The sequence below is a fragment of the Mustelus asterias genome, unplaced genomic scaffold (assembly GCF_964213995.1).
Source record: "Mustelus asterias unplaced genomic scaffold, sMusAst1.hap1.1 HAP1_SCAFFOLD_1486, whole genome shotgun sequence".
Taxonomy (NCBI): Eukaryota; Metazoa; Chordata; class Chondrichthyes; order Carcharhiniformes; family Triakidae; genus Mustelus; species Mustelus asterias.
In genome coordinates, this window is record NW_027591431.1 from 1 (window position 1) to 72089 (window position 72089).

A 72089-nucleotide genomic window follows, 5' to 3' on the forward strand; every position below is an offset into this window, starting at 1 on the left:
ACTCACACAAACACACACACATACACACACACACACACTAGCAGAGAGAGGCACATACACTTACAGAGAGACAAACACTGGCAGAGAGAGTGATGCACACTGGCACAGAGAGACACGCACACTGGCAGAGTGGGAGACACTCACAGTGGCAGAGAAAGACACACACACTTGCACAGAGAGACACACACATTGGCAGAGAGAGGCACACACCGGCAGAGAGAGACACACACTGGCAGAGAGAGACACACACACACACTGGCAGAGAGGGAGACACACACACTGGCAGAGTGGGAGACAGTCACAGTGGCAGAGAGAGACACACACACTTGCACAGAGAGACACACACATTGGCAGAGAAATGCACACACACTGGCAGAGAGTGATGCACACTGGCAGAGAGAGACACACACTGGCAGAGAGGGAGACACAAACACTGGCACAGAGAGAGACACACAGTGGCAGAGTGAGACACACACACTCGCAGAGAGAGACACACACACTGGCACAGAGACACTCACACACTGACAGAGAGGGAGACATGCGCACTGCACAGAGAGACACACACACTGGCACAGAGACACTCATAAACTGAATAAATGGGTGTTTTTCCGGTTGGAGGAAGGTAACTAGTGGCGTGCCGCAGGGATCGGTACTCGGGCCGCAACTATTTACCATTTATATAGATGATCTGGAGGAGGGGACGGAGTGTAGGGTAACGAAGTTTGCAGACGACACAAAGATAAGTGGAAAAGTGAATCGTGTGGAGGACGGAGAAAATCTGCAGAGAGATTTGGACAGGCTGAGTGAGTGGGCGAGGATATGGCAAATGGAGTATAACGTTGAGAAATGCGAGGTTATACACTTTGGAGGAAATAATAACAAATGGGATTACTATTTCAATGGAAACAAATTAAAACATGCTACCGTGCAAAGGGACCTGGGGGTCCTTGTGCATGAGACGCAAAAGCCCAGTCTGCAGGTACAACAGGTGATCAAGAAGGCAAATGGGATGTTGGCCTATATTGCGAGGGGGATAGAATATAAAAGCAGGGATGTCTTGATGCACCTGTACAGGGCATTGGTGAGGCCGCAGCTGGAATACTGTGTGCAGTATTGGTCCCCTTATATGAGGAAGGATATATTGGCATTGGAGGGAGTGCAGAGAAGGTTCACCAGGTTGATACCGGAGATGAGGGGTTTGGATTATGAGGAGAGGCTGAGGAGATTGGGTTTGTACTCGTTGGAGTTTAGAAGGATGAGGGGGGATCTTATGGAGACTTATAAGATAATGCGGGGGCTGGATAGGGTGGAGGCGGAGAGATTCTTTCCACTTAGTAAGGAAGTTAAAACTAGAGGACACAGCCTCAAAATAAAGGGGGGTCGGTTTAAGACAGAGTTGAGGAGGAACTTCTTCTCCCAGAGGGTGGTGAATCTCTGGAATTCTCTGCCCACTGAGGTGGTGGAGGCTACCTCGCTGAATATGTTTGAAGCGCGGATGGATGGATTCCTGATCGGTAAGGGAATTGAGGGTTATGGGGATCAGGCGGGTAAGTGGTACTGATCCACGTCAGATCAGCCATGATCTTATTGAATGGCGGGGCAGGCTCGAGGGGCTAGATGGCCTACTCCTGCTCCTATTTCTTATGTTCTTATGACAGAGAGAGACACAAACACACACTGGCAGAGTGAAAGACACACACAGACTGGCAGAAAGAGAGAGACACACTGGCAGAGGGACTAACACACTGGCAGAGAGATAAACACACACACTCACACACTAGCAGACGGAGACACAGACACTGGCAGAGAGAGCGACACACACTGGCAGAGAGACACGCACACACACAAACTGGCAGAGAGAGCCACACATACACTGGCAGAGAGAGGGACACACACAAAGGCAGAGAGAGAGAGATACGCTCACACTGGGAAAGAGAGAGAGACACTCACACTGGCAGAGAGAGAGAGACAAACTCACACTGGGAAAGAGAGAGAGAGAGAGACACTCACACTGGCAGAGAGAGACACACACTGGCAGAGGGAGAGACACACAGACCACTGGCACAGAGAGCGACACGCACAAACTGGCACAGAGAGACACACACACTAACAGAGAGAGGGACACACTGGCACAGAGACACACACATACCGGCACAGAGAGACACACACACTGGCAGACAGGGTGGGACACACACACATTGGCAGAGGCAGACACACACTGGCAGAGGGAGTCACACACACATTGGCACAAGGAGATACACACACACTGGCAGAGAGGGAGACACACACTATCACAGGAAGACACAGGGACTGACAAAGAGAGAGGCACTCACACTGGCAGAGAGAAAGACACACACACACACACACACACACTAGCAGGGAGAGACACACACAATAGCGCAGAGAGACACAGGGACTGGCAAAGACAGAGACACTGACACTGGCAAAGAGAGACGCGCACACAGACACTGGCAGACAGACACACACACACACACACACATACTGGCTGAGAGAGAGACCCACACACTGGCAGAGAGTGAGACGTACATATACTGGCAGAGAGGGAGACACACACACACACACTGGCAGAGAGCGACACCCACACTGGCACAGGGAGACACACACACTGGCACAGAGAGAGACTCACACACTGGCAGAGAGAGACATTCACAAACTGACAGAGCAAGAGACATACATACTGGCAGAGACAGAGAGTCACACACACACACACACACACACTGACAGAGAGAGACACACACTGACTCATGTTATTCATGTAAATTGAGTTTGTGTCTTTGTGCCCTGTTTGTAATCAGAACTTCCACCCACCTGACGAAGGGACTGCCTGTTCCGAAAGCTTGTGTGGCTTTTGCTACCAAATAAACCTGTTGGACTTTAACCTGGTGTTGTTAAACTTCTTACTGTGTTTACCCCAGTCCAACGCCGGCATCTCCCCATCATGACTACCATAGAGAGAAAGATACACAGAGAGAGAGAGACACATACATCGGCACAGAGAGACACACACACTGGCAGTGAGTGACACACACTGGCATAGAGAGACATGCACACACTGGCAGTGAGAGACACTCATAAACTGACAGAGCAAGACACACACATACACACACACACACACTGGCAGAGAGAAAGGTACACAGAGAGAGAGAGACACACACATTGGCACAAAGAGACACACACACTGGCAGTGAGCGACACACACACTGGCAGAGGGAGACACTCACAAACTGGCAGAGAAAGACACTCACAAACTGGCAGAGAAAGAGACACACACACTGTGTGTCTCACAGAGAGACCCACGCTGGCAGAGAGAGTGATGCACACTGGCACAGAGAGACACACACACTGGCAGAGAGGGAGGCACACACACTGGCACAGTGGGAGACACTCACAGTGGCACAGAGAGACACAAACACTGGCAGAGAGAGACACACACAAACGGGAAAGAGAGAGACACTCATAAACTGACAGAGCAAGAGACAATCACACACAGACTGGCAGAGAGAGACACACACACTGGCAGAGAGACTAACACACTGGCTGAGAGAAAAACACACACACTGGCACAGAGACTCACACAGACACTGGCAGAGAGAGAGTCACACACACTGGCAGAGAGATATACACAAACTGGCAATGAGCAACACCCGCACTGGCACAGAGAGGCACACAGACACTGGCAGAGAGAGAGAGAGTCACTCACACTGGCAGAGAGAGATATACACACACTGGCAGAGAGAGTGACACACACACTGGCAGAGAGAGAGACACACAAACTGGCAGAGAGAGAGACACAAACACTGGCAGAGAGTGTGACACACACAGGCTGGCAAAGAGAGAGACACACACTGGCAGAGAGACTAACACACTGCCAGAGAGAGAAACACACACACACTGGCAGAGAGAGAGAGACACACACACACTGGCAGTGAGCGACACCCACACTGGCACAGAGAGACAGACACACACTGGCAGAGAGAGAGACACACACACTGGTAGAGAGTGAGAGATACACACACTGGCAGAGAGGAACTCACACTGGCACAGAGAGAGACATACACACACTGGCAGAGAGGGAGACACACACACGCACACACACACAAACTAGCAGAGAGAGACACACACACACTGGCAGAGAGGGAGACACACATACACACACACACACACACAAACTAGCAGAGGGAGACACACACACACTTGCACAGAGAGACATACACACACTGGCAGAGAGAGGCACACACACTGGCAGAGAGAGGCACACACACTGGCAGAGAGAAAGACACACACAGACTGGCAGAGAGAGACACACACACTGGCAGAGAGACTAACACACTGCCAGAGAGAAACACACACACACACTGGCAGGGAGAGACACACTAACACTGGCAGTTAGCGACACCCACGCTGGCAGAGAGAGAAACACAGACTGGCACAGAGAGACACACACATGGGCACAGAGAGACACAAACACTGGCAGAGAGAGACACTCACAAACTGGCGGAGAAAGGCACACACACTGACAGAGAGCCACACACTGGCAGAGAGAGACAGACACTGGGAGAGAGAGACATACATACTGGCACAGAGGGAGACACGCACACACTGGTAGAGAGAGACACACACACACACACGAGCAGACAGAGACACATACACTCACAGAGAGACACACGCTGGCAGAGAGAGTGATGCACACTGGCACAGAGAGACACACACGCTGGCAGAAAGGGAGACACACACACTGGCACAGAGAGACACACACAGTGGCACAGAGAGACACACACATTGGCATAGAGACGAAAACCCTGGCAGTGAGACTAACACTGGCTGAGAGAGAAACACACACACTGGCAGAGAGAGACACAGACACTGGCACAGAGAGACACACACACTGACAGAGAGAGACACAGTCACACTGGCGGAGAGACACATCCACACACTGGCAGAGAGAGTGACACACACACTGCCGCATCCGAACTATTCGACTTATAAAGGTTCCAATCAATATTTGGAAAGTTAAAGTCACCCATGACAACTACCCTGTGGCCTCCACACCTATCCATAATCTGCTTTGCAATTTCTTCCTCCACATCTCTATTACTATTTTGGGGGCCTATTGAAAACCCCCAACAACGTGACCGCTCCTGTCCTATTTCTAACCTCAGCCCATATTACCTCAGTAGGTAGATCCCCCTCGAACTGCCTTTCTGCAGCCGTTAAACTATCCTTGATTAACAATGCTACTCCTCCACCTCTTTTACCACCTTCCCTACTCTTACTGAAACATCAATACCCCGGAACTTCCAACAACCATTCCTGTCCCTGTTCTAACCATGTCTCCGTAATGGCCACTACATCGTAGTCCCAAGTACCAATCCACGCTCCAAGTTCCTCTACCGTATTCCGGATGCTCCTTGCATTGAAGTAGACACACTTCAAAGAACAAAAAACAATACAGCACAGGAACAGGCCCTTCGGCCCTCCAAGCCCGCGCTGCTCCCTGGTCCAAACTAGACCATTCTTTTGTATCCCTCCATTCCCACTCCGTTCATATGGCTGTCTAGATAAGTCTTAAACGTTCCCAGTGTGTCCGCCTCCACCACCTTGCCTGGCAGCGCATTCCAGGCCCCCACCACCCTCTGTGTAAAATATGTCCTTCTGATATCTGTGTTAAACCTCCCCCCCTTCACCTTGAACCTATGGCCCCTCGTGAACGTCACCACCGACCTGGGGAAAAGCTTCCCACCGTTCACCCTATCTATGCCTTTCATAATTTTATACACCTCTATTAAGTCTCCCCTCATCCTCCGTCTTTCCAGGGAGAACAACCCCAGTTTACTCAATCTCTCCTCATAACTAAGCCCCTCCATACCAGGCAACATCCTGGTAAACCTCCTCTGTACTCTCTCCAAAGACTCCACGTCCTTCTGGTAGTGTGGCGACCAGAACTGGACGCAGTATTCCAAATGCGGCCGAACCAACGTTCTATACATCTGCAACATCAGACCCCAACTTTTATACTCTATGCCCCGTCCTATAAAGGCAAGCATGCCATATGCCTTATTCACTACCTTCTCCACCTGTGACGTCACCTTCAAGGATCTGTGGACTTCAACCCACCTTCCTGTCTGCCGGTACACTCCTGCGACCTTGATACCCTCCTCAGTACCTCACTACACTCAACACTGGCTTCTGGACTACAGCTCCTTTTCCCATCCCCCAGACAAATTAGTTTAAACCCCCCCGAAGAGCCGTAGCAAATTTCCCTCCCAGGATATTGGTGCCCCTCTGGTTCAGGTACAAACCGTCCTGTTTGTACAGGTCCCACCTCCCCCAGAGAAAGAGAGACACACACAGGCAGAGAAAGAAACACACAGGCAGAGAGAGACACATACGCACTGGCAGAGAAAGAGACACACACACTGGCAGAGAGAGAGAGAGAGAGACACACACACACTGGTAGAGAGAGACACACACACACATTGGCAGAGAAAGGAACACACACTGGCAGAGAGAGAGAGGGACACACACACACAGTGGTAGAGAGAGAGACACACTGGCAGAGAGAGAGACACACACACACACATTGGCAGAGAGAGGGACTCACATTGGCAGAGAGGGAGACCCCTCACACTGGCAGACAGAGTCACACCCAGTGGCACAGAGAGGCACACACACTGGCACAGAGAGAGACACACACTGGCAGAGAGTGTGACACACACACACTGGCAGAGAGAGGCACACACACTGGCAGAGAGAAAGAGAGAGACACAAACTGGCAGAGAGACACACACTAGCCGAGAGAGACACACACACACTGTCAGAGAGAGAGACACACACATTGGCACAGAGAGAGACACACACTGGCAGAGAGAGACACACAGGCAGAGAGACTAACACTCACTGGCAAAGGGAGAAACACACACACACACCGGCAGAGAGAGACACACACACTGGCAGAGAGAGAGACGCCCACACATTGGCAGAGAAAGACACCCACACTGGCACAGAGACACACACACACACACACACACTGGCCAAGAGAGACACACACACACTGGCAGAGAGAGACACACACACTGGCAGAGGGAGACACACATACTGGCAGAGAGACACGCACTGGCAGAGAGAGACACACACACACACTGGCACAGAGAGACACACACTGGCAGAGAGAGAGACACACGCACACTGGCACAGAGAGACACATACTGGCAGAGAGAGAGACACACGCACACTGGCACAGAGAGGCACACACACTGGCAGAGAGAGACATACTCTGGCAGAGAAAGAGAGACACACACTGGCAGAGGGAGACACACATATTGGCACAGAGAGACAGACAAACATTGCCAGAGAGGCAGGCACACACACTAGCACAGAGAGACACACACATTGACAGATAGAGACACACACACTGGCACAGAGAGGGAGACAAACACATTGGCAGAGAGAGAAAGAGGCACACACACACACAAACTGGCAGAGAGAGAGAGACACACACACACACACACTAGTAGAGAAAGAGACACACATTGGCAGAGAGAGAGAGACACACACACACATTGGCAGAGAAAGGGACACGCACTCGCAGAGAGAGGGACACACACTGGCAGAGAGGGAGACCCAGTCACACTGGCAGAGAGAGTCACACCCAGTGGCACAGAGAGGCACACACACTAGCACAGAGAGACACACACATTGACAGAGAGAGACACACACACTGGCACAGAGAGAGACACACACACACGCTGACAGAGGGAGACACAGACACTGGCAGAGAGAGAGACACACACACTGGCAGAGAGGGAGAGACAAACACTGTGCCAGAGAGAGACACACACATTGGCACAGAGAGAGATGCACACACTGGCAGAGAGAGACACACACTCAGACTGGCAGAGAGGGAGACACACACATTGGCAGAGAGAGAAACACACACACTGGCAGAGAGAGACACACACACTGGCAGAAAGAAACACACACACTGGCAGAAAGAAACACACACACTGGCAGAAAGAAACACACACACTGGCAGAGAGAGACACAGTCACTGGCAGAGAGAGACACACACACACTGGCACAGAGAGAGACACACACACACTGGCACAGAGAGAGACACACACACTGGCACAGACACACACACTGACAGAGAGAGAAACACATAGAATCATAGAAACCCTACAGTGCAGAAAGAGGAAATCTGGCCCATCGAGTCTGCACCGACCACAATCCCACCCAAGCCCTACCCCCATATCCCTACACATTTACCCACTAATCCCTCTAACCGACGCATCTCAGGACACTAAGGGGCAATTTTAGAATGGCCAATCAACCTAACCCGCACATCTTTGGACTGTGGTAGGAAACCGGAGCACCCGGAGGAAACCCACGCAGACATGAGGAGAATGTGCAAACTCCACACAGACAGTGACCCGAGCCGGGAATCGAACCCAGGTCCCTGGAGCTGTGAAGCACCAGTGCTAACCACTGTGCTACCGTGCCACCCTACTGGCAGAGAGATACACACACACACTGGCAGAGAGAGAGGCACACACACTGGCAGAGAGGGAGACACAGACACTGGCAGAGAGAGACACACTGGCACAGAGAGAGACACACATACTGGCACAGCGAAATGCACACACAGGCAAACACACTGGCATAGAGACACACACACACACACACACACACACTGGCACAGAGAGACACACACACTGGCAGAGAGGGGGACACACACTTTCAGAGAGGGACACACACACACTGGCACAAAGAGACACATGCACTGGCAGAGAGCGAAAAACAGATACACTGACAGAGAGGGGCACACACAGTGGCAGAGAGAGAGACACACACACAGACTGGCAGAGAGAGACACACACACACTGGCAGAGAGAAACACACACACACACTGCCAGAGAGAGACACAGACACTGGCATAGAGAGACACACACACACTGGCAGAGAGACACATACACACTGGCAGAGAGACACACACTCACTGGCAGAGAGACACACACACATTGACAAAGAGAGACACAGACACACTGGCAGAAAGGGACACACACACTGGCAGAGAGGGAGAGACAAACACAGTACCAGAGAGAGACACACACACTGACGCAGAGAGACACACATGCTGGCACATAGAGAGAGACACACACTGGCAGAGAGAGTGACACACACACTGGCACAGAGAGAGACGCACACAGACTGGCAGAGAGGGAAACACATATACACTGGCAGAGAGAGAGAGACACACACACCGGCAGAGAGAGAGACACACACACTGGCAGAGAGAGACACACACACACCGGCAGAGAGAGACACACACACACTGGCAGAGAGAGACACACACACACCGGCAGAGAGAGACACACACACTGGCAGAGAGAGACACACACACTGGCAGAGAGAGACACACACACTGGCAGAGAGAGACACACACACACTGGCAGAGAGGGAGACACAGACACTGGCAGAGAGAGACACACACACACTGGCAGAGAGAGACACACACACTGGCAGAGAGAGACACACACACACTGGCAGAGAGGGAGACACACACACTGGCAGAGAGAGACACACACACTGGCAGAGAGAGACACACACACTGGCAGAAAGAGACACAGACACTGGCAGAGAGGGACACACACACACTGGCAGAGAGGGAGACACACACACTGGCAGAGAGAGACACACACACTGGCAGAGAGAGACACACACACTGGCAGAAAGAGACACAGACACTGGCAGAGAGGGACACACACACACTGGCAGAGAGGGAGAGACAAACACAGCACCAGAGAGAGACACACACACTGGCACAGAGAGACACACATGCTGGCACATAGAGAGAGACACACACTGGCAGAGAGAGTGATACACACACTGGCACAGAGAGAGACACACACAGACTGGCAGAGAGGGAAACACATATACACTGGCACAGACACACACACACTGACAGAGAGAGAAACGCATACACTGGCAGAGAGAGACACACATACTGGCAGAGAGAGAGAGACACACACACTGGCAGAGAGAGACAAACACACTGACACAGAGACACACACACACTGGCAGAGAGGGAGACACAGACACTGGCAGAGAGAGACACACTGGCACAGAGAGAGACACACATACTGGCACAGCGAGATGCACACACAGGCACAGAGAGGCAAACACAGTGGCATAGAGGGACACACACACACAGACACACACACACACACTGGCACAAAGACGCACACACTGACAGAGAGGGAGACACACACACACTGGCAGAGAGGCACAGCCATGGAAGAGAGTGAGACACACTCACACTGGCAGGGAGAAACACAAACTGGCAGCGAGGGAGGGAGACACACACACACACACTGGCACAGAGAGAGACACAGATACTGGCACAGAGAGACACACTCACTGGCACAGAGACATACACACACACTGGCACAGGGAGAGAGACACACACTGGCACAGAGACACACACTCACTGGCACAGAGACATACACACACACACTGGCAGACACACACACACTGGCAGAGAGAGAGACACACACACTGGCACAGAGAGAGACACACACTGGCACAGAGAGACACACACACTGGCAGAGAGAGACACACACACACACTGGCAGACACACACACACTGGCACAGAGAGAGACACACACTGGCACAGAGACACACACACACTGGCAGAGAGAGAGAGACACACACACTGGCAGACACACACACACACACACAGGCAGAGAGAGAGACACACACACATACAGACGTTGGCACAGAGTGAGAAACACACACTGGTACAGAGAGAGAGACACACACACTGGCACAGAGAGACACACAGACTGACAGAGAGAGAGACACACACTGGCCCAGAGAGACACAAACATTGCACAGAGAGAGAGAGACACACACACACACACGGGCAGATAGAGAGACACACACACACTGGCAGAGAGAGGTACACACAGTGGCACAGAGAGACACACAAACGGGCAGAGAGAATACACACACTGGTAGAGAGAGACACACACACTGGCTCAGAGGGACACACGCACTGGCAGAAAGAAACACACACACTGACACAAAGAGACAGTGGGCAGAGAGAGAGACGAACACTGGCAGAGAGAGGCACACACTGGCCCAGAGAGACACACTCACAAGTGCACAGAGAGACACACACACACTGGCAGAGAAAAAGAGACACACTGGCACAGAGAGGTATACACACAGGGAGAGAGAGAGACACACACACACACAGGCAAAGAGACACACACACTGGCAGAGGGAGAGAGACAGATACACACACTGGCAGAGAAATGGAGACACATAATGGCAGAGAGAGACACACACACTGAGACTGATACAAATTGGTTGCAGGGGAGGGGGCGTTTTTGTGCAAGCGAGAGGGTGGGGGAGTGTTCGACAGTCTTGAGGGTTTTTTTCTTACCTGTTTATTCATCAGGATGTAAATGAGAGGGTTGTACAGCGCTGAGCTTTTGGCAAAGAAAGCTGGGATTGTCATGAAGATAGGCCCAAACTCACTGCCTTGGTTGCTGAAGATGTAGAAAGCCACTGAAGCATATGGTAACCAACAGATGAGGAAAGCGACGACCATGATAATCACCATTCTAGTGACCTCTCGCTCAGCTCTCTGAGTGGTTTCTGATTCTTGTTGCTGGGCAGCAGCCTATGGATGAGGAGGAGAATAGAATGAGCATTAGCCCACGAGGATAGTTTGCACCAAAAGGTCACTGGGCCAGGTTTAGCAAGATAGGTGGATGATGCACAGAGATTGTTAGACAAGGTTGTGAAATCAATGAAGATCCAGAGCCTAGATCACTGGTACATATACATATAGGGTGGCGCGGTGGCACAATGGTTGGCACAGCTGACTCACAGCGCCAGGGATCTGGGTTCAATTCTCGGCTTGGGTCGCTGTCTGTGTGGAGTCTACGCGTTCTCCCCATGTCTGCGTGGGTTTCCTCCGGGTGCTCCGGTTTCCTCCCACAGTCCAAAGGATGTGCTGGTTAGGTGCGTTGGCTATGCTAAATTCTCCCTCAGTGTGCCCGAACAGGCACCCGAGTGTGGCGACTAGGGGATTTTCACAGTAACTTCATTGCAGTGTTAATGTAAACCTTACTTGTGACACTAATAAATAAACTTTAAACATATTGTATCGTAATATTGATGCCCATGAACAAGAAACATAGAACACATCAAATCAAAGCAAGTTAGAACAATGAATGGTGAATTTGTGAGCTAGCACTAGGTAAGTGACCATCTCCTGATGGTCAGAGGAATTCAGCCAGGTCTCTAATGTCCTTCAAGCACCAAGGGAAAGATCAAGTTCATTTTGTAGAGTTGAATAGAAAAAGGGTAACTTCAAGCTGCTGGGTGGAATCTATAAGCCTCCAAATAGTGAGAGGGAGATAGAGGAGCAGGGAACTCACAAAGATGTTCAAGATGCATAGAATGGTGACATTGGGAGACTTTACTGACCTAAATATCGATTGGGATAATGTTAGAGAAAAGGATAAGGAGGGAGGAATTTCTGAAATGTGTTCAGGAGAACTTCATCAGCATGTTCTCAGCTCAGTGAGGAAGGAGGCATTGTCCGGTCTGGTGCTGGGAAAGGAGATGGGCCAAATGGACCAAGTATCTGTGGGGGAACGTTTGGGTAAGAGTGATCATTCACAATCGAGAAGAACAAAGAACAATCTAAAGTAGAATTTTTAAAGTGGAGGAGGGCTCATTTCAATGCGATCAGAAGGGATCAAGCCAGGGTAAACATAGAAACATAGGAAATGGGAGCAGGAGTAGGCCATTCTCCCCTTTGGGCCTGCTTCACTATTCAGCATGATCATGGCTAATCCTCTATCTCAACACCACACTATCGCACTCTCCCCATACCCCTTGACACATTTAGAGTCTAGCAAATGATCTATTTCCTTCAGGCCAAGTCACTTATTCAGTGACTTGGCCTGAACAACCTCCTGCCATCCCAGGAATCAGTCTGGTGAACCTTGGCTGCAATCCTTCTATGGCAATTATATCCTTTCTTAGCTAAGATGACTAAAACTGTACACAGTACTCCAGTACTCCGAGGCTGTGTATAGCTGCAGTAAGATGTCCTTGCTTCTGTATTCAAATCTTCTTGCAATGGAGGTCAATATACCATTTGCCTTCTTAACTGCTTGTTGCACCTGCATGTTTGCTTTCAGTGACATGTGTACTAGAACATCCAGGTCCCTTTGTACATCAACATTTCCCGTGCTATCGCCATTTAAATGATCTACCATTCTGTCTACCCATCTGAAGTGGATGACTTCACACTTATCTATGTATACTGCATCTGCCACGTATCTTCCCATTCACTCAACTTGTCTAAATCACCTTGCATTCTCTGAACATTCCCTTCACCATTCACATTCCCACCAAGTTTTGTGTTGTCAGAAACTTGGAAATATTACTTTTGATTCCTTCATCCAAATCATTGATGTATATTGTGAATAACTGGGGGTCAGTCGGGTTCAGTCACTGCCTGACACTTTGAAAAAGATGTAAGGACAGTCCTAGACTACAGGCCAGTTCGTTCAACATCAGTGAATGATAGGCTTTAGAATCCATAATCTGGGAAAATATCAACTGACACTTGGAGCATTTGAGTTAATGAAGGAAAACCAGCCTGGATTTGTGAAAGACATATAGCGTTTGACTAATCTAATTCTGTTTTTTGGTGAAGTAACAGAGAATATTCATGAAGGGAATGCGATGGATTTTTAAAAAGCCTTCGATAAAGTATCACATAAAAGGCTGGTTAACAAAATCGAGGTTCAAGGAATAGGAGGATCAGTCTCCAATTGGATTAAAAAATTAGCTCAAGGACAGGAAAGACGAATAATGGTAGATGGTTATGTTTCAGATTGGAAGGAGCTCGACAGTGCCAGCACTAGGACCAATGTTTTTTTTTGCTATATATAAATTGGCTATAATAGCATATATATGCAACTCAGATATAAACACAGAGAATGCTGCAAAGGATACGCTAGGGAGAGAATAAAGATTAGCATGGCCATCTGTGTGTGGAGCCACAGGAGATGGGAGAGGTTTTTAATATTTCTCCTCGGTGTTTACTGAGGAGAAAATCACGATGCTAAACAAGTGGTGATGTCTTGGGCCATATGCATATTACTAGGGAGGAGGTATTTACAGCATTAAAGCACTGATCAAGTGCATCCTTGGATCTTATGGGAGGCTAGGGAAGAAATTGCAGAGGCCCTTGCAGAGATATTTGCTTCATCTCTTTCCACTGGCAAAGTTCCGGAAGACTGCAGGGTGGCTAATGTTGTTCCATTGTTTAAGAAGGATAGCGAAGACAAGCCAGGGAATTACAGGCCGGTGAGCCCGATATCAATGATGGGTAAGTTACTGGAGGGGATTCTGAGGGACTTGCAGAATCTCACTGGCTGTCCTGTCTGGAGACAATACACATCTCTTTAACCTGTGCTTAATGCTCCCTCCACTCACATTGTCTGTATCTTTAAGATCTGGTTGGCTGTAGAGATTTGCATTCTAATCAGTATTCTGTAACTTGGTTTTGTATCTCTGTATGCCCTGTTTGAGAGCAGATATCCACGCCATCTGACGAAGGAGCAGCGCTCCAAAAGCGAATGGCATTTGCTACCAAATAAACCTGTTGGACTTTAAGCTGGTGTTGTTAAAACTCTTACGGGGATTCTGAGAGACAGGATCTGCCAACATTTGGATAGTCACGGTCTAATTAGGGATAGTCAGTGCAGCTTTGTGCGTGGAAAGTCATGTCTGATGAGTCTTTTAGAGTTTTTCAAAGAGGTAACCATGAGGATGGATGAGGGTAGGGCAGCAGATGTTATCTATATGGACTTTAGTAAGGCCTTCGTTCCAGGAGCAGAGCCGAGCCAGGACAGACAGAGACACCGCCGGGTAAATGTTACACTTCGCTTGTTTCATCATTTGAAAAAGCTGGTAAAGTGACAGGAGACTTTGACCTGATTGGCTGGAAGGTTGTCTGGGCTAAATTTGAAAATCTATTCTGAGTTACTGACTTAAATTACTGACATTAATTTGATTTCATATGAACATAGAACATAGAACATAGAAAGCCACAGCACAAACAGGCCCTTCGGCCCACAAGTTGCGCCGATCACATCCCCACCTCTAGGCCTATCTATAGCCCTCAATCCCATTAAATCCCATGTACTCATCCAGAAGTCTCTTAAAAGACCCCAACGAGTTTGCCTCCACCACCACCGACGTCAGCCGATTCCACTCACCCACCACCCTCTGAGTGAAAAACTTACCCCTGACATCTCCTCTGTACCTACCCCCCCAGCACCTTAAACCTGTGTCCTCTCGTAGCAACCATTTCAGCCCTTGGAAATAGCCTCTGAGAGTCTACCCTATCCAGACCTCTCAACATCTTGTAAACCTCTATCAGGTCACCTCTCATCCTTCATCTCTCCAGGGAGAAGAGACCAAGCTCCCTCAACCTATCCTCATAAGGCATGCCCCCCAATCCAGGCAACATCCTTGTAAATCTCCTCTGCACCCTTTCAATGGCTTCAACATCTTTCCTGTAATGAGGTGACCAGAACTGCGCGCAGTACTCCAAGTGGGGTCTAACCAGGGTCCTATAAAGCTGCAGCATTATCTCCCGACTCCTAAACTCAATCCCTCGATTAATGAAGGCCAGTACGGCGTACGCCTTCTTGACCGCATCCTCCACCTGCGAGGCCGATTTAAGAGTCCTATGGACCCGGACCCCAAGGTCCTTCTGATCCTCTACACTGCTAAGAATGGTACCCTTCATATTATACTGCTGCTTCATCCCATTGGATCTGCCAAAATGGATCACCACACACTTATCCGGGTTGAAGTCCATCTGCCACTTCTCCGCCCAGTCTTGCATTCTATCTATGTCTCGCTGCAACTTCTGACATCCCTCCAAACTATCCACAACACCACCTACCTTGGTGTCGTCAGCAAACTTACCAACCCATCCCTCCACTTCCTCATCCAGGTCATTTATGAAAATGACAAACAGCAGAAGATAGATAAATAATCAGTTTTTAAAAATAGAACTAATTAAATAGGACAGGAGACTACTGTACTTAGCTTTTAACATTTATAGTGGAAATCTAGCACCAGGGACTGAATAGCTAATTATAATCTAAATTTTCAACTGTTTTATTTGTAAATAAATTTATTAGTGGTATAAATGTCAGTTAGTGGGGCAAAGTGCTTCGTCTGTGAGATGTGGGAGATCCGTGAGGCTTCAAGCATTCTGGACAACTACATCTGCAGGAAGTGCACCCAATTGCAAATTCTCACAGACCGCATGGATAGGTTGGAGCAGCAGTTGGATGCACTTAGGAGCATGCAGGTGGCAGAAAGTGTCATAGACGGGAGCTTTAGGTGCAGGCAGAGAGATGGGTGACTGCTGGAAAGGGCAGGCAGTCAGAGCAGGAATACCCCGTGGCTATCCCCCTTTCTAACAAGTATACTGTTCTGGATACTGTTGGGGGGGGGGGGGGGATGGCTTAACAGGGGAAAACAACAGCAGCCAGGGCAGTGACACCATGACTGGCTCTGTTGTTCAGCAGCAAAGGTCAAGGCGCAGAAGAGCGGTTAGTTATCGGGGACTCTATGGTCAGGGCGCAGACAGGCGTTTCTGTGGCGGGGAAAGAGACTCCAGGATGGTTTGTTGCCTCCCTAGTGCCAGGGCCAAGGATGCCTCTGAACAGGCATGGGACATTCTGAAAGGGGAGGCAAACAGCCAGAGGTCGTGGTACACATTGGTACTAATGACATAGGCAGGAAGAGAGACAAGATCCTGCAAGGGGAGTTCATGGAGTTAGGTAGTAAGTTAAAAACAAGGACCTCTAGAATCCCTGCAGTGCAGAAGGAGGCCATTTGGCCCTTCAAGTCTGCACAGACCACAATCCCACCCAGGCCATACCCCCCGCAATCCCACACATTCACCCTACTAATCCCCCTGACACTAGGGTCAATTTAGCATGGCCAATCAACCTAACCCGCACATCTTTGGGCTGTGAGAGGAAACCGGAGCACCCGGAGGAAACCCATACAGACAAGGGGAGAATGTGCAAACTCCACACAGTGACCCGAGGCCGGAATTGAACCCGAGTCCAGTCTTCTCCTTCTTCAAAGGAAGCATTTGTCAATGCTAGGAGGCTAGGAACACACAAATCAAGTGTGGAATACAAGGAAAGTAGAAAGAAACTTAAGCAAGGAGTAAAGGGGGCCAAAAGGGGTCACGAAAAAGCATTGGCCAGCAGGATTAAGGAAAATCCCAAGGCTTTTTATACATGTATAAAGAGCAAGAGGGTAGCCAGGGAGAGGGTTGGCCCACTCAAGGACAGGGGAGGGAATCTATGCGTGGAGCCAGAGGAAATGGGCGAGGTATTAAATGAGTACTTTGCGTCAGTATTCACCAAAGAGAAGGACTTGGTGGATGATGAGTCTGAGAAAGGATGTGTAAATGGTTTGAGTCATATTGAGATCAAAAAGGAGGAGGTATTGGGGTTCTTGAGAAACATTAAGGTAGACAAGTCCCCAGGGCCTGATGGGATATACCCCAGAATGCTGAGAGAGGCAAGGGAGGAAATTGCTGGGGCCTTGAGAGAAATTTTTGTATCTTCACTAGCTTTCGGGGAGGTATAGGAAGAAGTCTCACAACACCAGGTTAAAGTCCAACAGGTTTATTTGATAGCACAAGCCACAAGCTTTCAGAGCGCTGCTTCTTCATCAGGTGAGTGGGAGTTCTGTTCACAAACAGGGCATATAAAGACACAAACTCGGTTTACAAAATAATGGTTGGAATGCGCGTCTTTACAGGTAATCAAGTCTTAAAGGTACAGACAATGTGAGTGGAGAGAGGGTTAAGCACAGGTTAAAGAGATGTGTATTGTCTCCAGCCAGGACAGTTAGTGAGATTTTGCAAGCCCAGGCAAGTCATGGAGGTTACAGATAGTGTGACATGAACCCAAGATCCCGATTAAGGCCGTCCTCATGTGTGCGGAACTTGGCTATCAGTCCTTGTCAGCGACTCTGCGCTGTCGTGTGTCGTGAAGACAGCCTTGGAGAATGTTTACCCGAAGATCAGAGGCTGAATACCCGTGACTACTGAAGTGTTCCCCAACAGGAAGAGAACAGTCCTTCCTGATGATTGTCGAGCAGTGTTCATTCATCCATTGTCGTAATGTCTGCATGGTCTCCCCATTGTACCATGCCTCGGGACATCCAGGTAATCCAGGTAATTACAGGCCAGTGAGCCTTACATCAGTGGTAGGGAAATTATTGGAGAGGATTCTTCGAGACAGGATTTATTCCCACTTGGAAATAAGTGGACGTATTAGCGAGAGGCAACATGATTTTGTGAAGGGGAGGTCATGCCTCACTAACTTGATCGAGTTTTTCGAGGAAGTGACGAAGCTGATTGATGAGGGTAGGGCAGTGGATGTTGTCTACATGGTCTTCAGTAAGGCCTTTGACAAGGTGCAGAAGGTGAAGTCGCATGGGATCAGAGGTGAGCTGGCAAGATGGATACAGAATTGGCTCGGTCATAGAAGACAGAGGGGAGCAGTGGAAGGGTGTGTTTCTGAATGGAGGGTTGTGACAAGTGGCGTTCCTCAGGGATCAGGGCTGGGACCTTTGCTGTTCGTAATATATATAAATGATTTGGAGGAAAATGTAACTGGATTGATTAGTAAGTTTGCGGACGACACAAAGGTTGGTGGATTTGCGGATAGCGATGAGGACCATCAGAGGATACAGCAGGAGATAGATCAGTTGGAGACTTGGGCGGAGAGATGGCAGATGGAGTTTAATCCGGACAAATGTGAGGTAATGCATTTTGGAAGGTCTAATAAAGATAGAAAATATGCAGTAAATGGCAGAACTCTTAAGAGTATTGATAAGCAGAGGAATCTGGGTTTACAGGTGCACAGGTCACTGAAAGTGGCAATGCAGGTGGAGAAGGTAGTCAAGAAGGCATACGGCATGCTTGCCTTCATCGGCCGGGGCATTGAGTTTAAAAATTGGCAAGTCATGTTGCAGCTTTATACAACTTTAGTTAGGCCGTACTTGGAGTATAGTGTTCAATTTTGGTCGCCACACTACCAGAAGAATGTGGAGACTTTGGAGAGGGTGCAGAAAAGATTTACCAGGATGTTGTCTGGTCTGGAGGGCATTAGCTATGAGGAGAGGTTGGAGAAACTTGGTTTGCTCTCACTGGAATGACGGAGGTTGAGGGCGACCTGATAGAAATCTACAAGATTATGAGGGGCATGGACAGAGTGGATAGTCAGATATTTTTTCTCAGGGTGGAAGAGTCAATTACTAGGGGGCATAGGTTTAAGATGCAAGGGGCAAGGTTTAAGGGAGATGTACGAGGTAAGTTTTTTACACAGAGGATGGTGGGTGCCTGGAACTCGCTGCCGCGGGAAGGTGGTGGATCATATACGATCGTGAGTTTTAAAGGGAGTCTGGACAATTGCATGAAAAGGATGGGAATAGAGGGATATGGTCCCCGGAAGGGTAGGGGGTTTTAGTTCAGTTGGGCAGCATGGTCAGTGCAGGTTTGGAGAGCCGAAGGGCCTGTTCCTGTGCTGCAGTTTTCTTTGTTCTTTGTTCCTTATTCACAAGCACCTTAAAACTTACGAAATTATGATCACTGTTCCCAAAATGCTCTCCTACTGAAACTTCTAGAGTCTAGGATTGTAATCTCAGGATTACTCCCTGTGCCACGTGCCAGTGAGGCTAGAAATAGGAAGATAGTGCAGCTCAACATGTGGCTAAAGAGCTGGTGTCGGAGGGAGGGTTTCAGATATCTTGATCATTGGGATCTCTCCCAGCACAGTTGGGACCTGTACAAGAAGGACGGGTCACACCTAAACTGGAGGGGCACCAATATCCTGGCAGATTGATTTGCTGGAGTCACTTCGGAGGGTTTAAACTCATATGGCAGGCGGTGGGAACGAGAGCGGTAGGTCAGCAGGAAAAATAAATGAGGGAGAGCAACAGACTAAGGCCAGTAAGATTAAGGGGAAGAGCAAGCAGGGAGTAGTTGTTGAACACAGCGGCACTGGTGAGCTGAAGTGCATTTTTTTCCATGCAAGGTAAGACTTAGAGCTTGGATCAGTACTTGGGAACTATGATGTTGTTGCTATTACAGAGACTTGGTTGAAAGAGGGATATGATTGGCAGCTAAACATTCCAGGATTTGGATGCTGCAGGCAGGATAGAGGGGGATGTAAAAGGGGTGGGGGAGTTGCATTACTGGTTAAGGAGAATATCGCAGCTGTACTGCGGGAGGACACCTCGGAGGTTTCAGGCAGCGAGGCAATATGGGTAGAGCTCAGAAAATAGGAAGGGTGCAGTCACAATGTTGGGGGTTTATTACAGGCCTCCCAACAGCCAGCGGAAGATAGAGGAGCAGATATGTTGGCAGATTTTGGAAAGATGTTGTTGTGGTGGGTGATTTTTAACTTTTCTTATATTAACTGAGACTGACTTACTGCCAGGGCCTTGGACGGGGCAGAATTTGTAAGGAGAATCCAGGAGTGTTTCTTGAAACAATATGTAAATAGCCCAACTCGGGAAGGAGCCATATTAGACCAGGTATTGGGCAATGAGCCTGGCCAGGTGATCGAAATTTCAGTAGGAGAGCATTTCGGGAACAGTGATCATCATTCCGAAAGTTTTAAGGTGCTTGAGGATAAGGACAAGAGTGGTCCTCAGGCAAAGGTGTTAAATTGGGGGAAGACTAACTGCAACAACATTAGGCAGGATCTGGAGAGTTTAGATTGGGGGAGGCTGTTTGAGGGTATTTATTGATTAGTCATAAGTAGTCATACATTAATACTGCAATGAAGTTACTGTGAAAATAAATCAACATTCGACATGTGGGAGTCTTTCAAATGTCAGTTGATTGGAATTCAGGACCAGCATGTACCTGTGAGGATGAAGGATAAGTGTGGCAAGTATCGGGAACCCGAGATAACAAGGGATATTATGAGAATTGTCAAAAAGAAAAAGAAAGCATTCATAAGGTCTAAAAGGCTTAGGGCAGATGAAGTCCTTGAGGAATATAAAAAAAGTAGGAAGGAACTTAAGGAAGCAATTAAGAGGGCTAAAAGGAGTCATGAAAAGTCCTTGGCAAACAGGATTAAGGAAAATCCTAAGGCATTTTATACGTATATAAAGAACAAGAGGGTAGCCAGGGAAAGGGTTGGTCCACTCAAGTATAGTGGAGGGAATCTATGCATGGAACCAGAGGAAATGAGCAAGATACTAAATGAATACTTCGCCTCAGTATTCACCAAAGAGGAGGACTCGGTGGATGAGGAGCCTAGGATAGGGTGTCTAGATATTCTGTCGATATCAAACAGGAGGTGGTGTTGGGCATCTTAAAAAGCATTAAAGTAGATAAGTCCCCAGGGCCTGATGGGATCTACCCCAGAATACTGAGGGAGGCTAGGGCGGAAGTTGCTGGGGCCTTGACAGAAATATTTGTATCCCCATTGGCTACAGGTGAAGTTCCAGAGGACTGGAGAATAGCCAATGTTGTTCCATTGTTTAAGAAGGACAGCAGGGATAATCCAATAAATTATAGACCGGTGAGCCTTACGTCAGTGGTCGGGAAATTATTGGAAAAGATTCGAAGGGACAGGATTTCCTCACATTTGGAAACAAATGGACTTATTAGTGATAGTCAGCATGGTTTTGTGAAGGGGAGGTCATGCCTCACTAACTTGATCGGGTTTTTCGAGGAAGTGACGAAGATGATAGATGAGGGAAAGGCAGTGGATGTTGTATACATGGACTTCAGTAAAGCCTTTGACAAGGTACCTCATGGTAGACTGGTATGAAAGGTGAAGTCACACAGGATCAGAGGAGAGCTGGCAAAATGGATACAGAACTGGCTTGGCCATAGAAGACAGAGTGTAGCAGTAGAGGGGTGCTTTTCTGGATGGAAGGCTGGACTAGCAGTATTCCACATGGATCAGTTCTGGGACCTTTGTTATTTGTAGTATATATAATTGATTTGGAGGAAAATGTAGCTGGTCTGATTAGTAAGTTCGCAGATGACACAATAATTGGTGGAGTTGCGATAGTGAAGAGGATTGTCAAAGGATACAGAAGATAGACTGTTTGGAAACTTGGGTGGAGAAATGGCAGATAGAGTTTAATCCGGACAAATATGAGGTAATGAATTTCAGAAGGTCCAATGCATGTAGGAATTATACAGTAAATGGTAGAATCCTTAGGAGTATTGACAGACAGAGAGATCTCGGTGCACATGCTCACCGATCACCGAAAGTGGCAACACAGGTGGATAAGGTAGTCAAGAGGGCATCAGTCGGGGCATTGAGTATAAAAATTGGCAGGTCAAAATGCAGTTGTACGGAACCTGAGTTAGGCCTCATTTAGAATATCGTGTACAATTCTAATCGCCACACAGAAGGATGTGGATGCTTTGGAGAAGGTACAGAAGAGGTTTACCAGGATGTTGCCTGGTCTGGAGAGTATTAGCTATGAGGAGAGGTTGGATCAACTCGGTTTGTTCTCACTGGAACGATGGAAGTTCAAGGGCGGCCTGATAGCGGTTTACAAGATTATGAGTGGCATGGACAGAGTGGATAGTCAGATACTCTTTCCTAGGGTAGAAAAGTCAAGTACTAGGGGACATAGGTTTAAGGTGCGTGGGGAAAAGCTTAGAGGAGATGTACGAGGCAAGTTTTTTACACAGGGTGGTGAATGTCTGGAACGCGCTGCCTGGGGAAGTGGTGGGAGCAGGTACGATAGCGGCATTTAAGGGGCATCCAAACGAATACATGAATATGATGGGAATGGAAGGATACGGACTCCTTAAGTGCATGCGGTTTAAGTTTAGGCAGGCATCATGATTGGTGCAGGCTTGGAGGGCCGAAGGGCCTGTTCCTGTGCTGTTACTGTTCTTCTTTGTTATTCTTCTTCTTCTTCTTCTTTGTTCTTTGTCCCACATGGCAGGTTAGTCTGGAAGGTTAGGTCGCATGGGATTCAGGGAGAGCTAATGAATTGGATTCAAAATTGGCTCAATGGGAGGAAGCAGAGGGTGATGGTCGAAGGTTGTTTCTCGGACTGGAGGCCTGTTACTAGTGGTGTGCCTCAGGAGTTGGTGTTGAGGCCCTTGTTATTCATTATTTATATAAATTATTTGGATGTGAATGTACAAGGCATGTTTAGTAAGTTTGCGGATGATACTAAATCAGGAGGTATCCTTGATAGTGAAGAATGTTATCAAAAATTACAGGGGGATTTTGATCAGTTAGGGAAGTGGGCCGAGGATTGGCAGGGTAGGATTTATACAGTGAATGGTAGGACCCTGGGGAATGTTGAGGAACAAAGGAACCGAGGAGTACAAGAACGTAGTCCATTGAAAGCGACTTCATAGGTAGCCAGGGTGGTGAAAAAGGCATTTAGCACACTGACCTTCATCAGTCCAGTAACAAGTCTCACAACACCAGGTTAAAGTCCAACAGGCTTATTTGGTATCACGAGTTGATACCAAATAAACCTGTTGGACTTTAACCTGGTGTTGTGAGATTTCTTACTGTGTTTACCCCAGTCCAACGCCGGCATCTCCACATCATCAGTCCAGGCATTGAGTATAGGAGTTAGGACATTACGGGCGGGATTTTACAGCCGCTTTCCACCTGTTTTGCAGTGGGAAAATGCCATAAAATCGGGCATAAACCGGCGAGTGCGAATTGGACCGGTTTTCGCGACCAGCGTGATTTTACGACACCCAGATTTCCAGTGTGGTCAGCCTCTCGCTGGAAATGGGCAAGAGGCTGGTTAATTTATTTAAATTTATTTAAATGTTGATTTCCATGTCTTTAGCAAGCTCTGCTCTCAATCATCTGGGCTGCTTGCTTTTATGGCCTTGCTGGGACAGGTTCTCTCTGGCGAGGAAAACACCTACTCTCCATGAATGGGAAACAGTCATGTTGGTGTCGCCGGTGGAACCAGAGGCTATTGAGGCTCCCCAGGGAGGCCGAGGGCAAGGCAGAGGTGCCCCTTGGGCAGTGCCAGACAGGCAGTGCCAGTCTGGCATTTGGGCAATGCCGACTGGGACAGGGTCAGCGGGTGTGCAGGGTCAATGGGGTGGGATCTGTGGAGAGGGTTGATGGGAGAGTGGCCTGGGGGGGGGGCCCGCTGCCACTCTGCATCCGATCAGTGGGAAAAGACGGCAGGACTGCAATCAGTGGGGGAGGGAGGCAGGGCTGCGTTCAGTGGGGGAGGGAGGCAGGGCCACGATGGGTGGGACGGAGGGGGTCCACAATCAGTTTGGACGGCAGGGGCGGCATCTCGGGCCGCAGGCACTCACAATTGCGGAGAGGGGTTGGTTCTTGAGACTGCCTTCAGTCGCAGGGTCCTGACAGCTCTCTCTCTGTCTGTCAGACCCCTGCTATTGTTAATGCGCATGTGCAGCATCAGAGGTCTGCACAAGCACAATACCTCCCTCTGCAGGCTGCTGGGTGTATTTAAGCCCCACCCACAGCCTCTCAGGCCAGAAACGGATTCATCCAAAGGTCTGCAGACAGAGTGCCTGAAAACCCACCCAAAAAACGTATCTGGAACTCGCGCAGTTTCACGCCCGCCCGACACTTGGAAGAAATCTCGTTAAGTTTCAACCTATGTTACAGTTGTATAAATCATTGGTGAGGCCGCACTCGGAGTATTGCTTACAGTTTTGGTCACATTGTTATAGGAAAGACATTGATAAACTGAAAAAGAGTGCAAAGAAGATTTCCAAGGATGTTTTCAGGACTAGTGGGCCTGAGTTATAGGGAGAGGTTGGCCAGGTTTTATTCCTTGGAACGTAGGAGAATGTGGGGTGACCTTATTGAGGTGTATAAAATCCTGAGGGGCATAGTTAGGATAAAAGCACATTGTCTTTTTCCCAGGTAAAGGTATTTGAAAAGTAGAGGGCATAGGTGTAAGGTGAGAGGGGAACGATTTAAAGGGACCTGAGGGGCAACTTCTTCACGCAGAGGGTGGGGTGTATATGGAATGAGCTGCCAGAGAAAGTGGTTGAGGCAGGTACAATAACAACATTTAAAAAGCATTTGGATAAGTACATGGATGGGAAGGTATTAGAGAGATATGGGCCAAACGTGGGCAATTGGGACCAGCTGGGAGTGTACCATGGTTAGCATGAACTGGTTGGGCCAAAGGGCCTGTTTCTGTGCTGTATTCCTCCATGATTGTATGGGCAGGATTTTCCCACCATGCTCGCCCCAAAACTGGAAAATCCCACCTGAGGACAGTGGACCTTTGCATGGTCTGCCCCCCGCCTGTTACGATTCCTGTGGCGGGTGGGACAGGAAAATTCCCCCATGACTCTAAGTACTTAGCAGGTCAAGCAGCTTTTCAAGAACAAACAACAAAGAAAATTACAGCACAGGAACAGGCCCTTCAGCCCTCCAAGCCTGCACCGACCATGCTGCCCGACTGAACTAAAACCCCCTACCCTTCAAAGAACAAAGAAAATTAGGCATTTTACAGCCTTCAGGACTCAACACTGAGTTCAACAATTTCAGACCATAATATTTGCCCCTATTTTGTTTCCTTTTCTTTACATGTTTTGATATTTTCTTTATCTTGTTAATGTTTTCAGATGGTTGTCATTCATTATTCTGCTATTCACACCATCTTCAGCCACATCTTTTATGTCTTGTCCCATTAACACTCCCATTTCCCCTGCACAACCAACTCTTGTTCTAGTCAATATCTCTCAATTTCTGTCCGATCACAGACCTTCCTTTCTGTTAGATTAAAGGGGAGGAGGTGCTCGCTGTCTTGAGGCAAATCAGAGTGGATAAATCCCCAGGACCGGACAGGGTATTCCCACGGACCTTGAGGGAAGCTAGTGTTGAACTTGCAGGGGCCCTGGCAGACATATTTAAAATGTCAGTATTCGCGGGGGAGGTGCCGGATGATTGGAGGGTGGCTCATGTTGTTCCGTTGTTTAAAAAAGGTTCCAAAAGAAATCCGGGAAATTATCGGCCAGTAAGTTTGACGTCGGTGGTGGGCAAGTTATTGGAAGGTGTGATAAGGGATAGGATCTACAAATATTTGGATAGACAGGGACTTATTAGGGAGAGTCAACATGGCTTTGTGTGTGGTAGGTCATGTTTGACCAATCTATTCGAGTTTTTCGAGGAGGTTACCAGGAAAGTGGATGAAGAGAAGGCGGTGGATGTTGTCTACCTGGATTTCAGCAAGGCCTTTGACAAGGTCCCTCATGGGAGGTTAGTTAGGAAGGTTCAGTCGCTAGGTATACATGGGGAGGTAGTAAATTGGATTAGACACTGGCTCAATGGAAGAAGCCAGAGAGTGGTTGTGGAGGATTGCTTCTCTGAGTGGAGGCCTGTGACTAGTGGTGTGCCGCAAGGATTGGTGTTAGGTCCATTGTTGTTTGTCATCTATATCAATGATCTGGATGATAATGTGGTCAATTGGATCAGCAAGTTTGCTGATGATACAAAGATTGGAGGTGTAGTGGACAGTGAGCAAGGTTTTCAAAGCTTGCAGAGGGATTTGGACCAACTAGAAAAATGGGCTGAAAAATGGCAAATGGAATTTAACGCAGACAAGTGTGAGATATTGCACTTTGGAAGGACAAACCAAAGAAGAACGTACAGGGTAAATGGTAGGACTCTGAAGAGTGCAGTTGAACAGAGGGATCTGGGAATACAGGTACAGAATTCCCTAAAAGTGACGTCACAGGTGGGTAGGGTCGTAAAGAGTGCCTTTGGTATATTGGCCTTTATAAATCGGAGTATCGAGTATAAAAGTTGGAGTGTTATGGTAAGGTTATATAAGGCATTGGTGAGGCCGAATTTGGAGTATTGTGTACAGTTTTGGTCACCTAGTTACAGGAAGGATGTAAATAAGATTGAAAGCGGGCAGAGAAGGTTCCACAAGGATGTTGCCGGGACTTGAGAAGCTGAGTTACAGAGAGAGGTTGGGACTTTATTCCCTGGAGCGTAGAAGATTGAGGGGAGATTTGATAGAGGTGTATAAGATTTTGATGGGTATAGATAGAGTGAATGCAAGCAGGCTTTTTCCGCTGAGGCTAGGGGAGAAAAAAACCAGAGGGCATGGGTTAAGGGTGAAAGGAGAAAAGTTTAAAGGGAATATTAAAAAACATAGAACATAGAACATTACAGCGCAGAACAGGCCCTTCGGCCCACGATGTTGCACCGACCAGTTAAAAAAAAACTGTGACCCTCCAACCTAAACCAATTTCTTTTCGTCCATGAACCTATCTACGGATCTCTTAAACGCCCCCAAACTAGGCGCATTTACTACTGATGCTGGCAGGGCATTCCAATCCCTCACCACCCTCTGGGTAAAGAACCTACCCCTGACATCGGTTCTATAACTACCCCCCCTCAATTTAAAGCCATGCCCCCTCGTGCTGGATTTCTCCATCAGAGGAAAAAGGCTATCACTATCCACCCTATCTAAACCTCTAATCATCTTATATGTTTCAATAAGATCCCCTCTTAGCCGCCGCCTTTCCAGCGAAAACAAGGGGGGGCTTCTTCACGCAGAGAGTGGTGGGAGTGTGGAATGAGCTGCCAGATAAAATGGTAAATGCGGGGTCACTTTTAACATTTAAGAAAAACTTGGACGGGTTCATGGATGAGAGGGGTGTGGAGGGATATGGTCCAAGTGCAGGTCAGTGGGACTCGGCATAAAATGGTTCGGCACAGACAAGAAGGGCCAAAAGGCCTGTTTCTGAGCTGTAATTTTCTACGGTTCTATGGTTTATTTAACCCCCTCCCCCATCTGATCTACTTCCCATCTTTCCAGTTCTGATGAAAGCTCATTGACCGAGAGATGTTGCCAGAACTGATGGGTATTTCCAGCATTTTCTATTGTTATTTCTGAGGTCCAGCTTCTGCAGTATTTTGCTTTAGTAGAAGCAACTAAGAAATGTCTTTGAAATTACCTCTTTCACTGTGCAGACCAGGCGACCGTAGCAAAAGAATATAACAGTTAGAGGGATGGAGAAATGTACAACGAACATGTAGATGACGAAGGACTCATTATTTATTTCAGGTTTCCTGGTGTAGTAATCAATTCCACACGAGCACTGCAATCCCTCAGGAATATACCTGCAAAGGTAAGGACATCTCAAGTTAGCAGAATAAAAAAAGCCGGGGTGGAATTTTAACTGTGGTGTGCCGTTCCTAATACGGAAAACCCGCAAGTGTGTGCTACTGCTCCGCTCTTGTGGTTTTGCATTCACTTCCTGATATCTAATTCAAAATTAAAGTGGTGATGGCCTACATGGGAGGTATGGTACAATTCCAACCCACTGCCAGCTGAGAATGCTGCAGTGACGGGCGGGCAATTGCGGAGACCCCCCATTTAAGCATTGGAGGCTCTGCCCCGCTGCCAGAACAATCCAGTGTGGCCAAAATCCCAGCCTGCCCCAAACGCCAGCCCCTGTCAGCCCCACAGAACCTCCACAGGACATGTGTTGATATCGAGACAATCACGCCCTCAGGATATCCTGCAGCCAATTACATTTGAAGTGTATCCCTTGTAATAATGCCAAGTTGCCAGGTACTTCTGGGTTGGAGCTGCCAGGTTGCCACTGCAAGGCAATGCCAGGTTGCCTGGAGGATCACATAGAAACATGGAAAATAGGTGCAGGAGTAGGCCATCCGGCCCTTTGAACTTGCACCACCATTAAATATGATCATGGCTGATCATGCACTTTCAGTATCCCACTCCCACTTTCTCTCCATACCTCTTGATCCCTTTAGCCACAAGGGCCACATCCAGCTCCCCCTTGAACATATTTAACAAACTATTTCCACAGGTTCACAACTCTCTGAGTGAAGAAGTTCTTTCTTATCTCAAGTCCTGAATGGCTTCCCCCTTCTTCTTAGATTGTGATCTCTAGTTCTGCACTTCCCAACATCGGGAACATTCTTCCCACATCTAGCCTGTCCAGGCCCATCAGGATTTTATATGTTTCTATGAGATCCCCTCTCATTCTTCTCAATTCCAGTGAGTACAAGCCCAATCAATCCAATATCTCTTCATACATCAGTCCTGTCATTCCAGGAATCAGTCTGGTGAATCTTCACTGGACTCCCTCAATAGCAAGAATGACTTTCCTCAGACTAGGCAGGCTCAATGGGCCAAATGGCCTCCTTCTGAATTGTAGGGATTCCATGATTCTATGATTAGGAAGGGTGCAGGGTTTTCTGGAGATTAGGTGTCCTTTTAAAAATGGCCTTGCCAGCACATTTAGGTCCCACTCCAAAAAAAACCCAAAGTGTGGGGGAAATCAGTGAGAATCTCCCCAGGGACCAAAAGAATTTCTAAGTGTGGTTGAATAATGAATTGAATCGCACCAGTCCTCCCAACAGGAATCTCATCCGTTTTCCAAGTGGGGACACTTAAAATGTTTTAGGGAGAATTCCGTATGTGTTAAAACAAATCTGTTTGTCTCTGCTTTACTCCTCCTATTTCATCTATTTTTCTTGATATTATCAGGTTTATACAGGTTATTAATTTAGGCCCTGGGATTTAAGTGAGATCATATCCTTGTGACAGTGTGAAGATGTTGAAATGTAACATATCATAGAACGTAGAAACATAGAAAATAGGGGCAGGAGTATGACATTCAGCCCTTCAAACCTGCTCTGTCATTCATGGTTGATCATCTAACCCAGTAATCTCATCCCGCTTTCTTCCCATATCCTTTGATCCCTTTATCCCCAAGTGCTATATCTAACTCCTTCTTGAAAATACATAATGTTTTGGCCACAATTGCTTTCTGTGGTAGAGAATGCCACAGGCTCACCACTCTCTGGGTGAAGCAATTTCTCCTCATCTCAGTCCTAAACTGTCTACCCCATATCCTCAGACTGTTACCCCTGGTTCTGGACTCCCCCACCATCGGGGACATCATTCTTGCATCTACCCTATCTAGTGCTGTCAGATGTTTACAGGTTTCTATGAGATTCCCCCCTCATTCTTCCAAGCTCCAGCGAATATAATCCTAAACAACTCAATCTCTCCTCATACATCAGTCCTGCCATCCCAGGAATCAGTCTGGTAAACCTTTGCTGCACTCCCTCTAGAGCAAGAACATCCTATCTCAGATAAGGACATCTAAGTGCCATCTCACCAAGGTCTGTGCAACTGCAGCAAGGTATCCTTACTCCTGTGCTCGAATCCTCCCGCCATGAAGGCAAACATACGCTTTGACTTCTTCACCGCCTCCTACATCCCAATGTACTAAGGAGACTGGAAATAATGGATGCATTGATGGTCATCTTCCAAGAATCTATAGACTCTGGAACAATTCCTACAGATTAGAGGGTAGATAATATGGCCCCACTATTTAAAAGGGGAGGTAGAGAGCAAACAGAATTATAGTCCAGTAAACCTGACGTTGATGGTGGGGAAAATGCTAGAGTACATTGTAAAAGATTTAATAGCAGAGCACTTGGAAAATAGTGGCAGGATCAGAGAGAGGCAGCATGGATTTACAAACATGAAATCATATTTGACAAATCTAAGGGCAGCATGGTGGCACAGTGGTTAACATTGCTGCCTCATAGCGCCAGGGACCCGGGTTCAATTCCAGCCTTGGGTGACTGTGTGGAGTTTGCACATTCTCCCAGTGTCTGCGTAGGTTTCCTCCGGGAGCTCTGGTTTCCTCCCAGATGAACACAGTAAGAGTTTTAACAACAGGTTAAAGTCCAACAGGTTTATTTGGTAGCAAATACCATTAGCTTTCGGAGTGCTGCTCCTTCGTCAGATGGAGTGGAAATTCCATTGTTAAGAGTTGTTAAAACTCTTACTGTGTTCACCCCAGTCCAACGCCGGCATCTCCACATCATTCCTCCCGGATGTGCAGGTTAGGTTGAATTGGCCATAATAAATTGCCCCTTAGTGTCAGTGGGATTAGCAAGGTAAATAAGTGGGGTTATGGGGATAGGGCCTAGATGGGATTGTGGTCTGTGCAGACTCGATGGGCCAAATGGCCTTCTTCTGCACTGTAATGATTCTATTATTCTATGATTCCACTGGAATTCCTCAAGGATGTAACCAGTAGATTTGATGAGAAGGAACCAGGGTTTTGGTTTATTTGGACTTTGGATGACTGAAGCGGTGGGGTGCAATGTATTACAAATGTGATTACCTGGACCATCCAATCAGTGGGGGAAAGGCACAAGCCAGAGCCATTATCCATGTGAAGCCAACGCCCATAATGGCATGCTCACTGCCAAACCGGAAGTTGCTCATGGGTTTACAAACAACCATATATCGTTCAATAGCAAGAACCACAAGGGACCATAAACCAACTTCACCTGAGGGAGAAAAGTGGAGAAGAAAAATTATTAGTCCCAGTAAAGGAACTACAAAAGCTGTTAGAATAAAAAAGTCAACACTAACAAAGTCTGAAAAAAACAAAGAAATGTAAAAAATATCAAAATAAAATCATCAGCCCTAACACCATATGAAAAACACATTGACATCATCACCACAACACTAACCCAAAAATGCAATGACATCATCGCCCTCAACGCTAACCCAAAAACACAATGACATCATCACATCCAACTCCACACTAAAAACACAATGACATCATCACTCCCTGCACCATACCAAAAACACAATGACATCATTACCCCAACACCAGAGCAAAAACACAATGACATAATCACCCCAGCACTAACCCAAAAACACAATGACATCATCACCCCAACATTAACACAAAAATAGAATGACATCATCACCCCAGCACGATACCAAAAACACAATAACATCATCACCCTCAGCACCATACCAAAACACAATGACATCATCATTCAAATACCATACCAAAAACACAATGACATCATCACCCCCAGCACCATAGCAAAACACAATGACATCATCACCCCAAACAATAACCCAAACACACAATGACATCATCACCTTCAACACTAACCCCAAAACACAATGACATCATCACCCCAACACAAACCCAAAAACACAATGACATCATCGCCCTCAAAACGAACCCAAAAACATAATGACTTCATCATCCCCTACACCATCATAAAAATACAGTGACATCATCACCGCAACACTAACACAAAAACACAATGATATCATTACCCCAAACACTAACCCAAACACACAATGACATCATCACCCTCAACATTAACCCCAAAACACAATGACATCATCACCCCATCACTAACCCAAAAACACAATAACATCATTGTGCTCAACACCAACACATAAACACAATTACATCATCACCACAACACTAACCCAAAAATACAATGACATCATCACCGCAACAGTGACCCAAAAACACAATGACATCATTGGCCCAACACTAACCCCAAAACACAATGACATCATCACCCCAATACCAGAGCAAAAACGCAATGTCATCATCACCTCAACACCATACCAAAAACGCAATGACATCATCACCGCAACGCCATATCAAAAACACAATGACATCATCATCCCAATACGAACTTCAAACACAATGACATCATCAACCCCAACACTAACCCCAACCCCAGGGTAGGGCCTGGGTGGGATTGTGGTCGGTGCAGACTCGATGGGCCGAATGGCCTCCTTCTGCACTGTAGGGTTTCTATGTTTCTTAACCAAATAACACAATGACATTATCACCCCAACACAATACCAAAAACAGAACGACATCATCATCCCAACACTAACCCAAAAACACAATGACATCATCACCCCAACACCAACCCAAAAACACATCATCACCCAACACCATATGAAAACACAATGACATCATCATCCCCTACACCAGAATAAAAATAGTGACATCATCACCGCAACACTAACACAAAAACTCAATGACATCATCACCCCCAATATAATCTAAAAACACAACGACATCATCACCCCAACACCAACCCAAAGACACAACGACATCATCACCCAACACCATATGAAAACATAATGACATCATCATCCCCTGCACCATCATAAAAATACAGTGACATCATCACCACAACACTAACACAAAAACACAATGACATCATCACCCCCAATATAACCTAAAAACACAATACATCATCACCCCAACACCATACCAAAAACGCAATGACATCATCACCCCAACACCAGACGAAAAACACAATGACATCATCACCTCAACATTAACCCAAAAACGCAATGACATCATCATCCCCGACAACATATGAAAACACAGTGGCATCATCACCCCAACACCACACCAAAAACACAATGACATCATCATCCCCAGCACCATAGTAAAGACACAATGACATCATCACCCTAACACTAACCGAAAAACACAATGACATCATCACCAAATCACAAACCCAAAAATGACATCATCACCCCAACACCATATCAAAAACACAATAACATCATCATCCCCAACACCATACAAAACACACAATGACACCATCACCCCACCATCATATCAAAAACACAATGACATTCTCACCCCAACACCATATGAAAAATACAATGACATCATCAACCCCGACACTATATCAAAAACACAGTGACATCATCACCATAACACTGACCCAAATACACAATGACATCATCACCCAGACATCATACCATCAAAACAAATACATCACCCAAACAACAATACAAAAACATGATTACATCATCACCCCGAACACTAACCCAAAAGCACAATGACATCAGCACCTCAACATCATATCATAATATCTCCAGCAATCAGCAGAAAACTCAATAATATAATCACCAATAAACGCAGTTAAATAATCAGCAAAAACACTCAATTATATAATCAGCAGTAAACTCAATGATATAATCAGCAACAAACTCAATCAAATAAAGAACAAAAAGTGCAATGACATAATCAGCAATAATCTCAATGATATTACCTCCAACAAACTCAATGATATAATCAGCAAATAAACTCAATGATATAATCAGCAACAATCTCAATCATATAATCAGCAACATTCTCAATGATATAATCAGCAACAAATTCAATGCTATAATCAGTAACAATCTCAATTTCAATGTCTCCAATAATCTCAGTGATATAATCAGCAAAAATCTCAATAATGTAATCAGCAACAATCTCAATTATATAATCAGCAATAAAGTCAATGATATTATCTCCAAAAACACAATGCCCTAATCAGCAACTATCTAATCATCTAATAAGCAACAATCTCAATGATATTATCTCCAATAAACTCAATGATATAATTAGCAAAAGTCCCAATCATATAATCAGCAACAATCTCAATGATCGAATCAGCAAGAAAGACAATGGTATTATCTCCAATAAACTCAATTATATAATCATCAACAATTTTAATAATTTAATCAACAACAAACTCAATGGTATAATCCGCAAATAACTTAATGATATAATCAGCAACAACCTCAATGATATAATCAGCAACAATCTCAATGACATAGGTTTATCATTTAGTTTTAGGCATAGGTTTAAGGTGCGAGAGGCAATGTTTAAAGGAGATGTACGAGGCAGATCTCCAATAAACTCAATGATGTAATCAGCAACAATCTCAATGATATTATCTCCAATAAACTAATTAATATAATCAGCAACAATCTCAATGATATAATCATCAACAAACTCAATGATATAGTCAGCAACAATCTAAATTATATAATCAGCAAATAACTCAATGTTGTAATCAGCAACAAAGTCAATAATGCAATTCCAATGATAGAATCAGCAACAAACTCAATAGTATAATCAGCAATAAAGTCAATGATATTATTTTCAAATAAACACAATTATATAATCAGCAACAATCTCAATGATATGATCAGCAGCCATCCCAATTATATAATCAGCAACAATCTCAATGATATAATCAGTAACAATCTCAATGATTCAATCAGCAACAATCCCAATTATATAATCAGCAACAATCGCAATAATATAACCATCAATAAACTCAATGATATAATCAGAAACAATCCCAATTATAAAATCAGTAACAATCTCAATAATATAATCATCAACAAACTCAATGATATAACCAGCAACAATCCCAATGATGTAATCAGCAATAAAGTGAATGATATAATCGGCAGCAATCTCAACGATGTAATTGGCATTAACATCAATGATATTATCTCCAATAAACACAATGCTGTTATCTCCAACAATCTCAATGATATAACCATCAGCTAACTCAATGAAATAATCAGCAACAATCCCAATGATGTACCCAGCAATAAAGTCAATGATATAATCAGCAGCAACCTTAATGATGTAATTGGCTAAAGTCAATGATATTATCACCAATAAACACAATGGTATTATCTCCAACAATCTCAATAATTTAATCAGCAACAATCTCAATGATATAATCAGCAACAAAACCAATGATTTTATTTCCAGCAATCTCAATAATAGAACCAGAAACAATCTCAATTATATAATCAGCAACAATCTCAATGATATTATCTCCAACAATCTCAATAATACAATCAGCAACAACGTCAATGATATTATCTCCAATAAACTTAACAATATAATCAGCAACAATTTCAATGATATAATCAACAATCTCAATGATATTGTTACCAATAAACTCAATAATATAATCAGCAACAATTTCAAAGATATTATCTCCAATAATTTCAATGATATAATCAGCGACTCTCTCAGTGATATTATCTCCAGTAAACGCAATCATATAATCAGCAACAATCCCAATGATATTATCTCCAATATACTTAATGATACAATCAGCAACAATCTCAATGATATTATCTCCAATAATATCAATGATACAATCAGCAACAGATTCAACGATATAATCAGCAACAATTTCAATGAAGTAATCTGCAACAATTGCAATGATATTATCTCCAACAAACTCTATTACATAATCAGCAAAAATCTCAATGATATAATCAGCAACAATCTCAATGTAATAATCAGCAACAAACTCAATGATATTATCTCCAATAAACTCAATGATATAATGAACAACAATCTCAGTGATCTAAGCAGCAACAATCTCAATGAAATAATCAGTAACAAACTCCAAGATATGATCAGCAACAAACTCAATGATCTAATCAGCAACAATTTCAATGATATAATCAGTAACAATCTGAATGGTATGATCTCCAATACACTCAACAATATAATCATCAACAAACTCAATGATATAATCAGTAACAATCTGAATGGTATGATCTCCAATACACTCAATAATATAATCATCAACAAACTCAATGATATAATCAGCAACAATCTCAATGACATAATCAGTAACAATCTCAATGGTATAATCTCCAATATACTCAATAATATAATCATCAACACTCAATGATATAATCAGCAACAATCGCAATGATCGAATCAGCAACAATCTCAGTGATATAATCAGTAACAATCTCAATGGTATTATCTCCAATACACTCAATAATATAGTCATCAACAATCCCAATGATGTAATCAGCAATAAAGTCAATGATCATAGAATCATAGAATCATAGAAACCCTACAGTACAGAAAGAGGCTATTCGGCCCTTTCAAGTCTGCACCGACCACAATTCCACCCAGGCCCTACCCCCATATATTTTTAGCCACTAATCCCTCTAACCTACACATCTCAGGACACTAAGGGGCAATTTTAGCATCACCAATCAACGTAACCCGCACATCTTTGGACTGGTATAATGATATAATTGGCAGCGATCTCAATGATGTAATTGACAATAAAGTCAATGATATTATCTCCAATAAACACAATGATATTATCTCCAACAATCTCAATGATATAATCAGAAACAATCTCAATGATGTAATCAGTAACAAACTTGATGATATAATCAGCAACAAAATCAATAATTTAATCAGCACCAATCTCAACGATATAATCAGCAATAAAATCAATGATTTTATCTCCAGCAATCTCAATAATAGAACCGGAAACAATCTCAATTATATAATCAGCAACAATCTCAATTATATTATCTCCAACAATCTCAATGATAGAATCAGCAACAATTTCACTGATATTATCTCCAATAAACTTAACGATATAATCAGCAACAATTTCAAAGATATTATATCCAACAATCTCAATGATATTATCAGCGACAATCTCAGTGATATTATCTCCAATAAACGCAATCATATAATCAGCAACAATCCCAATGATATTATCTCCAATATACTTAATGATACAGTCAGCAACAATCTCAATGATATAATCAGCAACAATTTCAATGATATTATCTCCAATAATATCAATGATACAATCAGCAACAGATTCAAGATATAATCAGCAACAATTTCAACGAAGTAATCTGCAACAATCGCAATGATTTTATCTCCAACAAACTCAATTACATAATCAGCACAAATCTCAATGATATAATCAGCAACAATCTCAATGTTATAATCAGCAACAAACTCAATGATATTATCTCCTGTAAACTCAATGATGTAATCAGAAAGAAACTCAATGATCTAATCAGCAACAATCTCAATGATCTAATCAGCAACAAACTCAATGATATAATCAGCAACAATCTCAATGATCTAATCAGCAACAAATTCAATGATATAATCAGCAAAACTCTGAATGATAAAGTCAGCAACAAACTCAATGATATTATCTCCAGTAAACTCAATGATATTATCTCCAATAATATTAATGATACAATCAGCAACAAATTCAATGATACAATCAGAGACAATCTCAATAATATTATCTCCAATAAACCCAATGATATAATCAGAAACAAACTCAACGATATAATCAGAAACAATCTCAATGAAATAATGAACAACAATCTCAATGATATAACCAACAACAATATTAATGATATAATCAGCAACAGTCTCAATGATATAATCAGCAACAATCTCAATGATATAATTAGCAACAATCTCAATGATATTATTTCCAACAATCACAATGATATTATCTGCAACAATCTCAATGATATTACAATCAACAAAATCATTGACATTATTTCCAAAAAGCTCAATGATAGAATCAGCAACAATCTCAATGATATAATCAACAACAAACACAATGATATAATCAGCAACAATCGCAATGACATTATCTCCAAAAACCTCAGTGATATAATGAGCAACAAATGCAATGATATAATCAACAACAATTTCAACGATATAATCAGCACCAATCTCAATGATATAATCAGCAATAATTTCAATGATGTAATCAGCAACAATCTCAGTGATATAGTCAGCAATAATCTCACTGATATTATTTCCAACACTCTCAATGATATTATCTGCAACAATTTGAATGATATTACAATCAACAAAATCATTGACATTATTTCCAAAAAGCTCAATGATTGAATGAGCAACAATCAGCAACAATCTCAATGATATAATCAACAATAGTCTCAATGATATATTCATCAACAAACAAAATGATATAATCAGCAACAATCTCAACGAAGTAATCAGCAACAATCTCAATGATATAATGAGCAACAAACTCAATGATATAATCAGCAACAATCTCAATGATATAGTCAGCAACAATCTGAATGAAGTAATCAAACACAATCTCAATGACATTATCTCCAAGAAACTCAATGATATAATTAGCAACAATCTCAGTGATGTAATCAGCAATGGTCTCAATGACATAATCAATAGGAATCTCAATGATATAATCAGCAACAATCTCAATGATATAATAAGCAACAATCTCAATAATATAATCAGCAACAATCTTAATGATATTATCATCACCAAAATCAATGACATTATTTCCAAAAAGCTCAATGATATAATCAACAACAAACTCAAAATATAATCGGCAACAATCTCAATGATATTATCATCACCAAAATCAATGACATTATTTCCAAAAAGCTCAGTGATATAATCAACAACAAACTCAAAATATAATCAGCAACAATCTCAATGATATTATCATCACCAAAATCAATGACATTATTTCCAAAAAGCTCAATGATATAATCAACAACAAACTCAAAATATAATCAGCAACAATCTCAATGATTTAATCAGCAACAATCTCAATGGTATTATCTCCAATAATATCAATGATACAATCAGCAATAAATTCAATGATATTTTCTCCAATAATATCAATGATATGATCAGCAACAGTCTCAATGATGTAATCAGCAACAATCCCAATGTAATCAATGATATAATTAGCAATAAAGTCAATAATACTATCTCCAATAAGCACAATGATATAATCTCCAACAATCTTAATGACATAATCAGCAGCAATCTCAAAGTTACAATTAGCAATAAAATCAATGATATTATCTCCAATAAACTCAATGATATAATCAGCAAAAATCTCAATGACAGAATCAGCAACAATCTCAATGATGGAAGCAGCAACTCTCTCAAACACATAATCAGCAACAATCGCAATGATATAATCAGCAACAATCCCAGTGATATAATCAGCAGCAATCTCAATGATATAATCAGCTACAATCCCAGTGATATAATCAGCAGCAATCTCAATGATATAATCAGCAACAATCTCAATGATATAATCAGCAACAATCTCAGTGACATAATCAGCAACAATTTCAATGCTCTATTCAGGAGTAATCTCAAATACCTCAATGATATGGTCAGCATCAAACTCAATAATATAGTCAGCAACAATCTCAATGGCATTATCTCCACAAACTCAGTGATAAAATAAGCACCAAATTCAATGATATAATCAATAACAACGACAATGATATAATCAGCAACAATCTCAATGATATAATCAGCAGGTCTCAACGATATAATCAGCAACAATCTCAATGATATTATCTCCAATAATATCAATGATACAATCAGCAACAAATTCAATGATATTTTCTGTAATAATATCAATGACATGTTCAGCAAGAGTCTCAATGATATAATCAGCAACAATCACAATGATGTAATCAACAATAAAGACAATGATATAATCAGCAACAATCTCAATGATATAATCAGCAACAATCTCAATGATTTAATCAGCAACAATCTCAATGGTATTATCTCCAATAATATCAATGATACAATCAGCAATAAATTCAATGATATTTTCTCCAATAATATCAATGATATGATCAGCAACAGTCTCAATGATGTAATCAGCAACAATCCCAATGTAATCAATGATATAATTAGCAATAAAGTCAATAATACTATCTCCAATAAGCACAATGATATAATCTCCAACAATCTTAATGACATAATCAGCAGCAATCTCAAAGTTACAATTAGCAATAAAATCAATGATATTATCTCCAATAAACTCAATGATATAATCAGCAAAAATCTCAATGACAGAATCAGCAACAATCTCAATGATGGAAGCAGCAACTCTCTCAAACACATAATCAGCAACAATCGCAATGATATAATCAGCAACAATCCCAGTGATATAATCAGCAGCAATCTCAATGATATAATCAGCTACAATCCCAGTGATATAATCAGCAGCAATCTCAATGATATAATCAGCAACAATCTCAATGATATAATCAGCAACAATCTCAGTGACATAATCAGCAACAATTTCAATGCTCTATTCAGGAGTAATCTCAAATACCTCAATGATATGGTCAGCATCAAACTCAATAATATAGTCAGCAACAATCTCAATGGCATTATCTCCACAAACTCAGTGATAAAATAAGCACCAAATTCAATGATATAATCAATAACAACGACAATGATATAATCAGCAACAATCTCAATGATATAATCAGCAGGTCTCAACGATATAATCAGCAACAATCTCAATGATATTATCTCCAATAATATCAATGATACAATCAGCAACAAATTCAATGATATTTTCTGTAATAATATCAATGACATGTTCAGCAAGAGTCTCAATGATATAATCAGCAACAATCACAATGATGTAATCAACAATAAAGACAATGATATAATCAGCAACAATCTCAATGATATAATCAGCAACAATCTCAATGATTTAATCAGCAACAATCTCAATGGTATTATCTCCAATAATATCAATGATACAATCAGCAATAAATTCAATGATATTTTCTCCAATAATATCAATGATATGATCAGCAACAGTCTCAATGATGTAATCAGCAACAATCCCAATGTAATCAATGATATAATTAGCAATAAAGTCAATAATACTATCTCCAATAAGCACAATGATATAATCTCCAACAATCTTAATGACATAATCAGCAGCAATCTCAAAGTTACAATTAGCAATAAAATCAATGATATTATCTCCAATAAACTCAATGATATAATCAGCAAAAATCTCAATGACAGAATCAGCAACAATCTCAATGATGGAAGCAGCAACTCTCTCAAACACATAATCAGCAACAATCGCAATGATATAATCAGCAACAATCCCAGTGATATAATCAGCAGCAATCTCAATGATATAATCAGCTACAATCCCAGTGATATAATCAGCAGCAATCTCAATGATATAATCAGCAACAATCTCAATGATATAATCAGCAACAATCTCAGTGACATAATCAGCAACAATTTCAATGCTCTATTCAGGAGTAATCTCAAATACCTCAATGATATGGTCAGCATCAAACTCAATAATATAGTCAGCAACAATCTCAATGGCATTATCTCCACAAACTCAGTGATAAAATAAGCACCAAATTCAATGATATAATCAATAACAACGACAATGATATAATCAGCAACAATCTCAATGATATAATCAGCAGGTCTCAACGATATAATCAGCAACAATCTCAATGATATTATCTCCAATAATATCAATGATACAATCAGCAACAAATTCAATGATATTTTCTGTAATAATATCAATGACACGTTCAGCAAGAGTCTCAATGATATAATCAGCAACAATCACAATGATGTAATCAACAATAAAGACAATGATATAATCAGCAACAATCTCAATGATATAATCAGCAACAATCTCAATGATATAATCAGCAACAATCGCAATGATATAATCAGCAATAAAGTCAATAATATTATCTCCAACAATCTTCATGATATAATCAGCAACAATCTCAATGTTATCATCAGCAATAAAATCAATGATATTATCTCCAATAAACTCAATGATATAATCAGCAAATCTGAATGAATTAATCAGCAACAATCTCAATGATATAATCAGGCACAAACTCAATGATATAATCAGCAATAAGCTCAATGAAGTAACGGCAACAAAATCAATGAAATGTTTTCAAAAAACCCAGTTATATAATCTGCAACAAATGCAATTATATAATCAACAACAATCTCAAAGATATAAACAGCAACAATCTCAATGATATAATCAGCAACAATCTCAGTGACATAGTCAGCAACAATTTCAATGATCTATTCAGCAATAATCTCAATTATCTCAGTGACATGATCAGCATCAAACTCAATAATATAGTCAGCAACAAACTCAATGACATTATCTCCAAAAACCCCAATGATATAATGAGCATCAAACTCAATGATATAATCAGCAACAATCTCAATGATATAATCAGCAACAATCTCAATGATATTACAATCAACAAATCAATGACATTATTTCCAAAAAGCTCAATTATAGAATCAGCAACAATCTCAATGATATAATCAGCAACAACTCAATGATATAATCAGCAACAATCTCAATAACGTTATCTCCAAAAAAACGCAGTAATGTAATGAGCAACAAATGCAATGATATAATCAGCAACAACAACCACAATGATATAATGAGCAAGAAACTCAATGATATTATCAACGACAATCTCAATGATATAATCAGCAACAAACCCAATGATACTATCAGCAACAACCTCAATGATATAAAAAGCAACAAACTCGATGATCTAATCACCAACAATCTCAATGATATAATCAGTGACAATTGCAATGAAAGAATCAGCAACAATCGCAATGATATAATCAGCAACAATCTCAGTGATATAATCATCAACAAACTCGATGATATAATCAGCAACAAACTCAATGATATAATCAGCCCGAATCTCAATGATATTATCAGCCACAAACTCAATGATACAATCAGCAACAGTTGCAATGATCTATTCAGCAATAATCTCAATTATCTCAATGACATGATCAGCATCAAACTCAATAATATAGCCAGCAATAAACTCAATGACATTATCTCTAAAAACCCAGTGATATAATAAGCAACAAATTCAATGATATAATCAGCAACAATCTCAGTGATATAATCAGAAACAATCCCAATGATATTACAATCAACAAAATCAATGAGATTATTTAATTGACATTATAAATCACAATGGCATTATAAATCAATGACATAAAGATGTGCGGGTTAGGTTGATTGGCCATGCTAAACATTGCCCCTTAGTGTCCTGGGATCCGTAGATTAGAGGGATTAGCGGGTAAAATATGTAGTGATATGGGCGTAGGGCCTGGGTGGGATTGTGGTCAGTGCAGACTCGATGGGCCGAATGGCCTCTTTCTGTACTGTAGGGTTTCTATGATTCTATGATTTCCATAAAGCTCAATGATAGAATCAGCAACAATCGCAATGATATAATCAGCAGCAAACTCAATGATACAATCAGCAACAATCTCAATGACATTATCTCCAAAAAAACTCAGTAATGTAATGAGCAACAAACGCAATGATATAATGAGCAGAAAACTCAATGGTATAATCGACAACAATCTCAATGAGATAATCAGCAACAATCGCAATGATATAATCAGCAACAATTGCAATGATATAATCAGCAACAATCTCAATGATATAATCAGTAACAATCTCAATGATATAATCAGCAACAACTGCAATGATATAATCAGCAACAATCTCAATGATATAATCAGTAACAATCTAAATTATATAATCAGCAACAACTGCAATGATATCATCAGCAACAATCTCAATGATATAATCAGCAACAATCTCAATGATCTAATCATCAACAAACACAATGATATGATCAGCAACAAGCGCTGTAATGAGCAACAAACAAAATGATATAATCAACAACAATCTCAACTATATAATGAGCACCAATCTCAATGATATAATCAACAACAATCTCAATTATATAATCAGCAACAATCTTAATGATATAACAGCAACAATCTCAATGATATAATCAGTGACAATCTCACTGATATTATCAAAAACAAAATCAGTGACATTATTTCCAAGAAGCTCATTGATATAATCATCAATAGTCTCAATGATATTATCAGCAACAATCTCAATGATGTAATCAGCAACAATCTCCATGATATAATCAGCAACAAAAACAATGATATAATCAGCAACAGTCTCAATGATATAATCATCAACAAACTCAATTACATTCGCTCCAAAAAACTGTGATATAATCAGCAACAATCTCAATGCTATAATCAACAACAATCTCAATGATATAATCAGCAACAATTGCAATGATATAATCAGCAACAATCTCAATGATATAATCAGCAACAGTCTCAATGATATAATCATCAACAAACTCAATTACATTATCTCCAAAAAACTCAGTGATATAATCAGCAACAATCTCAATGATATAATCATCAAAAATCACAATGATATAATCAGCAACAATCTCAATGGTATAATCAACAACTATCTCAATGATATAATCATCAGTAAACTCAATGACGTTATCTCCAAGAAACTCAGTGATATAATCGGCAACAATCTGAATGGTATAATCAACAACAATCTCAATGACATAATCAGCAACAATCACAATGATATAATCAGCAACAATCTGAATTATATAATCAGCAACAATCGCAATGATATAATCAGCAACAATATCAGTGATATAATCAACAACAATCTCAATGATATAATCATCAACAATCTCAATTATATAATCAGCAACAATCGCAATGATATAATCAGCAACAATCTCAATGATATAATCAGCAACAATCTCAATAATATAATCAGCAACAATCTCAATGATATGATCAACAACAAGCTCAATGATATAGGCAGCAACAATCTCAATGACATAATCAGCAACAATATCAGTGATATAATCAACAACAATCTCAATGATATAATCATCAACAATCACAATGATATAATCAGCAACAATCTCAATCATATAATCAGCAATAATCTCAATGAAATTATCATCAACAATCTCAATAATATAATCAGCAACAATCTCAATTATATAATCAACAACAATCTCAATGCTATAATCAGCAACAATTTCAATGCTATAATTGGCAACAATCGCAATGATATAATCAGCAACAATCTCAATGATATAATCAGTGACAATTGCAATGATATAATCAGCAACAATCGCAATGATATAATCAACAACAATCTCAATGATATAATCAACCACAAACTCAATGATATAATCTGCAACAACTGCAATGATAAAATCAGCAACAAACTCAATGATGTAACCAGCAACAAACTCAATATTATCTTGATAAAAATCAGTGATATAATGAGCAACAAACTCAATGATATAATCAACAACAATCTCTATGATATAATCAGCAACAATCTTAATAATATAATCAGCAACAATCTCAATGATATGATCAACAACAAGCTCAATGATTAAGGCAGCAACAATCTCAATCATATAATCAGGAACAATCACACTGATATTATCATCAACAATCTCAATAATATAATCAGCAACAATCTCAATTATATAATCAATAACAATCTCAATACCATAATCAGCAACAATTTCAATGATATGATCAGCAACAAACTCAATGATCTAATCATCAACATACTCAATGACATTATCTCCGATAAACTCAATGATATTATCAGCAACAATCTCAATGATATAATCAGAAACAATCGCAATGATATAATCAGCAACAATTTCAATGGTCTAATCTTCAACAAACTTAATGGCATTATCTCCAATCAACTCAATGATATAATCAGTAACAATTCCAATGATATAATCAACAGCAATCTCAATGATATAATCAGCAGAAAACTCAATGATATAATCAGCAACAAACTCAATGATATTATCCACAATAAATTCAATGATATAATCAACAATCTCAATGATATTATCAGCAATAATCACAATGATGTAATCAACAACAATCGCAATGATATAATCAGCAACAAACTCAATGATGTAATCAGCAAAAAACATCAATGATATAATCAGCAACAAATTTAATGATATTATCTGCAGTTAATTCAATTATATAATCAACAACAATCTCAATGATATAATCAACAACAATCGCAATGATATAACCAACAACAATTGCAATGATATAATCAGCACCAAACTGAATGATATAATCAGCAACAAACTCAGTGATATAATCAGCAATAATCTCAATGATATAATCAGCACCAAACTGAATGATATAATCAGCAACAAACTCAGTGATATAATCAGCAATAATCTCAATGATATAATCAGCAACAAACTCAATCATAGAATCATAGAAACCCTACAGTGCAGAAAGAGGCCATTTGGCCCATCGAGTCTGCACCGACCACAATCCCACCCAGGCCCTACCCCCATATCCCTACATATTTACCCGCTAATCCCTCTAACCTACGCATCTCAGGACACTAATGGCCAATTTTTTAGCATGGCCAGTCAACCTAACCCACACATCTTTGGACTGTGGGAGGAAACCGGAGCACCCGGAGGAAACCCACGCAGGCACGAGGAGAGTGTGCAAACTCCACACAGACAGTGACCCAAGCCGGGAATCGAACCCAGGTGCCTGGAGCTGTGAAGTAGCAGTGCTAACCACTGTGCTACCGTGCCACCCATTGTGCTACCGTGCCGCTCAATGATATAAGTAGCAACAATCTCAGTGATATAATCAGCAACAATCTCAATGATATCATCAGCAACAAAATCAGTGATATCATCTCCATTAAAATCAATGTTATAATCAGCAAGAATCTGAAGGACAGAATTAGCAACAAATTTAGTGATATTATCTCCAATAAACTCAGTTATATAATCAGGAACAATTTCAAAGACAGAATCAGCAACAGTGTCAATGTTATTATCTCCAATACAATTATGCCTTGGTGGGCAGGACATGAAAATTCTGCCCAAACCTTATAATATAAACATCAATAAACCAATGACTTCATTTTGAACAAGTACAATGCCATTTGCAGCACCAACCTCCATAGCACTATTAGCAACAAACTCAGACATAATTAGCAAAATTCACAATGACATCATTAGAAACATAATGACATCATCAGCAGTGAACTCAATGGCATAATCAACAGTGAAATCAGTGACATAATCAGCAGCAAAATCAATGTCATCAACAGCAGTGAAATTAATGACCTCATCAGCAGCGAAATCAATGACATCATCAGCAGTGAAATCAATGACATAACCAGGAACAAACTCAATGATATAATCAAAATATGCTCAATGACATCATCAGCAATAATCTCAAGGGCATATTCAGAGACAGAATCTCCAATTAAATCAATGTCATAACCAGCAACAAAGTCATTGAGATAATTTCCAATGGATTCAATAAGATATGATGTGGAGATGCCGGCGTTGGACTGGGGTAAGCACAGTAAGAAGTCTCACAACACCAGGTTAAAGTCCAACAGGTTTATTTGGTAGCAAATACCATAAGCTTTCGGAGCACAGCTCCTTCGTCAGATGGAGTGGATATCTGTTCTCAAACAGGGCACAGACACAGAAATCAAATTAAGCAATAAGATAAACAACATCACACTCAATGACATCATCAGCAACAATCTCAATGACACAATCTTCAATAAGTGCAATGAGAAAATCAGCAACAAACTCAATGATGTGATCTGCAATAAAGCCAATGACATAATCTCCAATAAACAATAGCATCATCAGCAACAAGCTTAATGACATCATCAGCAACAAGCTTGATGATACAATCTCCAATATATTCAATGACATCATCAGCAACAAACTCAATGACTGTTTTGAATTATAGGAAATTTTATTTACAACAAACTCGATTTACACCAAATTCCATTTATTCCAAATTCCATTTACAATAAATTTAAATCATACCAAATTCTATTTACATAAAATTCCATTTTTACCAAATTGCAAATTGTGCCTTATCTACATTCTGCTTGATTTAATCTAAATTTGCTATACACAAAATTAAATTTATACCATATTTGATTTACACCAATTTATACCAAATTCAAAAACACCAAATTTGATTTATAGCCTGCTGTGTTTAATCCAAATTTGCTTCATGCCATATTTAATTTACACCAAATTCAATTTATATCAATTTTCACTTACATCATATTCAATTTATGCCTCATTAAATTTATTTCAAACTTTGGTATACATCAATTTCAATTTGCACCATGCTGGATTTGCACTAAAATCAATTTACACCCCGTTCAATTTACATCAAATTAATTTACAATGAATTCAATTTGCACCCTGCTCCACCTGCATCAAGTTTGATTTTCAATATGCTCAATTTTTACTCTACATCACTTAGTTTACATAACTGTCTGCATACTGCAGTCCTGACATGCTATCTATTCTCATCTTCATTTATTTATCAATTAATTACTTGGCAGCAATAAAACAAGAATTTGCATTTACTTTATTTATTATGTTTCTGTCAATCTCACAAGGTTTTCAGAATACCATACATACTCAAGGCCACCCTTAAAAGCTATGAAGTTCTCATGTTTAATACATTTTGACAAAACCTGCCATAATACAAATAGTTGGATCTATTGTACTTCAGTCTGATCTAAACCTAACTAGTTCTTCCCTACTATTCTCTTCTTCGGTATCTTGATAGGTACTTTCCTGCTGTATTTGAGAAAATGATAGCTCTCTAATTGTTGCATGTGCTCTTGCTTTTTTTTGTAAATTGGCATTATCATCTTTGCCCAATCGCCAGACACTTGCTCAACTTCACAAATCTTGCTAAATAACATTTACACTACTGTCAAAGGATGTTTCCCCACCCATCTGCAACAACTATACAATTATATTAACCAAATTCAGGGACTTGCTTTTATTAAGTCTATCATGAAAATTCTCTCCTTCATCCTCCGAGAAGTGTTCTGTAAAATGTACAGATCTTCAGAATTTTCTTTCCCCAGTGGCTCATTTCCTATTCACCACTTATATAATCATTTTGGACTTCCTATGCAGTTTTTTTAAATGAGTAAGATTCACTTAGATCACTTATTTCCCCTTACACTGCTTTTAGCATAATCTTCTGCATCTTTTAGAGAAAATTGTGATAAAATCATTATTTCTCCATGTATCTCGCTTGGCTTTTAGTAACATTTTTCTAGTTAAGTTGTTACTTTGGGTCCTTATATTTTGAGATCTGCCTCTTTGGGTTGATTTTAGATTTCATTGTTTTCTGTTCTGCAGTAGACTTCCTCCATTATCCATTTTTGTTCCTTCGTGTTACTTTTCATTTTGCTGTTCTTGATATTCCATTTTTGATGGCATTTCCCATTTCTTCCATCTCCATTTCTTTAAATATCACAGGTACAATGTTTCTTGACCTCTTTGTATTTGCTTTGGGTTCTGTCAGTTCATCTGTAAATTTTTGTTTTCCATAACCAATTTTCTATTGGACCATTAATATCATATCAAAATTTTGGATGAAGCTGAGGACAGAATGCCCAACTTTAAAGCGGGTAATTCATTGTTTCAATTATCCTCTGCTGTGTCCTGTTGTGTGTTAAGATTGTACTGAGTTTAGTCTCTCCTGTGAAGAGTTTATAGCAATTTGCCTTGAGTGCTATACGCTGCTTTACCCTTTCCAATATTCAGAGGCATTGGTTTTAATAGGTGGTGAGTATTAGGGAGGATATAACTTGTGCCTGAAGTGATAGGCGTAAGATAAATTTCTACCCTGGACAATGACCCAATTTTACACTAGATATTCTAAATAGTTCATCAAGTCACATCTAAAATTTTTGATTTGCACCTTTAGCTAACACACTGCAACAAATTAAGCTGAAGTTTGTTAATTTATCATGGAAAGCCCCACAACAAAAATTCCTGCAACATTTCTCAGAGCTCAGATTTTGGTTGGCACAGCCCTCACGATTTCATCTAGAGCTAGAGCAAGCAATGGGCCTTACTTGAAATGTATCTGGAACTTACCACCAAGCGTAGCAAAGAAACCTTCGAAGTTACAACCCATTGGTCCGAAAATAAAATAGCCATTCATTGAGGTGATCAGCGTGGTAGTAAAACCACCAAAGACCATCAAGAGATCAGCAATAGCCAGGTTGAGGAGGATGTAGTTAAGGGGTTGCCGGAGTTTCTTATTCTCAATGGTGACATATAGGGTGAGGAAATTAACAGGGAAACCTGTTATGATGAGGAAGAACATATAGGCTGCCAGCGCTGAAAACATCCATGGATCAGCCAAGTAGTGCTGGGAGTAGTCGAATGGGCTCCTTACAATTCCCGTCTTGTTGGACATGGGCACATAGAAGTTGTCTCCTTCTGTACCATTCATGATTGCAGGCTGCTGTGGAATTCAGCAGAAGTAAAACTTTCCCCTTTTTTCCGTTTTTTTCTTTCTTTCTCTTTCCTTCTTTCTTTCTTTCTTTCTTTTTCCTCCTTTCCAAGGTGGCCCTTTCTGAACCTGACACTGCCCAGCGGAGACAAGTGACTACCCTAAGCAATGACAGGCCACAATCTCCTCTCCCAGAGGTCATTGGGCCTTATAAAGCAGCATTGGATTAACCCGGCCCTGCTTGTCAGCAGAAAGCAATCTAGGCCACTGCGAAAGAATAATAATCCAAGCAGGGTCTCATACAATATGATAAACTCATCAAGTTATTAACACTACAGCTGCTGCACTGGAAGGTGAGGCATTTACTGAAAGATTGCTCTCAGTTATTGTTAAATTATAAGCAAGACATCTGTACATATCTCACTGTGTCTATTTCTATGTGTGTGTAGGTGTATGTGCTGTTAGAATACCAGAAACAGCAGTTATAAAAGTAATAGATTTAGAATGAATTGTGATCAAAATTGAATTGCTTTATTTTATATACATGAACATTTAATGGGTGGCACGATGGCACAGTGGTTAGCACTGCTGCCTCACAGCGCCAAGGACCCGGATTCAATTCCGGCCTTGGGTGACTGTGTGGGGTTTGCATGTTCTCTCTGTGTCAGCATGGGTTTCCTCCAGGTGCTCTGGTTTCCTCCCACAGTCCAAAACTGTGCAGGTTAGGTAGATTGGCCATGCTAAATTTCCCCTTAGTGTCCAAAGATGTGTAGGTTAGGCAGATTAGCCATGGTAATGGGGTTACAGGGATAGAGCAAGGGGGAGGGCCTGGATAAGATGCTCTTTCGGAGAGTCAGTGCAGACTCGATGGGTCAAGTGGCCACTTTCTGCACTGTAGGAATTCTATGGTTCTATCGGGGGCAGTAGATCCTGAATGAATGCAGTACACCTTGAATTGTGGCTGAGTACTGCACTAACAATGTCATTATCCCTTTGATATAACCAGATCCTGTAGCTAGTATAACCAGTCTCTGGGAGTTTTTAATGTGAGTCCGTGCATCATCTTGTAGGCTATTCACCTTTCAGCCTCACAAGGAAGGATATGAATTGTGACATCTCCACAATGCTCGGTGCCGTTCCAAGCCAATGTAACAGGAAAGGGATGCATTCGTAAATTTTGTGATGACAAGTTCAGCACTTGGAGTGACCCAGCAACTGCCAGTGTAAACTGGAACAAAGAACAAAGAACATTACAGCACAGGAAACAGGCCCTTCGGCCCTCCAAGCCTGCGCCGGGAATTGTGGCTTAGGCCAATGAACACCAATCTTGGGACAATGAATGCCTTGTAATGTCTGTTACTTAGACTTATACAACAGGTTAGGAACATGAAATTAGGCTAATTGGTGCGAATCCACACAGAAGTCAAGAAGCCATACGGCATGCTTGCCTTCATCGCCGGGGCATTGAGTTTAAAAATTGGCAAGTCATGTTGCTGCTTTATAGAACCTCAGTTAGTCCGCATTTGGAATATAGTGTTCAATTCTGGTCACCACATGACCAGAAAGATGTGGAGGCTTTGGAGAGGGTACAGAAAAGAGTTACCAGTATGTTGCCTGGTATGGAGGGCATTAGCTATGAAGAAGAGGTTGGAGAAACTTGGTTTGTTCTCACTGGAGCGACGGAGATTGAAGGACGACCTGATAGAAGTCTACAAAATTATGAGGGGCATGGACAGAGTGGATAGTCAGAAGCTTTTTCCCAGGGTGGGAACAGATACGATAGTAAGTTTTAAGGAGCGTCTTGACAAATACGTGAATAGGATGGGAATAGAGGGATATGGTTCCCAGAAGGGTAGGGGGTTTTAGTTCAGACACGCAGCTTGGTCGCTGCAGACTTGGAGGACCGAAGCGCTTGTTCCTGTGCTATAATTTTCTTTGTTCATGTTAGAACAGATATTTTCAGGTGTGACGGGGCCTTCTCTAATTTCACAAACACTAAATGAGGGGACCCACATGAGATCAGAGAATGCTGGAAAAACACAGCAGGTCTGGCAGCATCCATAGGGAGGGAAAACAGAATTAATGTTTCGAGTCTGCTCAACTCTTCATCCGAACTGAAAGGAGAAAGAATGTGTCAGATATTAAACTGTAGCTGTGAGATCAATCTTAAGATGTGAAAGGGGATAGGTACATTGAGACAATGTATGGATGGGATATTTTTTAAAAAGGATTGAAGATGGATGAGAAAGATCAAAATCTAAAGTTATTGAGCTCAAAGTTGAATTCTGAAGGCTGCAACGTACCAATCTGGAAGATAAGATGCTGCTCCTCCAGTTTATGCCGAGCTTCACTGGAGCATTGCAGCAGGCCAAGGATGGACATGTAGGCATGAGAGTGAGGTGCAGGTTTAAAATGGCAAGCAACAGGAAGATCAGAGTCATGATTGCAAACTGAGCAAAGGGCCGGAATTCTCCCCAAAAAAATTCTAAGTGCCGGATTTGGGTGAAAACTGGAGTAATCCACACTGGTTTTTTCAGTGGGAGTTCAGAGAAGAATCTTCCACACACTGGGCCTGATTTTACCATTTTGAGTCGAAGTGCCGAATCCGGGCGTCAAATAGATCTGCGCCTGGAATCCTCTTTCCAGAGCGCCCATATGCGTTTTGCCGGCTCTGGTCCGATTCGCGCTGTGGGCGGGGCTTAGCGCTGGCGGACCGATCGGAGCTCTGAACTGCGCATGTGCAGTTCGAAAAAAATCTGACAGAGCGCGCCCGGGCGCGAAAGAAAAACAAAGCAGAAAGCGGAGAGAGCGGCTCTCGGACGATCATCCTCGGGGGGGGAGAGGGTGGGGGGGGGGGTGGTGTGGGGAGGAGATGGGGGGCGGGACCCAGATCACCCTCTGGTCGGGGGGGGGTTGGGGGGGTGGGGTGGGACCCAGATCATCCTCTGGTCGGGGGGGGGGTCCGCTGCCAGTCTGCGGCCGCTCGGTGGGGAGGGAGGGGGCAGGGGGGTCTGCCGCCATTCTGCGGGCGATCCCTCCTCCCCACCGGAGGAACGAATCCCTCCTGCCGGAGTGGACGTGCGGCCATGCCATCCCACACAACCTTCAGGATGAGGCGATTCCTCGCTAAGAAGATGAAGCAGAACCGGCCGATTCCACAGTGGATCCACATGAAAACCGGCTACAAGATCAGTACAAGTCCAAGAGGGGACACTGGAGAAGGACCAAGCTGGGCCTGTAAAGGGATACACCATCACTGGTACACCACCAGCCACAGATTACTCTTCCCTGCAGGGGCAAGAGAGTGGGAGAGATGGCTGTGGCTGGGAGTGTACCAGTGATGGTGTATCTCTTTACAGGCCCAGCTTGGTCCTTCTCCAGTGTCTCCTCTTGGACTTGTACTGATCTTGTAGCTGGTTTTCATGTGGATCCACTGTGGAATCGGCCGGTTCTGCTTCTTCTTCGCGAGGAATCGCTTCATCCTGAAGGTTCTGTGGGATGGCATGGCCGCACGTCCACTCTGGCAGGAAGGATTTGTTCCTCCAGTGGGAGGAGGGATCACCCGCAGAGTGGCAGCGGACCCCCCTGCCCCCTCCCTCCCCACCAATCGGCCGCAGACTGGCAGCGGACCCCCCCCCCCTCCCCACGACCAGAGGATTATCTGGGTCCCAACCCCCCTCCTCCTCCCACCCTCCCCCTCCCTGACCAGAGGATGATCTGGGTCCTACCCCCCCTCCTCCTCCTCCTCCCCCCTGACCAGAGAATGATCTGGGTTCCGCCCCCCCCTCCTCCTCCCACTACCCACCCCCCGTCCCCCCAAGAGGAGGAGCTGGGTCAGAGAGCTGTTACAGGCTCTGACCCCACTCTTTGGAAGCTGCAGCGACGACTTCAGACTTTTATTTTGCAGGTCGCTTACAGCGCGGATGTGGAATGGGCCAGAAGACGGTAAAGTGGGATTTGGTGGTAGGGTTGGGTAGAGTTCATTAAGTCGATTTAAATGCATGCAAATGCATTTAAATCGTGGGGCCGCCCGATTCGAGCGCAGGCCGGACCCGCACCTGAATCAGGTGTCGGTAAAGCCGCGATCTGCTCGGAATCGGGTGCAGATCGCGGTATAGGCCCAACGCCCAACTTTACCGCGATTTCGGGCGCAAAGCTTTGGTAAAATCAGGCCCACTATGCACTGCAGAGGTCACTATCATGTATATCATTAAAAATCAAGGGGCGGGGCCTATTCCCATTGGAGAGGCCAGCAGCATAGCGCTGAGCGGGCCACTCTGAATGCACCAATCTGTCACTGCCAAGATCGACACATGTGCAGTAGCCCTGTTCTGCCGGCCTCCCAATCACTTGCCAGCCCAATGATCCCCGCAACTCCGGCCCACTCAACCCCCCATGGCCCGATCGCTGGACCCTCCCCAATCATTCCTGGGTCAGCCCTGAATCCCCCCCTCCAGATCTCCAGCGCCCCTCCCCCCAACCCCACCGATTCCCTCCCCAACAATTAACCCCTCCCCAGAGTGCTAACCTCTTGAGCCGGCTGACCCCACCCCCTCGCCACCTGCCCCCCCCCCCCTCCCCCCCCCCCCCCCCCCCCCCCCCCACCCCCCACTCCCGGCAGCCCACCATGATTGCTGACCTCCCTCCTTCCCCCACTGATCCTGCCTGCTGAGTGGCAGCAGGACCCCCAACCCCCACCGATCGCCCCCATCAACCCTAACCCCACCCAGTCTCTACCCCCACATAGGCCTTGTCCCCTCGGTATTCCCCCATGCCCGATGAGCAGTGTCAAGGTGCCCTGCCAGGTATTGGCACTTTGCCTCTTGGGCAGTGCCAGGGGGCACTGGCTGGCACTGCCAGAGTGCCAATGTCCGGCACCACCCCGACACCTGACCCTCTGGGGGGACCCCGATTGGCCGCCTTAACTCCAGCAGGGTTGTGTCCCTAGCTCCCCAAAAATGCTTTCATTGTTTAAATGTTAATAACCTGCCTTCCTCATCAAATGTGTAAAAATGGTTCTGATTAAAAATATTACCATTTTTAAAATGTTTAAATTGCTAACTTTATAAAATGATTTTGGTAAAATAAATCTCATTTACTCTGCTGCTCTGATGCCTTTACCCTGGTTTTCTGTTGCACTGACTGGAAGCCACGTCCACACGACACAGCATGGGCAAGTTCTCATGAGGTTAATGTGGAATACTCCGAAAGCGTTCCTGAATGGAGAGACCTGGGAATGTATGTACACAAACCTTTGCCGATGGCAGGACAAGTTAAATTAATTCCCAGGATGTGGGTGTCACTAGCCTTGCCAGCATTTATTGCCGTCCCTAATTGCCCTTGAACTGAGTGGCCCGCTAGACCATTTCAGAGGGCATTTTAAGTGTCTACCACATACCATACCTGTCCAGTAATTTAAGACTATGTTACCTTAACACTGTTACAAAGACATCTGGGATCTGGCTTAATAAGTAGAGGCATAGAGCCAGAATTGTGTCAAGGAGATTGGAAGTGAGAGTTAGGGAATTTCCTACACCTGCTCGTGTATATTTACACCTGGGAGGTAGGCATGGGCTGGGAACAGGCCTCGCACCTCTAAGACAAGCCAGAGGTGCCAACAGAGGCATGTGGGTAGTACACTGCCTCTATTTATTGGGACGTTGGCCCAGTTGTATCCATGGTTGGTAGGCTCTCTGGCCCTCATCCTTCAATCCCCACCCTCCCACACACACCATCTAAGCATCCCATGCCCCCTCCATGCCCACTCATCCAGTATGCACCAGGTATCTATAATGAGTCACATAATAACACTGGGAAATGTTTGAGATGCTCATTAAATAAAAATCCAGTCAACGTTCCCTTTGAAAAATATTACCCCATCGCCTTCTCAAAAAGCTGTCAATCAAGCACAAGCTATGACAGTCCCATTGATCCCTTAATTAAAAGGTGTGAAGTGGGTTGAACATACAGGCATTGATTAAAGAAAGATCAAGGCAATAATGTAGACTTGTCGTCAGACTTGAAACTCAGACAAGCATTCATAATGAGGCCAGCTGGTATCTGTTCAGTTTGTTGCTCTTGATACAGTTGCCAGGTGGATGAATGTATGAAAATCAAGCCCATGGAAATCCAGCCGAACAAGGAAGTTTTGATAAACCTTCCCAAAACACCAGTTTGGCCAGAGCTGTAGTTTTGCACACATTCCTGGGTGTTGTATTTGAGGAAACACATCAAGGTTTTGGACAGGGTACCAAGGAGATTTACTAACATGACATCAAAGAATAAGGGATTTCAGTTATGTGAGAGGCCAGAGACTAAAATTATCCTCCTTAGAGCAAGAGATATTAAGAGATTTAATAAAATGGTCCAAAAATAGGAAGGGCTTCAATAGAGGAGACAGGGTGAAATTATTTCCAATGAGAGAAAGGCGGTTGAATCGAGTATACAGATTTCAGATGGTTGATATAAAATCCAGAGGGGAGATGAGGGAGTATTTTCAAACTCAGTCAGTTGTTGTGATCTGGAAGGTGCTGCCTGAAGAAGTGGTAGAAGCGGATTCAATAAGGAATTACTGAAGGAAATTGGTTAATAACTTGAAAGGGGAAACAGTTGTGGAGCTCTGAGGGAAGACTAGGGGGAAGTGCGACTAATTGGATGGTTCTTTCTAAAAGAAATCTAGCACTACCCCCTATATCCCACCCCCCACATCACCCCAGCCCCTACAACCCTCTCACCCCCGACATCACCCCCACCCCCTACACCACCCCCAACCCCCACATCATCCCACCCCTGACATCACCCCCACCCCCTACATTACCCCACCCCGACATTACCCCCCGCCTCCAGTATCTCCTCCACCCCTGGAGAAAACTCAACCCCGCATTTCTCCTCCTCCCACACCACACCCACTCCCCTCATCACCCGCACATCACTCCTACACCACCCCTAACCCCACACCACCCCCACCCCACACATTATCCCAACCCACTCATCACCCTTACCCCCCATAGCAACCCCTCCCCCCCCCACCCCATATATCCCACCCCTCGCATCTCTCCCGCTCTCTCCTCGTCAGGGCTATCTGTCACTTCTTCTTCAGTTTAGCTTCCACTGACTTTTGTTCTCCATTTAACACATTCTGCTTTCTTACTGAACATTCAAGGTATTCTATATTTAGGATGGACAGACAAGAAGGAAAAGGTGATGAAGTTGCGTTGCTGGTTAAAGAGCAAATGAGCACAATAGTGAGGAAAGATATTGGAATCTGTGAATAGAGTTGAGAAACAACAAGGGTGCAAGCTCATGAAAAAAATTCCAAGTGCTAAAAGAGTGAGAAAATGGGAGAGAATCGCGCCGGTTTTTTGGATGAGCTGCGAATTGCAATCCTATGGCACTTTTTGCAAAATAAAAGCCTCGATGCAGTTCTCGCCAGAATGGACCCTCCGGGCTCATGACTCGTCCAAAGTGGTTGCAGCTGTATGGCATTAACAACGGAGAGCTGCATCAAACCAGGTGCCAGGGGCGGCGATGCCAGACAGGCCGAGTGCATTGGATTAATGTCCTGCAACAAAAGACACAAGGTTGAGTGCAAGAGAGGGACAGGTATTTGGGCAGCATATCTCAAATGAATGAAGGATTGGTGGATGCTCACTTTTGTGTTGCAGGCCGACCTGGCTATCACTCATCGTCCTGTCCTCCTCCTCTGCCTGAGATCTGGGGCTCTCACCTCAAAGGTATTGAGAATGCTCAATACGTGACCCAACCATCCTAGCCATCCTAGGATGCTCATGGATTATTTGATTGGATCTTTAAGGCCTTCATGCTACTACTACTACTGCTACTGGGAATAGGATTGCTGGGTTGCTTGTGTAAATGCATCATTAATCGGGTCCTGGATATACCTATTTAATTAGTTGTCATGATATGACAAAAGGAGGGAGTGTGGAATTGTATGAACTAAGCAGTAGCATGCTGGGAATATTGGTCAACTCTCTGATATAATGTAAGAACGCTGACCAAACTATTTCAAAAAGCCAGACCCCTGTAAGATCTGATACAGCTGACTCCACATAACTTAAAGACATGAATAAGACCAGAGAAGATCAGGCTTCCTGACCTCAAGAAGCCCTGATAAGATTAATTAGGCCAGTATGACCAAGACCAGATAAGGTCAGAGATGAAGGAGTCACCGTCCTTTTTCTGTTACGTCAAAGGACAAGATAAGGGTATGAATAATGAGACAAAGAGTTCTGGGAGGTCAGCAAGTTAAAACCTGATTAATGATATTGCTCATGATTCTATTACTAATCGAATTCCTGAATATGCTCTGGTCACGAAAACTGATAATGATTATGTATAAATACTGAACTGTTTCTCTGTGTAATTGCGGACTTGTGGAAGAATCAGCAGCTGTATCAATGCTCTCTGACCTCAAGTCTCAGCCATATACTGCATGCAGTTATTAGTAAATAAATGCTTGTTATATTGACGGAACGAATTTTGTAGAGTCTATCTTTCACAGTCAAGAAGCAGGAAAAGTTTCTACTTCAACAGGTGAAGAGCTGCACTAATTAGGTTTAGGAAATTGTCTCTGTTAATGACCATGTCTAACTGTTTTTTGGCACTGTTAAATATCAGCACTTCATGTTAATGCATCCAGAGCTGTAACGAATCCATCTGTGATCTGCCTCCCACAGGGATGACCATTGCTCGATCAGTCCCAGAGGAGCTCCAAGCGTTGTTCTGTGCGGGACAGGCCAACTGAGTATCCCCATTTTCCAGCACCTGTGCCAGACCCCTGACTGGCGTGGAACTCCAAGCTCTCACCCCAACTTGTCCCAGCAGTGGGTCACACGACCTGGCACGGCAGCCCAGCGCCACTCACCTGATGAAGGGGCAGCGCTCCGAAAGCTAGTGGATTTTGCTACCAAATAAACCTGTTGGACTTTAACCTGCTGTTGTGAGACTTCTTACTGTGTTTACCCCAGTCCAATGCCGGCATCTCCACATCAGGCCCAGCACCCACCAGACCCTGAGACCACACCCTCATATAGCACACAGGAGAATGAAGCTCATCTTGAAGCAAAGCATCTGAACATTCAGGAAGTGAAACCCCTTTCTGTTCATGAACCGCAGTGCCTGATGTTTTGGGGACCGCAGGGTGGTGTGCGTACAATAAATTGCCCTCTGCATAGTTGGCATCCCAGCGATGGTGGCAAAGCCTGTGGCTCGGGCTTCCTGTTGGATATGGCACACGTCAAAATGGATGTAGTGGCCTGCCGGGCAAACAGGGGATCCATCACCTCACAGATACACTTGTGGACCAAGGACTGTGAAATCTCATGGAGGACTCCGCTGGCAGCCTGGAAGGATCCGGTGGCGAAAAGGTTGAGGGCCGCCGTGACCTTCACCACCACCGGGAGCAGGTGTCCCCCTGTACCATGAAGTGCCAAGTCCACAAGGATCTGACACAAATGCCACTCTGTCTCGTTGTTGAGCCAAAGCCTGCAGTGGCACCGCTGTCCATCAACTCCTCAAAGGGCACACATGTCCTGAACTGCAGGGGTCTCTGTCTCCTCTGTGCCCCGGCCCCTTGCCCTCGGGCTGATGGCCACCTGCCTCCTACTATTGACCAGAAGCTCCCTGTCCTTCTGCTGCAGCCTCTGGCCTGGTTCTGCCTTGTAGTGTGCACACATCCTCCTCCTCCACAGCAGCAGCAACAACCACAGCCACAAGAATAACCGCCATGTCTATTGGCTCCAATCCAAAATCCATCTTTGCTCTGGAGGGGTGGGATGTGGGGAAAAAGAGAGAGAAAGAGAGAGATAGAGATTCCGTGAGGTTTCAATCCCAGGATCCGCACTCCTTCCCAGCAACCTGTGACCTCAGAGTCTGGATGGCGGCAAGTTGACACCATCCCAATGCCATGCGCCACCTCGGTGATTTGATGACCGGCACTGCACCCTCGCCATGGAGGGCATGGACAGCATATGGGGGGCTGCGCGGGGGTCCCCATTGGGATACTCTTAGAGCATCGACATGGGTGTACCCATCTAGATGTCTGGTGCAGTGTCAAAGAACAAAGAACAAAGAAAATTACAGCACAGGAACAGGCCCTTTGGCCCTCCAAGCCTGCACCGACCATACTGCCCGACTCAATTAAAACCCCCAACCCTTCCGGGGACCATATCCCTCTATTCCCATCCTATTCATGTATTTGTCAAGACGCTCCTTAAAAGTCACTATTGTATTTGCTTCCACTACCTCCCCCGGCAGCGAGTTCCAGGCACCCACTACCCCCTGTGTAAATAACGTGCCTCGGACATTTCTTTTAACCCTTGTCCCTCGCACCTTAAACCTATGCCCCCTCGTAATTGACTCTTCCACCCTGGGAAAAAGCTTCTGACTATCCACTCTGTCCACACCCCTCATAATCTTGTAGACTTCTATCAGGTCACCCCTCAACCTCTGTTGTTGCAGTGAGAACAAATCAAGTTTCTCCAACCTCTCCTCATAGCTAATGCCCTCCATACCAGGCAACATCCTGATAAATCTTTTCTGTACCCTCTCCAAAATCTCCACATCCTTCTGATCGTGTGGCGACCGGAATTGAACACTATATTCCAAGTACGACCTAACTAAGGTTTTATAAAACTGCAACATGACTTGCCAATTTTTAAACTCAATGCTCCGGTCGATGAAGCCAAGCATGCTGTATGTCTTCTTGACTATCTTATCCAACTGCGTTACCACTTTCAGTGACCAGTGTACCTGTACACCCAGATCCCTCTGCCTATCAATACTCTTAAGAGTTCTGCCAATTACTGTGTACTTCCCATCTGTATTAGTCCTTCCAAAATGCATTACCTCACATTTGTCCGGATTAAACTCCATCTGCCATCTCTCCGCCCAAGTCTCCAACCAATCTATATCCTGCTGTATCCTCTGATGGTCCTGATCGCTGTCCACAATCCTACCAACCTGTGTGTTGTCTGCAATTTACTAATCAAACCAGTTACATTTTCCTCCAAATCATTTATATACATTACAAACAGCAAAGGTCCCAGCACTGATCCCTTTTCACAGCCACTTTTCACAGCCCTCCATTCAGAAACACTTCCTTTGCTACCCTGTCTTCTTTAACCGAGCCAGTTCTGTATCCATCTTGCCAGCTCATCTCTGATTCCATGCGACTTCATCTTCTGTACCAGTCTGCAATGAGGGACCTTGTCAAAGGCTTTATTGAGGTCCATGTAGACAACATCCACTGCCCTACCCTCCTCAATCATCTTCGTCACTTCCTCGAAAAACCCGATCAAGGTAGTGAGACACGACCTCCCCTTCACAAAACCAAGTTGCCTCTCGCTAATATGTCCACTTATTTCCAAGTGGGAGTAAATCCTGAGTCAAAGAATCCTCCCCAATAATTTCCCTACCACTGACGTAAGGCTCGCCGACCTGTAATTATCTGGATTATCCTTGCTACCCTTCTTAAACAAAGGAACAACATTGGCTATTCTCCAAGCCTATGGGACCTCCCCTGTATGATCCCCTTCTCCAGGGCCTTCAACGTGTCATTGATGAAGACGAACATCTCGCCAAGGCCATCCCCACACCCCCACTTCTTGCCTTCAAACAACCGCACAACCTCAAACAGACCATTGTCCACAGCAAACTACCCAGCCTTCAGGAGAACAGTGACCACGATACCACACAACCCTGCCACAGCAACCTCTGCAAGACGTGCTGGATCATTGACACGGATGCCATCACTTCACATGAGAACACAATCCACCAGGTACACGGTACATACTCTTGCAACTCGGCCAACGTTGTCTACCTGATACGCTGCAGGAAAGGATGTCCCAAGGCATGGTACATTGGGGAGACCATGCAGACGCTATGACAACGGATGAATGAATGCCGTTCGACAATCACCAGGCAAGAGTGTTCTCTTCCTGTTGGGGAACACTTCAGCGGTCACGGGCATTCGGCCTCTGATCTTCGGGTAAGCGTTCTCCAAGGCGGCCTTCACGACACATGACAACGCAGAGTCGCTGAGCAGAGACTGATAGCCAAGTTCCGCACACATGAGGACGGCCTAAACCGGGATCTTGGGTTCATGTCACACTATCTGTAACCCCTATAACGACTTCCTGGACTTGCAAAATCTCACTCACTGTCCTGGCTGGAGACAATACACATCTCTTTAACCTGTGCTTAACGCTCTCTCCACTCACATTGTCTGTACCTTTAAGACTTGATTACCTGTAAAGACTCGCATTCCAACCATTATTTTGTAAATTGAGTTTGTCTCTTTATATGCCCTGTTTGTGAACAGAACTCCCACTCACCTGACAAAGGGGCAGCACTCCGAAAGCTAGTGGATTTTGCTACCAAATAAACCTGTTGGACTTTAACCTGGTGTTGTGAGACTTCTTACTGTGCTTACCCCAGTCCAATGCCGGCATCTCCACATCATGCCTCCCCTGTAGCCAGTGAGGATACAAAGATTTCTCTCAAAAGCCCTAGCAATTTCCTCCCTTGCCTCTCTCAGTATTCTGGGGTATATCCCATCAGGCCCTGGGGACTTGTCTACCTTAATGTTTCTCAAAAACCCCAATACCTCCTCCTTTTTGATCTCAATATGACTCAAACTATCTACACATCCTTTCTCAGACTCATCATCCACCAAGTCCTTCTCTTTGGTGAATACTGACGCAAAGTACTCATTTAATACCTTGCCCACCTCACAGAATCACAGAATCACAGAAACCCTACAGTGCAGAAAGAGGCCATTTGGCCCATCGAGTCTGCACCGACCACAATCCCACCCAGGCCCTACCCCCTTATCCCTATGTATTTACCCACTAATACCTCTAACCTACGCATCTCAGGACACTAAGGGGCAATTTTGGCATGGCCAATCAACCTAACTCACACATCTTTGGACTGTGGGCGGGAAATGGAGCACCCGGAGGAAACCCACGCAGACACGAGGAGAATGTGCAAACTCCACACAGACAGTGTGGAATCGAACCCAGGTCCCTGGAGCTGTGAAGCAGCTGTGAAGCAGCAGTGCTAACAACTGTGCTACCGTGCCGCCACTTCCTATGGCTCCACACATAGATTCTCTCCCTTGTCCTTGAGTGGGCCAACGCTCTCCCTGGCTACCCTCTTGCTCTTTATGTATGTATAAAAAGCCTTGGGATTTTCCTTAATCCTGCTGGCCAATGACTTTTCGTGACCCCTTTTATCCCTCCTTACTCCTTGCTTAAGTTTCTTTCTACTTTCCTTGTTTCGTGTGTTTCCAGCCTGTTTCCTGTGCTGTACTGTTCTTTGTTCTTTGTTCTTACTGGCCCTGGCCCTACTCTCTAGTTCCCCTTCAGTTAATTCACCTTTGCTTTGGTGGCCACCCTCCTGCCAAACTAGTTTAAATCCTCCCATGTGACACTAGCAAACCTCCCAGAATATTTATGCCGGTCCAGTTTCGATGCAACCCACCCTTCTTGTACAGATCTTTCAGGAATGGCTTACAATTCAGACAGATGGGGGAGGGGCAGCATCCTGACTATCACTGCAGAGTCCATGCAGTTTGAGGAGACATGTTAACACCTGCAGAGCTCCCTTGACTGGAGCAGCAGCTGCCAGAGCAGGTCCTTGTTTCTGTCAGTGGGGCCTGAGATACAAGATCTGGAGTCAGCCACAGAGCCTTTCTGGCAGACAGATAGCAGGGTAACCGTGGCAACGTCAGTGGGGTCAGGCGTGCACCTCATATGCAACCCCCAGGGGTCATTCAGTGGTCAATGGGGATTTGTACGACACAAGCCCCAGGCCAGCGACGATCCCCGACCGCAGGAACCCCTACCGGCACAAGCCCCCCCCCCCCAGCAACTATGCAAGCCCCCACCTCACCCCGCACCATGGCCGTGGCTAAGACCTGCACCCCCACAACCCAGAGGTTGGTCCTCAGTGGTACTCACCTCCTGGCTCACCCTCTAAACCATGCTTATGTAGAGCAGCTGAAATTCTCACTGACGTAACATCTGACCCGCAAGGTGCTTCACGTTAGGGGTTAATCGCGTGCTGAACCCACTAATCATATTGAAATGCATTCAAAAGCATGCTAATTGACATCTCATCCATTTTGGGTGCAATCCTTTTCACGCCTGGAAGAAGTGTCTGGTAATATGGGAGCCAGTTTGAAAATGGGCGCATTTCTCATTTTTTTGTTTCTCACACAATCTTACCAACTCACCTCACTGAACAAGGAGCGGCACAAGGTTCTATAGACTCTGGAACAGTTCCTACAGATTGGAGAGTAGCTAATGTAATCCCGCTGTTTAAAAAGGGAGATAGAAAGAAAACAGGGAATTATAACTCAGTAAGCCTGATGCCAGTAGTGGGGAAAACTCTAGAATCCATTCTCAAAGATTTTATAGCAAAACGCTTGGAAAACAGTGGCAGGATTGGATAGAATCAGCATAGATTTTTGAAAGGGAAATCATGCTTGACAAATTTACTGGAATTCTTTGAGGATGTAACCAGTAGCATTGATGAAGGAAGCCAGTGGATGTGGTTTATTTAGACTTTCAAAAGGCTTTCGACAAAGTCCGACATAAGAGATTAGCATGTAAGATTAAAGCACATGGGATTGGGAGGTAGCGTATTGAGATGGAGAGAAAACTGGTTGGCAGACAGGAAATAAAGAGTAGGAATAAACAGGTCATTTTCCAAATGGCAGGCAGTGACGAGTGGGGTACCGCAGGGATCAGTGCTGGGAACCCAGCTATTCACTATAAATATTAATAATTTAGATGAGGGAATTCAATGAAATGGGGGTGATTCTCCCCAAAAAATTCTAAGTGTTGAAAACTGGAGTAATTCACGCTGTTTTTTTCAGTGGGAGTTCAGACTAGAATCTCCCACACTCTGTGGACTGCAGAGGTCACCAGGATGATGATCATTAGATTTCAGGGGGCGGGACCTATTCAAACTGGAGAGGCTGAAATCAGCGCACCTCTGTGCATGCTCAGTGCCCCCCGAAGTGTCAGCCTCTGGTTTGCTGGCCAGCCCAGAACCCCCGCCCCCCCGTGACCCGATCGCAGCTTCCATCCTTTTGCGACCCAGCCCCGAATACACCTCCCCATTTCGGCCCACCCCAAACTCCAGCAATAGGCCCAGTCCTCTTGGCACTGCACCATGCCCTTGGGCAATGCCAGGTGCACAGGCTGGCACTGCCAGGGTTACCATGCCCAGGGGGCACCACCTCCCATCACCCAATCCTCTGGAGGGCCCCGATTCCCCCCCCCCCCCCCCCCCCCACTTCACTCCAGCAGGGTCAGGCCGCTAGCTCCCCGAAAGTAGGGAGCTACTGTAATCCCCGCTGGAGTGAAATACTCTGGCACGGTGGGAGATGCTAGCGGGCTCGGGAAATTCAGTCCCAGGCACAATAATAGCACTTAAATAGTATGTAAAATACTATTTAAATGCCAGCCCCGCCTCCCAGCCAATTTCCAGCACCATGCTGACGCCGCTGGAAATCCAGGCCTGGGAGACGCAAATGTGGTGCAAACATAAATCGGCCAACATGCGGTTCTCCCGTTCCGCTGTAATTAGCACTTCGGGATGGGAGAATCATGGTCAATATCTCTAAATTTACAGATGACAGAAAGTTGGGTGGGAGGATGAGCTTTGTGGAAGATGATCTCTGAACTCCTCCAGTGTGATTTGGACAAGTAGTGTGAGTGGGCAAATGATTACCAGATGCAATATAATTTGGATAAATGTGAGGTGATTCGCTTTGGTAGCAAAAACAGAAAGGCAGATTATTATCTGAATGCTGGCAGTTTAGGAAAAGGGGTAGTGCAACATGACCTAGGTGTCATGGTGGAATAGTCGCTGAAGATTGGCATGCAGGTACAGCAGGCGGTGAGGAAAGCTAATGGCATGCTGGCCTTTATAGCAAGAGGATTTGAGTATAGGAATAAGGATATCTTGCTGCAGTTATACAGGAGCTTGGTGAGGCTACATCTTGAGTATTGTGTGCAGTTTTGGTCTCCTAGTCTGAGGAAGGACATTCTTGCCATTGAGGAAGTCCAGCGAAGATTCACCAGACTGATTCCTGGAATGGCAGGACTGATATATGAAGAGATACTGGATCAATTGGGCCTGTACTCACTGGAATTTAGAAGAATGTGAGAGGATCTCATAGAAAATCCTGATAGGCCTGGACAGGCTAGGTGCGGGAAGAATGTTCCTGATGATGGGGAAGTCCAGAACTAAGGGTCACAGTCCAAGAATAAGGGGTAAGCCATTCAGGACTGAAATGAGGAAGAACTTCTTCACTCCGAGACTTGTGAACCTGTGGAATTCTCTACCACAGAAAGCTAATGAGGCCAGTTTGTTAAAAATGTTCAAGAGGGAGTTGGACATGGCCTTTGTGGTTAAAGGGATCAAAAGGTATGGAGAGAAAGCGGGAGTGGGATACTGAAAGTGCATGATCAGCCATGATCATATTGAATGGTGATGCAGGCTCGAAGGGCCAAATGGCCTACTCCTGCACCTATTTTCTATGTTTCTATGTTCTCAATCCTTCCACCAATGGGAACAGTTTCTCCCTATAGACAATTTCCAGACCCCTCATGATTTTGAAGCATCTATCAAATCACCTCTCAATCTTCTCCTCTCCAAGAACAGTCCCAACTTCCCCAATCCTTCTCCGAAACACACAGAAATCAAAAAAGAAATCATAGAAACCCTACAGTGCAGAAGGAGGCCATTCAGCCCATCGAGTCTGCACCGACCACAATCCCACCCAGGCCCTAACCCCACATATTTACCCACTAATCCTGTTAACCTACACATCTCAGGACTCTAAGGGGCAATTTTTCACCTGGCCAATAAACCTAACCTGCATATCTTTGGATTGTGGGAGGAAACCGGAGCACCCGGAGAAAACCCACGCAGACACGAGGAGAAAGTGCAAACTCCACACAGACAGTGACCCGAGCCGGGAATCGAACCCGGGACCCTGGAGCTGTGAAGCAGCAGTGCTAACCACTGTGCTACCGTGCCGCCCCATAGAGACAGATACAGAAAGAAATACTCACAGAGATCGATACAGAGACAGAGTCAATTATTGCAATAAGGAGTGATAATATTTTGGAAGGATCTTCAAACAAGGCTTTGTGGGTAGAACTTAGGATTGTTAAGGGGCCCTGGTTACGCTGTGTTAGCGAGTTTCTTTCGCAGGCAAGAAGGTGATGTCGACTCACCAAGCACTATTGTGATGATGTCCTGGTGCGAAGTAGTCTGACCCCGCATGCACGTTGGCACCTGGGCCCACATCTGGGTAATGGGTAAGGGATCACTGAACCCCATACAGGGCCCCAGGTAGACAGGGTGGGGGAGGGGAGGGAATCTCTCATGGGTTCTGAGGATGCCATGGCAGATGGTGTAAGTTTCATGCCAATGCATGCCACCCAGGGTAGCCAGTGATTTATTTGAGTGCCTTCATTTTCTCAATGACACAGCGTTGAGGGGCCCCCCAGTGACATCAACATGGAGGGTCCCTCCGGCGACTACCAAGTTAAGTACATTCCTGTTAGAGGCAAATCTAAGACAAATTAATCACAGGTGGATGGTGAAATAACATTTATTGGTGCCAGTAAAAGTGTCTTATTGATAAGTGATAGCATAAAAACATGTGAACAGGAGACGTTAAAGTGCCCAAATATTCTATCTACCTCGTGCTATCTTAATGCTCCTGCAACTTCTTAACTTTACGTGGCCTACCACTACGTTTCTCCCCAGGATGTACGTCGGAGGTGGAGGTGGCCAGCTGCCTACTGTGCCCCGTGGCCTATGATGCCCTTGGCGATCATCCTCTGGAAGGTCTGGACCTTGAGGGCCCTGGCCGGCTTCCAGGTGTCTGGGACTTATCCATGACACCCTCTTCATCCAGCTGCCCCTGAGATGCCCCAGTGTTCTAGCCATGATGATTGAAACCTCTGCGATGGCCACCTGCGTCGGGAGCCACCTGTCAATAGCAGCAGCAAGTGCCCTCTGAGACTGGACCACGCTCTGCAGCCTCTCAGCCATGACCCTCTGTGACTGGGCCACGTTCCCAAAGGCTGCTGCCATAGCCTGCTGTGTCTCAATGCTGTCCTGCTGGAGGATGATCTTTTGAATGTGTAGGCTGGTGAGGTAAAAAGTGAGGACAAGGGGGACCCTATCCTGGTTCTGGGAGGAAGGGAATGGGGGAAATGGGTCTGACATGGTTGAGTGTCCTGTCAGCTACACGTGGTAGGGAGCCTCAGTTAAGGGAAAAGGCAGACATGTCAGAAATGCCATTTTTGAATAAAAGCAAATTACTGCGGATGCTGGAATCTGAAACCAAAAGAGAAAATGCTGGAAAATCGCAGCAGGTCTGGCAGCATCTGTAAGGAGAGAAAAGAACTGACGTTTTGAGTCCAGATGACCCTTTGTCAAAGCTTTGTGAGCTTGACGTCCGTGGTAGGGAAGTTGTTGGAGAGGATTCTTAGAGACAGGATGTATGTGCATTTAGAAAGGAACAATCTCATTAGTGACAGACAGCATGGTTTTGTAAGAGGGAGGTCGTGCCTTACAAATTTGGTGGAGTTCTTTGAGGAAGTGACAAAAACAGTTGATGAAGGAAGGGCCGTGGATGTCGTCTATATGGATTTCAGTAAGGCATTTGACAAAGCCCCTCATGGCAGGTTGGTTAAGAAGGTTAAGGCTCATGGGATACAAGGAGAAGTGGCTAGATGGGTGGAGAACTGGCTTGGCCATAGGAGACAGAGGGTAGTGGTCGAAGGGTCTTTTTCCGGCTGGAGGTCTGTGACCAGTGGTGTTCTGCAGGGCTCTGTACTGGGGCCTCTGCTATTTATGATATATATAAATGATTTGGAAGAAGGTGTAACTGGTGTAATCAGCAAGTTTGCGGATGACACGAAGATGGCTGGACTTGCGGATAGCGATGAGCATTGTCGGGCAATACAGCAGGATATAGATAGGCTGGAAAATTGGGCGGAGAGGTGGCAGATGGAGTTTAATCCGGATAAATGCGAAGTGATGCATTTTGGAAGAAATAATGTAGGGAGGAGTTATACAATAAATGGCAGAGTCATCAGGAGTATAGAAACACAGAGGGACCTAGGTGTGCAAGTCCACAAATCCTTGAAGGTGGCAACACAGGTGGAGAAGGTGGTGAAGAAGGCATATGGTATGCTTGCCTTTATAGGATGATGTATAGAGTATAAAAGCTGGAGTCTGATGATGCAGCTGTATAGAACGCTGGTTAGGCCACATTTGGAGTACTGCGTCCAGTTCTGGTCGCCGCACTACCAGAAGGACGTGGAGGCGTTAGAGAGAGTGCAGAGAAGGTTTACCAGGATGTTGCCTGGTATGGAGGGTCTTAGCTATGAGGAGAGATTGGGTAAACTGGGCTTGTTCTCCCTGGAAAGACGGAGAATGAGGGGAGATCTAATAGAGGCGTACAAGATTATGAAGGGTATAGATAGGGTGAACAGTGGGAAGCTTTTTCCCAGGTCGGAGGTGACGATCACGAGGGGTCACGGGCTCAAGGTGAGAGGGGCGAAGTATAACTCAGATATCAGAGGGACGTTTTTTACACAGAGGGTGGTGGGGGCCTGGAGTGCGCTGCCAAGTAGGGTGGTGGAGGCAGGCACGCTGACATCGTTTAAGACTTACCTGGATAGTCACATGAGCAGTCTGGGAATGGAGGGATACAAACGATTGGTCTAGTTGGACCGAGGAGCGGCACAGGTTTGGAGGGCCGAAGGGCCTGTTTCCTGTGCTGTATTGTTCTTTGTTCTTTGTTCTTTATTCTTTGTCAGGTCATCTGGACTTGAAATGTCAGCTTTTTTCTCTCCTGATAGATGCCGTCAGACCTGCTGGGATTTTCCAGCAGTTTCCCTTTTGGTTTCAGATGACATTTTTGAAGGTTAACTTTAATAGAACTGTCCTATTAAGAGAAAGTCCAGACCTGAGAAGCATCATTTAATCCATAAAAATATTTATTCAATTTCCAGAGCTTCTCCCCTTTTCTCACTGCTTCCTTCAGAGAATACAACCTGACGGATGATTCTCCGAGCCCGCGACGCTGTTTGAGTAATGCAGCAGGCTGGGGGACATCAGCGGCGGTCATTTCATGGGCTTCCCACTGGGCAGCTGGGCCTCCGCGTGTCTCCCTGCCTCAGCTTTTCAGCGAGCACGGATTCGTGCTGATTTACGTTCTTTACCAAAGCTTACCACATCATTAGCGGATCCATGACTGAATGCCAACTGCCCACCGCCCCCCCCCCCCCCCCCCCCCCCCGGCTAGCGTCTTCTCCCTCTCTGGGGTGACGTCATGCTGGCGGCATTTACAACTGTTCCATAAAAGTTGGGACCTGGTGTGGCAGCACTGAAAAGGAGCAAGGAGGTAAGTGTTATGGAGCTACAGCCCTGGGAGTGCAGGGGAGGGTGGAGGCAGAGGCTGGAAACTTTCTGTGTGGGCTGGAGAAGTTCATTGAATGATGGAGGTGCTGTCCCCAGGCCCAGGGAGGTTCCATAGTTCTGGCCATGGGGTGGGGTGAGGGATTGCATTGAGTTCTGGGGTTTTAGGGAGTGGGGGGAAAGGCTCCATATGCTGCTTGAGGGCTCATCAAGTTCGGCAGCCAGTGCTCCAAGCAGTCAAGCTGCATGTACTCTGCAGTGAATGGGAACCCATCTTGTGATAATTAGGAGTCTGTCCCTGCCCCGTGTGCCTGACCTGCAACACATGCCTGGAAGGGAATGCTGTAGTAGCACTCATGGCAATGACTCAAGGATACGCAATGGCCACGCCCGCACACCAACCTGTATGTTCTCCCTGCCTGCCATGTTCACGATGCCAATGGCAGGTAACCGAATCAGGTGATGTATGGCACCCCAGATTGTGTTGTGTTGCCAGCATCCATAAGTGGGAGCACAGGTCCCAGTGAGGGTGGAGGGGGGTGTGGGGATAGTTAAAATCAAAGAAATGTATCGATCAATCTCTCACTCTCTCTCTAACCCCCACCGTGCAGATGGATCTTGGATTTGTAGGTCTGGAGCTGGCCATCATGGTGGCAGCTGCTGAGGAGAAGGAGGAGGAGGCGGCTCAGGAGTTTGAGAGATTCGCGTGGCCACTGCAAGAGCAGCCAATGGCAGAGCCTGCAGAAGGAGGGCAGGGGGCTGCCAGTGAGGCCCAGGAAGTGGGAGTGCAGTCTCCCGGAGGGGGCAGAAGAAGGAGGATATGGAGGCAGAGGTTCTACTGGAAACTGAGGTCCTTTGAGGGCCTATCTGAAGCCATGTGCCGGCGTCAGTTGCACCAGTGCAAGGTGACGGTGCAGCACCTGTGTTCGGTCCTGGCAGACGTGGCACCTCGGGGAAGGG

At 44.4% G+C, this 72089-nt stretch overlaps 1 protein-coding gene across 1 annotated transcript; it reads right to left on the reverse strand.

Moving 5' to 3' along the window:
• Nucleotides 1-11227: 11227 nt before the first annotated feature.
• On the reverse strand, nucleotides 11228-50651 carry LOC144488350 (rhodopsin; the record flags this gene model as incomplete). Its single annotated transcript, XM_078206399.1, has 5 exons — nucleotides 50288-50651; nucleotides 31308-31476; nucleotides 28089-28254; nucleotides 11461-11708; nucleotides 11228-11251 (listed from the first exon to the last, which is right to left on the reverse strand). Coding segments are annotated over exons 1-5 (968 nt in total), but the record flags the coding sequence as incomplete, so codon positions are not given.
• Nucleotides 50652-72089: the final 21438 nt, after the last annotated feature.